At 46.0% G+C, this 60,948-nt stretch overlaps 5 protein-coding genes across 5 annotated transcripts in view; 2 read left to right on the top strand and 3 right to left on the bottom strand.

Annotated features, from left to right (window-relative positions):
* The first annotated feature begins 1,509 nt into the window (after positions 1-1,509).
* Positions 1,510-21,037, top strand: ccnd2a (cyclin D2, a). Its single transcript, XM_062389462.1, has 5 exons — positions 1,510-1,952; positions 3,358-3,573; positions 6,695-6,854; positions 13,562-13,710; positions 18,739-21,037. The coding sequence occupies exons 1-5, from the start codon at positions 1,758-1,760 to the stop codon at positions 18,910-18,912; spliced, it is 894 nt and encodes a 297-aa protein (XP_062245446.1). The 5' UTR covers positions 1,510-1,757; the 3' UTR covers positions 18,913-21,037.
* Positions 21,038-24,375: 3,338 nt separating this feature from the next.
* tigara (TP53 induced glycolysis regulatory phosphatase a) lies at positions 24,376-28,558 on the top strand. The gene is made up of 6 exons (XM_062390144.1): positions 24,376-24,503; positions 25,147-25,184; positions 25,269-25,390; positions 25,572-25,649; positions 25,746-25,856; positions 26,642-28,558. Exons 1-6 carry the CDS (start codon positions 24,466-24,468, stop codon positions 27,023-27,025), a joined length of 771 nt encoding a protein of 256 aa, XP_062246128.1. The 5' UTR covers positions 24,376-24,465; the 3' UTR covers positions 27,026-28,558.
* A 312-nt stretch (positions 28,559-28,870) lies between these two features.
* LOC133955350 (uncharacterized) lies at positions 28,871-30,716 on the bottom strand. Its single transcript, XM_062390145.1, has 3 exons — positions 30,409-30,716; positions 30,009-30,103; positions 28,871-29,902 (listed from the first exon to the last, which is right to left on the bottom strand). Exons 1-3 carry the CDS (start codon positions 30,623-30,625, stop codon positions 29,486-29,488), a joined length of 729 nt encoding a protein of 242 aa, XP_062246129.1. The 5' UTR covers positions 30,626-30,716; the 3' UTR covers positions 28,871-29,485.
* A 4,055-nt stretch (positions 30,717-34,771) lies between these two features.
* On the bottom strand, positions 34,772-40,192 carry LOC133954635 (fibroblast growth factor 6-like). The gene is made up of 3 exons (XM_062389050.1): positions 39,467-40,192; positions 38,730-38,833; positions 34,772-36,165 (listed from the first exon to the last, which is right to left on the bottom strand). The coding sequence occupies exons 1-3, from the start codon at positions 39,810-39,812 to the stop codon at positions 35,989-35,991; spliced, it is 627 nt and encodes a 208-aa protein (XP_062245034.1). The 5' UTR covers positions 39,813-40,192; the 3' UTR covers positions 34,772-35,988.
* Positions 40,193-41,391: 1,199 nt separating this feature from the next.
* The window catches only part of slc45a3 (solute carrier family 45 member 3), a 30,135-nt gene continuing 10,578 nt past the window's right edge, over positions 41,392-60,948 (bottom strand). The window contains exons 2-6 of the mRNA XM_062389466.1: positions 53,956-54,318; positions 48,954-49,144; positions 48,195-48,858; positions 44,412-44,677; positions 41,392-44,320 (exon numbers count right to left, since the gene is read on the bottom strand). Coding sequence (XP_062245450.1) covers positions 43,889-44,320; positions 44,412-44,677; positions 48,195-48,858; positions 48,954-49,144; positions 53,956-54,103 — 1,701 coding nt within the window. The 5' untranslated portion in view covers positions 54,104-54,318 and the 3' untranslated portion in view covers positions 41,392-43,888. The remainder of the gene's footprint in view (positions 44,321-44,411; positions 44,678-48,194; positions 48,859-48,953; positions 49,145-53,955; positions 54,319-60,948) is intronic.

Below are 60,948 nucleotides of genomic sequence, written 5' to 3'. Positions count from 1 at the left end.
AGAGGCTGATAAATGACCAGAGAGAGAGAGAGAGAGAGAGAGAGAGGGAGGAAGGTATAGAAGAAGTCTGCCCAGTAACAATCGCACAGCGGCGGTGGTGCGCTGAGGAACCATTGGCTCCTGCGCGCAGACACACAGGGAGGAGGAAACAACTTAGACTGGAGGAGAAAAAAAAAGAAAAAACTTTAAAGAGACATTTCCCCCACTTTTTCTCACAAGCACAGCTATACAACCAGCGAGCCTCGGATGGAAATTAACAGCTCTAAAGCTCAGAGGATTTTACAGTCCCGCAGCCTTCCCCTCATGCACTTCAGTCTTGTTTCATTCAGGGCTCGGGCTCTTTGAAGTTGACTAAGAATAGCAGAGGGATTAGCATATTTACCCATGCAGATTCTCTTTGTGGCTGCGATGTGAGGCTAAATCATTTGGCAGTCATTTTTTTAATTATCTGCTCATTTACTTTACACTCTGAGTTTCCACCTGCTTTGGTCAAACTTTTTTTTATGTATATTTTTTTTATCCCTAAAAGGGTAGAAAAGATGATTTATAGCAGGAATATTGTTTTTTGTGAGCTAAAGAAACCAAACCAACGATCCGTGTGTTGTCTTTACAAGAAGGTTGTGCAGAAGAAGAAGAAAAAAGTTCAACGCTGCCTCAAATTTCCTAGAAAGCTATCTCACCAACCACAAGCAGTTAGAGGCAGCTATTAAAAAAAATGGTCGACAAAGCGTGTGTGCGTGTGTGTGTGTCTGTGTCTGTGTGTGTGTGTGGCCTCTGTAAGTTAACATGCAGCCTTTATGGCCACATCCAGTATCTACATGCGTCATCATCAGCGCAGGTTCATTGAGTCCATTGAAACAAAACTAAAAAAAAAAAACTCTCAGACAACTTGTTTGAATCAGAAATCAATACTAATTAATCACTTTCTTTGTATTGATCTTTCTCTTTTCCTGCCAAACTCATACTCACATTCACAAGGGACACTTGTTGCTCTACTGGGAGTAAACTGGGCTCATTGTGGCGCGTAACAGCTGTAAATGTGCGTAATTATGAACCAGACAGTCATTTATTTATACTGTGTTATTATATAAATGACAATATCATATGATCATCATCTTATCACAATCAAGATTCTGAAATAAGTGCACAAAAAACACACATAAATCATCTCTTCAACCTGCCAGCATCATACTTTCACTAAACCCTTATCAGCTGGATATATTTGATTCATCCAAACAAACGATAACATTTGTTTATTTGATCCCATAAGTCCTTAAATGTGCGTAAAGTCCTGTTAACCTCGACGCAAGTTGGATTTTGTCTTGTGCTTGTGTCTTTGTGTTGTTGCGTCTGCTTTTGGCGAGAGTTTAACAAAGAAACAAGTTTAATAGAAAAAGTTGCCTCGCATGCCTGAGTGGAAGGAAGAGGAGTGCGAGCAGCGTGTTGCGTCTGGTCTATACAGAGGTAATGAAGTGAATTGCGTCAGTGGCGCACGCTGGGCAGGCTTGAAATGCATGCGCCTGCCGGAGCCAGGCGGATGAAAGTAGAGGCGCACTGTGGGGAGAGAGGAAAAAGTTCTCAACAAGGAGAGGCAGGACTACTCTGACGGAGCCCCTGCAGTCTCACTTTCTTATGCCTCCAATACACTTTCCCTGCCATCCCTTTCTTTGCGTTTTTAACTCCGCCGCACTGCTTTCCGCCGCCGCCGAGAGAGAAATCCGACTTTTTTCTACTTAAGTGAAAGCACCAGCGGCACCATGGAGCTGCTCTGCCTCGAAATGGACACCGTCATACGAGCTCGTCCCGATCCCAACCTCCTGTGCGATGACAGGGTCCTGCAGAGCTTGCTGACCATCGAGGAGAGGTTTCTACCCCAATATTCCTATTTCAAAGGCGTCCAGAAAGACATCCAGCCGTTCATGAGGAGGATGTTGGCTACTTGGATGTTGGAGGTACACACCGAGACACCCGACTGCTGACAAGCCTTATACAGGCTTATTATTTCCGTGCTCGACTTCTGTGAGCCTCCTGACTTGTTGCCTTCGCTGCTTTGCGGAGCTCGGTTTGCATTAGACGGACAACACGCCTCGCTCCCGGCTCTGGTTTCTCGCTGTTTATTCCTCGTTTGACGCGTCGTTTTCTCGAGGTTTTTTTTTTTTTTTTTTTGTCGTACCACGTTTAAAGTCCGCTCGCGAGCCACCGCGTTTCTGAAAGCTCGAGAAATCCACGACACGTCCGATTTTCTTTTAAACGCTTCCCCGGCCGCGTGCGCCAGCTGCGTGTTGATTCTTTACTGTTATTATTTTACTTAGGCTGAATATTTCCATGCACACGTATGCACTCCCCGATGCGCTGCTGCCTTGCGCTTCTCCATCGCCATGTTGGTTTTTTACAGGAGCGCTCGTGGCTTTAAACGGGACTTTACTGTGTCATAAACGCAATAACAGCGCTCGAAGCCCGTCGGCATTGACAGAGGAGGCTCCTGGGTGTCCGCGGAATATAGAAATGATCGCAAAAAGCCTTGCGAACATTTTACGCATCTATTTTAAGTGTCGGAAGGGGCGAGGGCCTTATCTCTCCTCTTGCTCTTCCCCCCGTCGCATCGCCTCACTCTGGAATTGTGTTCGATTCTTGTCCCCTGATCGATTGTTTCTGATCAACACCCACCTGTAAACATTCCCCGGGCTTCGATCTTTATTTTCATGTCAATATTATTCCGGTGCGACGCACTGGGGATTTTTAATTAATTTTTGAAATGAACATATCGGCTCGGCGGTGACGCACGCCACACCAACCTCTCGCTACTCGTCTTTTATTTTGACATTTTATTCATATTTGCGGCGCGTGCATTTGGATAGGAATTGTCGGGTATGATATGGAAAGGGCCAATGAACATTATGATGTGAAAAAAACCGCCGTGGATAATTTATTTGTATTTTTAATTATTTTATGAAAATATGACGAATGAAGAAAAGTCTGTTTCCGTGTGCTGCGCTGTCGGGGTGTTTTTGGCTTCGGCTGATTGCGACTTGAATTCATTTCTTAACCAGTGAACTGCAGGAATGTGACTCTATTGACAGTCTGTGTCCTGGACCTATTTCATTCTTTGTGAAATATTGTATTTCGATTTTATTCATGATGTCGCAACCGATTAGGGCTGGGCGCAAAATCTTGGCCGGGCCCCAACTATGTGTGTCATTGAATTTATATGCGCTCTTTATGTATTTAGACGTTTGTTTCGTTGTGTCATAAAGGTTTTATATACTTTTCAAGTGCTGGGAAATAAAGCAAGGTCACTGCAGGAAGGGCGGCTGCGCGCAGATGCTAAACTGTTGCTGCATTGTCTCTTTTATTCAGGTCTGTGAGGAGCAGAAGTGCGAGGAAGAAGTTTTCCCCTTGGCCATGAACTACTTGGACAGATTTTTAGCCGTGGTACCCACCAAAAAGTGCAACCTGCAGCTGCTGGGCGCAGTCTGCATGTTCCTCGCATCCAAATTGAAAGAGACTCGTCCACTAACTGCAGAGAAGCTTTGCATCTACACAGATAACTCCATCAGACCTCAAGAGCTGCTGGTAAGCAACATTTGCCTCAATAGGTTTTGTGCACAGAAACTTCACAGGGGCACCTCTTAGGGTTCATGATGTCATCCCCAAGCCAAGGTTTAGTTCCATGACATGTTTCTGCATCATGTTTACTTTAGAGTCAACACTTTTTTATTATTGCATTTGATTTTGAGGTAATAAAATGTGTTTATTTAACAATTGAGCTGAGAGAACATCTCAGTCCAAACACCAGAGCTCATCTGGGTTTCTCCCGAATGTGTCGTTCAGTCTCCGGCTCTGCGTCATCAAAGATCCACGAAAAAAAGCAGGAGCCCCTCAGTGAATTGTCCCACAAGGGCTCTCTTCACTGTACAGGACCCTCTGGACTTTACAGTACTCAACCAGTCTGTGCAGTGGTCTCCATCGCCATCTGGTGGCAGATATTTGCACAGAGCAACGAGGTCAGCTTGAACTCCAGCCAAAGTTCTGACTCTGTTCCTGTCAGTGAGAGAGAGGGAGAGAGAGAGAGACACAAGAGAAATTCAAGTTTGCCTTTTACAGTTTAACTTTCATCCCAAAATAACCGCACACGTTTCTGACGTTTGTGTCAGGCTGCTCTTACTCCTGACACATTATTCCACGCATAGGCTACAGCACGTGCACATGTACATAACTGATGATGCAGGGGCAGAGCAACATAAATGTCATTCCTCTCTGTCCTATTTATTTGATAAGGCCGCTCTGGCCTGATAACACCAGCTGCTTTCACCAGCGCAAACCGATTAATTAACTGGGTTTTCACATCAGATAAGTATTTCCCCGCTGCGCTTGCGGTGCTACACAAACATTCCTCGGTAAACAACAACCAATCCCACCCATGTTGTGAAAGAGGCCACATATAATGATTCAGACGTGGCTGATGTTTGCAGGCCTGCTTTGCTGCCTGACTGGCGGCCGGCTCTCTGCCCGCCGCCACCACCGCGCTGATTGCTGCAGCGTGCCTCCCCCCCCCCCTCATCCCCCCCCCCCCCCTAAGTTCCTCACAAGCTTCTGTTGGTTTTTGTTGGATAATTTTCTGGAATGTATTTCTCTGCTTGAGAATATCGTGTCAGATTTAATTCGCCCGTCTGCCGAGCGAAGGGTTCACTAGTCAGCGGAGGGGTCAGTCGGAGGGGTGGACTGGTACAAGGTGACCATTTGAAACACCAAACATGGCGTATGGTAAACCTGAGGTGGAGGTCGTGTGCAGCAGCGTGCAGCCTGCTGCGTGGAGCCTCCCACCTTTATGCTCCCTCCGCAGACAAAGCCCTCAGTCCTTGAACCGGTTTGCTGAGGCCTCCGCTCAGTGTTTCTGTATAAGGCAGTATTTTGGCTGACATGCAGATACAGGAAACAGAGATCAGCTGCTCAGGGCATGTGATCGTTTCTTTTTCTCTTTTTTTTTTTGGCGTGTTTCTTTTTTTTTCTTCTCATCTTTGGTAACAATTTCTTGTAAAAAGAACCGCAACGTTACAAAGAAGGTGTGACCAGAGGAAGGCAAGAGTAGCAGAAGGAAGTGGGTGCTTGCCTGCCACTCTGTCAGCACAGAGCCTGTGTTGCAAGGTTTGTCACAGCAGCCCTTCGCTGTTTTGAGTCTTGCTCGCCGGCACCGATTTGAAAAGGCTGTTTGAGAGCAGGAGGCAGCCATGATGCACGAGAGCGGCTGCAGTCGACAAACCACTGCCGGCCGTTTGGAGATTTGCATTCGATCAAATAATCGAATCTCCCAGATATTTGTTGCTCTCTTCTTGAAACCGATCAGATGATTGTTTCACCCTCAAGTTTCACCCTCAGTTTCTCATATCCTCCCATATGAGTGGTTTAAATTTTAAAAAACCCCGCTCCTCCCATGCGTCCACGTCACTGACATTGAGGAGAAAAATCAGAAAATGCAAGAAAAAGGTCACTTTGAGCTTGAGCTGGTAGCAGGGTCCACGGCAGCCATGTTGGATTGTCTCATGACTGAGTCCATGTGGTCTCTCTCTGTCTCTCTCTCTTTCTCTCTCACACTCTGAGAGGGAAAATGAGGAGCATCCATAGTCCCGGTCACAAGGCTGCAGTCCGGAACCAAACCACCACATTTATTTCCCAAATTAGTCACAGACTCTTCCGTTGATCACCTCTGCTGAGAAGTGAAAGTACAACAATGCACCGAGAGAAGAGGACGCCACACCTATAGCTCCCCCCCACACCACCCAACCTCCCACCGACACTCATCTCACAGCACATTTTTCCCAGGAGACCCGCATTAAAAGGTTTTGTGAAGTCCAGAGCGGTTAATGCAGGCAAATTCGATAACACAGGGAGTTGAGTCATGTTTGATTTGAAGCCCTTTTAATGTGAAATGTTCCCCGAGGATCGTGTTTCCCCTGAGAAACGGGTTGTGAATGATTTAGAATAAAGTCTTGATCTTTTATTTGGCTCTTGACATCGTTTATGTAAGTTGAGCGTAAGACGTAAAAAAAATTCTGTGAAACACAGGATGCAAAAAAGGAAATAATCACGTTTAGCGTTGTTTTGCACAATGAAGGGTTTTTCTAATTTAAATGAAATAGAGATTGAGCAAATAGATTAAACCCTGTTTTAACTTTTTTAAGATAACAAGGGTTTACTGCTGATCCTGCTCAACAAGCACAGCCTTCCTATCCATATTCACTGTACACACACACACACACACACACACACACACTGTAGAACCTCTGGTGGGCCTCTTTAGGAAAGTCCCCAGATGCCAGACAGACAGACGGGGGAGGGAGGCAGTGTTGTGAGGTCACCTGAGTTGGTGGCGCTGCTGGTGTTTCTCTGTCCCAGGCCTGGCCAAGCAGACGCTAATGCAATAACAATAATGCTTAACCCCCACACCCTCGCCACTGTACAGGGGCCCCCGGGGGCCCACCGAGTCGCATTCACACACTTTGAGGCCTCAGACTCGAACAGCTGTGCCTAAAACTGCCTCAGTATGTAAATATGTGGTCGTACTTGTGTCACTTAAACACTCTCAGTCCTTTTTCTCATTTTCGGTCAACTCTCTCTGCTCTCTCTCTCTCTCTCCCTCCCTCCCTCTCTCCCTCCCTCCCTCCCTCCCTCCCCCCTCCCTCCTCCCTCTCTCCAGGAATGGGAACTGGTGGTGTTGGGGAAGTTGAAGTGGAACTTGGCAGCGGTGACGCCGAACGACTTCATTGAGCACATTGTGAGGAGGCTGCCGCTGCCTGAGGATAAGCTGGCACTTATACGCAAACATGTCCAGACCTTCATCGCCCTCTGCGCCACAGGTAGGAAACAATCCCAGCTAACGGAACGTTTGTAGTTGTGTGTCCTGACGAGCAATTGAGAAAAAGATGACCTTACGTTGTGTGCAAAGGGTCAAATCTTACTTCTGCGACGTATCAAAAGCCCTTGTAGCTCCATAGCATGCGGCAACAGCTCTGTGTGCTCTGGGCCAGTCACGGCCCGCAGTAAGTGAGATGCATTACCTCCAGGGGGAAAATATTCTGCTTAAGAAAAGCCTGTGTCATGGAAGACATGTAAGCGTCAGACTCTTAGGTTCTGATGTCCATCATCTGTCTTCTCCCGGGCTGGTATGCTGTGGTGTTCTAGAGGCATATCAGTGGCTTGCAGAGCATCCAGTAACACTTCAAAGCAGATTCTGCCTGGTTGAGGGGCATTCCCATGTCGCACAGGGTCGAGAAGAGGAATGGACAGGGGCGGAGGCAGGAGGGCCATTGTCTCTCGGCTCTTGAGGGGAATTGTTCCCTCAAGATCAAACATCCAGAGAGTCCTGGGAGGAATGAGGAGCCCTTAACATGATCTGAGGAGACGGCCCCGGTGGAGGCAGGGGAAGATGCAAGGGAGAACAGAGGAGTGTGGGGAGAGCCGGAGGAACGTATTGTTTTTGCACGGGCAATTCTAAGGCATGTCGTGTTTTCATATCTCTCCTGCCCCCACCTTCCCCGCACCTCCACCATCTTCTCACGCCTCCCCGCCCTACAGCTGGAGGACATGATAGCTTTCCCATGTTGAGTTCCCATGTCGGGATTCTCTATAGGGCAGGTTTCTCCTGTTTGCGCCACCTCTGCCACCTCCTTCAGAGACACGAGGTGGAGTGCTGTGAAAACCGGCGCCTCCACCAGCCCTTTAACATCCATAAGTATTGATTTATTACAATACAGCTTTTGTCTCCTCTTCCTTTCTCCCTGTCTGAGTGACTCCCCATCATCAACATCGGCGTGTTCTCTGAAACGCTCAAACAACAACCCTTCATGGGAAAATGGCTCCTTACATCATTCACGGGAGTGTGTGTAGATGAATAGATACGGGGGAGTACCGACAGGTATTTAACACATAAAGCGATTGGAATCCCCTGTTTTGATTGTGCAATCGATATGACAGTGTGAGAAAAAACGCCCTCTTCTCCAGATCTGTTTTCTCTTTTTTCTTCGTTGTCTCGTTCCAGCTGAACAATGTGTGGAATGACAGCGTGTCTGTGATCGGACCTATTCCCCAAAGCAGCATTGTGAAAGACTCAGCATGCACTTTGTCCTTAATTGCTCCAATGAGGCAGTGGAAATACATTTACGAGCCTCCCGGAGTCGTCCTCCTGACTTTGTGTTTTAGAGGAGAGACTCTCAGGAGTTAGCTGTGGATTAGCAACAGGTCATTTGTCTGTGCATGCTCTCCTCAGACCTGTATCCAGGCAAACGGAGAGTGAGGGAAAGGCGGAGAGAGAGAGAGAGAGAGCGTGAGTGAGTCAACAATTTGATGCATCTGAACATCGCTGGGAATTCGAAACCTCGTTTGTGGAACGTTCCCAGCCGTAAATCCTCGAGGGGGGTTATCTGCTGAGAATCCTCCTCGAGCGGCGCTGAGAAGGTAAAGTCACGGCGGAAGGAGCCGAGGATTTACATTTGCAAGACGTCTGACAACGGGTCACCTGTGGCCTTCCCATTTCATGCAGTCCATTCAAACCAGCGCCCACCACTACTCCCACCGCCGCTGCCCCGTTACTGAAAAAGAAAAACACGCATGAAAACCGCGGCTCTCTGTTTTCTGGGGAACAAGAGAGCGACGAGGAGAAGTGGAGAATAAGGCCTCTCGTTCCTAATGGCTCCTCTCTTTTGATGAAACAGTTCCGTTCGAGCCACTCGGTGGGATTTTGTCAGGTGGCGCAGGCTGGCTCTGTATTAATTAATAACATTGGCTGGTCCATTCACGACTATGCAAATGGCTCGGGGGGCTCAGCTAGAGGCTGAGAGAAAGGAGACAAAAGGCTCGGCCCTTACATTTCATATGCAGAGCCATGCGAGGGTCAGCGCTGCGGGGCCACTTGATAGGAAACACCAGCGCTTCCCTCAGGCAGGCCGCCGGATAATAGCCCAGAAACAAGCTCATTAAGGGAGATTATGAACCTCCATTCCTCCACACAGACACCAAGCACTCCGAGCTTCCTCTTCCATTCTTATTCAATTGAGGTAAAGTGGGAGAATGGACGGGGTGCATGGGGCAGACAGATGCACCCCGACCTGTCCTCTGCACTTATTGAGCTCCGTCTTCGTGCCATATTGGCAGGGATTATAGTTTTTCTTTTTTTTGTTAAATATATATATACCAACTCCAATAGCGCTCTCTGTAATGGTATGCATGGAGTGGTCACAATGGATTTAGAAGTTGATCAAAAGAAAAATTCTGGATTGGGGCCAAAGGTTCTGTTCGAGAGAGAGTCAATTGTCGTGGAAGACACAAAGAGCGTTTTGATACAAGCCTGGACGTAACTAATAGAGTCGTTTAAGTAACAGATTACTTTCATCTGTGGAAAAGTATTTTTTTCTGGAATGTGGAAGTCTGAGTTGTGATTAACTGGTTAGGTTTTTTTTTCCGAGACAAACTAATGATTCACCAGCTAACAAACATGAGAGAGGCCGAGCTCTGCCTTATGGCTTCACTTTCACGCTGAGATTTTTTACCAACTTTGCCCTGGAAGGAGCTATTTGCTCTTATTGTGCAGCATATTACAGTAAATCTTATTTACTAAATGAAGGAGCAGTTTGTATAAACCCTGCTCTTCTCAACTTTCACACAGTTGTCGCCTGGAATCATATTCTCGTGCCCACTGCAGGAACACAGTTTATTTCTCTGCTTGGTCGGTTATACAACCCAAAAGACCCAAGAGGTATATGTTGGATCACATGTTGAATTACACTTCATTCTTATTGCAGAACAATGAAGAAGTACACAGCTGTCATAAGAGATTTGCCTAATGTTAAAAAATGTGTCTGTTCAGTTTTTTGTCCTTGTATCCCCCAAAGCTTTCCAAGTCCTGTGCCCAAACTTCAGGAAGGGAACATGCCCATTTTTTTATGCAACAGTGACCACTCAGATGTTCTGAAGTGACTCATGCACTGAGGATGTTAAGTTTCACTGGTCCGGAGGCAGGAATGCTCCGCGTTGCTTCCTCTCCAAGCGGCTGCTGCTGCGGAGAATCCCCTCCAGGCTCCGCTCGGCGTTCTGGAGACGAATGATTCATCTTCAGATGTGGTCAATGAAAAATTCTTTACTGGTGTTTGTTTACATAAAAGCCCCTTTCATGTGCGATGAGTCAGAACCCCGACAAATTGGCCACTTGCTCCAACAAATTATCGTCCCTCACCATCACGTCCGGTTTGGCTGCATCGTTGGAGGACGCTTCCTGACAGTGTGCGCCCTAAACCTGTGACACAGAGTGAATCATTGAGTGGCACGTCCTGAGTGGTCGCCCCCTCACCTCGCCGGTGTAATCAGCACCACACTCTTAAATACCCGCGGCCAGCTGAGTCACTGCAGAACATGAGGAGATAGCTTTCTTCTCTGGATGCAGCCGTCATCCAGCAGAAATCAAAACACCTTCAAACTTACATGTTTAAGTTGGAGGTCACGGCGACCACAGACTAATATTTGTTATTTGAAAGTGAAGTAGATGTCGGCAGCAGCTTGAATGACTTGAGTCTCAGCGTTATCCTCTCTGCTCAGCTCCTGATTGTCTAAATCGAATCAGCTTCACATATATAGACGATCTGAAAGAGTTTTGGAATTTCAAGCAACCCTCCTGCGTTCCTCCCTTCGAACATCTCCAAGTCTGAATGCTCCTCGTCGCCGATGTTGCCAACGCCTCGAGGCTGCAGCTGTGACAGTGCAGATGATGGTGCAACACTGAAAAGAGTTTTTCACAGGATGCTATAATTAAACAGGAATGCTGTTTTCCGGCGAATGACTTGAAATCAGTTCGAGCCGGCTGCGTGACTCAGACTCTCCCATGTGTCGTTTCACGCTCGTCGTCCACAGAGCGACTGATCTGGGACCGGACTGGAAAGGAATATGACTGATAGCCGTGTTCGCGGCGTTAATATTTAACCGGTGATTTCTAGAAGAGCTACACAAGGTGGAACATCCGAAGACGTGTTTTGACTCCCCGGGGCCGTGTATCATTAATGGTGGAACTTACTGTCATGCCAATCCCCAAATGATGTTTGTTTTAGGCCTTAACCAGTCCACAGTAATGCCGCTCCTTTAATAAACAAGGTCAATAAGGCCTACATGTATAGAATACAAGACCCTGATTTATAGCCGAGAGGAGCCGGTGAAAAGGAGAGCTTTTTTCTTTCTTTTTTTGGCTGTTGTTCAACTTTCCAGCTTTAATTAATTTACAAGTTTAATGTGCATACTGTGCATAGCAGCCACCCAGGAGGAGTGGGCCATGTAGGGAAGCAGCCTGTGTGACCAGAGGCCTGGGGATGAAGTTTCACGGGGTAGGGAGCACGGAGGAATGGAGACGAGGGGGCACCGGGAGGAGAAAGGGCCATTGAAGGGGGTGAGAGGCGTGCAGGCCAGGCCAGCCAGCCGCTGCTCACAGGGAGCTTTCCATCGCAGGCGTCCCCACTCAGCTACATACACTGTTTATCCTCAACATGAATACCAATGAGGGCCTCCTAAAATACGGCCATTCTTCCCCCCACATGCAGCAGCCACCAGGCCGGAGTGTCAGCCCGCATCGGCTGCACGCGCGCGTCCTTGTTCGGCTACAGACCTGTCTTGTCTTGAGTGCGAAAAATCAGCTTGCTGCCCACTGCCCGCCACTCAGCTCTCCCACAAACCTCCATCTATACCAAGTGTGTGTGCGCTCATGTGTGTGTGTGTGTGTCTGCATCTTAAAGCATAGGAATTGCTTCATTGTCTCTCGGCCGCTGCCTCTGAGATGTCTGCCCTCCCTGCCTGTCAGTCTGCACTCACTGCACACGTACAGTAAATCTGTGTATGCCTTTGTCCTGGTACCCCTCTATAGAAAGTTGTGCTCTTACAGCAGTGATGTAATGCCGGGGGGCTTTGTGCGCTCCTTCCTCTTGGCTCGAGGTAGCCTTTAATAAATCGCCCCTTGGCAGAGGCCCAGCAGCTAACACAGGGGTGTATAATAAGTTCATTTATTTGTCAACACTGAGCCCACAAGATGAGAAAGCGCCGGGCTGTGCATGTTAAAAAGGCAGTGAGGGGCTGTCTTTACAGCTATCAAAGGGCCCACCTCTTTGATTCCACATAGAAAAAAAGAAGGAAGAAAAATCTCCTTCAGAGCCATTGCGTGCAGTTTGCTTTGCAATTGAATATGGCAATATGTTAATGTGCAGGCTGCTTCTCTGCCCCCACTGCCCGCTCCTCCAGTCCATAGGTGGCCCCGGGAAGAGAGGCATGCCTGTGGGGTGGGTGGAGGGGTTGATGGGGGGGAAGGAGCGCAGGGTCACTGGAGGGCGACTCTTTTATTCTCCCAAAAAACCTCACAAGATTCTGGACACAGACTTAAGAGTGATGTGCAGCGGAGTTGTCTACACCCTCTCCCCTCGACCCGCCCACCACCTTCCCTTCTTATTCTCCTCGTTGCCCTGTCGCCACACCGGCCATCCCTCGCTCTTCATCTTCCCCCCACCCGCCGACCCCGCGAGCTCAACCCCCACCCCGTCTCCGGCCACAGTCTTTTTGTCCGGCCTGTCGCGCTGAATTGTTATCAGCGGAGAGGGGATGGATGCTGTGTCTCTCAATTGGGTGAAATGAGGTGATGACTCTGGACAATGGAGTCACACTCTTCTTCCTTCCCCTCTTGCAGGTCCGCCACTCTATTAATATGCTAAAAGATAGGAGGGCCGCCAATGCAAACCGCTGCCTGTTGTAGCAACAAAGAGCGGGGCATGTGTGCCATTCACTGCCCCCATCCGAGCAGGCCATGTGTTGTCCAAAGACAAGGTAGAAGTTGAGCAAGAAAGAGAGAAAGGAGTGTGTGTGTGTGTGTGTGTGTGTGTGTGTGTGTGTTTGTGAAAACCTCTCTCTCTCTCCCTGTCTGTGTGTCTCCCTCGCTCTCCCCCTGTATGCCAGTTGCCTTGCCTTTTCGGGCTTCTGGCCCGTTCACAAGCTGTCTCATTTGCATTATGAATGACAGTGAGGGGAGCTAACAAGGTTATTGGTCTTTGAGACGCACGCCTGTGACCACACGTGGAAAAAGGACCTACAGCAGTGAGCATTGGCAGAGGCACTGAGCCTCTTTATTCCTCCCTTTCCAAGCGCTATGGGGCTTTTTTTTCAGCGAGCACACGATTTACTCAGGAGATGGAAGAAAAGGGGCCGGGCTGGGGAGCGGGGGAGCGGGGTGGGGAGCGGGTGAGGGTGGTTGCTTTTCAGCTCCTTTACAAGCCAAGTGAACCCTCATTATCCAGGCCCCTGGTCATTAGTGAGCGCTGCGTTCAGACCCGGTACAATGGAGGGATTATTTATTAGCTGACTGCTAGATTACCAAATCATATTGTCTCCGGGAGGCATGTGTATCTGTACCCTGTTGTGTGGAGCGCATGAATCGAAAGTGTCATTTAGAAACCGCACCAGGTGAATAACAACGAGAGATTCCCTCTTTGTGTAAACTTCTGAAAACACGTTCAACTCAACTGGTGTTTCTCTCTCTCCCTCCCGACAGATTTCAGATTCGCCATGTACCCCCCCTCCATGATTGCTACAGGAAGTGTGGGGGCAGCGATCTGTGGCCTGCAGCTGGATTCCACTGACCAGTCACAGTGGGGCGACAGCCTGACAGACCTGCTGGCTAAAATCACAAACACAGAAGTGGTGAGTTTCATTTATAACACCTCAATCACATCCGGAGCTCGGTGAAACTAGATGTGTATTATTTTTCTAAAAAAAGGCAGAATTCCAGTGTGGCTTTGTTAGTCATGGTTTTGCTGAGAGGTCGATACTTTCAGCTGCTGCTCTGCTGGAAGCTTTTCATCTCCCCCTTCAGTTTACATCTCCTGTGAAATGCCACAATGAACTCATTGAATTGCCACACACACACACACACACACACACACACACACACACACAACTTTGCAATCTATTAAAAAGCAAATGCTCTTTTGTCAACCTGCGTGTTGAGGGTGTGTGTGTTTGCAACAGACAGTCGCTGAGATGTTGAAATCTTCTTCGTCTGGATTCTTCCTCCTCCATCTCTTTTTAAAGAGGTCCCACTGCCCATAAGTGTCATAAGAAGAAATATAAAAAATGAGTAACAAGGAAAAAACTTGAAATAAAGGATCACCATGCCGCAGATGATTGCACACATTTCTTTTCCTCTCCATCAGTCCCCTCTCCTCTCACATAAAGAGTCCTATAAATTGAGCGGGGGTAGAGGGCGTATACAGTGTAGGCTCTATCACTGACAGGAATGCGGTCCAGGCCGGTGTGTGGCTGTCTGGGTGCAGTGACTGTTACGGTGGCTGGTGAGTTTGAGTCCAAACACAGGCACAGGGTCCTCGGCTGGCTCGGAGACGCCTGGCTTTCATCACGCGGGTGCAGGAGGGCTGAGTCGGTGGGCAGAGCTGCCGAGGCCGAGGAGCCCGACACTGGGACATGATGAAGTGGAGTAACTGAGTCTCTGTGGGGCAGATTTGTTTTCTGTGCATTTGACCGGTCCTGACTGTTCAGAGGCAGCGGGCAGCCACAGAGCGGCGTCCAGGGACCGGCTCCAGCTCGGAGGCCAGCGCCTTGGCAGGAGAAGTCCAAACACGATGGAAATGGCTTTTCGGTTGGTAATAGCAGACTTAATATAAACACCAACATTTGTGTCCTTGTGTGCGCGCTGCACAGGGGGCGGCTCAAAGGCCGTGACACTGATCCCCGGCCTCAAGCCCCGGTATGCAAAACTGTGTCCCAAAAGGAGGCCAGGCAGGAGGAGGAGGAGGAGGAGGAGGAGGAGGAAGAAAGTTGTTGAAGTGTGAAAAGGACACTGAGGGGGTGTCGTGCTTCCCTCAAGACAATCAGCCCTCTCTCATCTCCTCCTATGGTTCCTAATGCATCACTGCTGGAAAGCATGGCTCCCTCTGGTGCGAGCTGTGTGAAGTCTCGCCCAGCAGCTGAGGAAAAACAAATAGCTGGCCTCAGCAGCACAGGGCCTCAGTGTGTTTAGGCTGCGAGGTCGTAGACTTGAGGGAATTAAGTCGCTCTGTGTCTCTATGATCAACTCCTCGCATTCCTGGATTCGGACAAGCCATGGCTCTCAGTAAACACAGGAGGCGAAGCACGGGGCAGCCGTCCTAATTCAACATATATGAAGGGCTTTAGTGCAAACTGCAGAGGAGGCCGCCAAGAAACACGCTGAGTATCTTTTAGTTTATAAAGTTACTCACATCAGACTTGTGATATCACATAAAAATTCCTGAGGACAAAATGCGCAGAGGTTGTTGTGGCGTCTTGTTGTGTTGTTTACACAGTTTGTCGTGGATTCATCTTTAAGTTTTGTCACACACCCCAAAAAAAAAAAAAAAAAAGCGAAATGTTGATAGTTGACCGTGTCGCGTTAACACCCGCCCCTGGTCTCCCACAAGCTGAACCACTTCATACGTCAGTTCAACATCCAAAGGGACACCTCCGCCTCCCGCTGGATGTCAGTCGCCGGGGGGGGGGCGGTGTAACGGGAGTGAACGTGGACACACGTCGCTCTGTATTTATCGCTTCAGCGGCGGCCGGTAGAGTTGCTCCTCGTAGCGGGTCGAGCCCGGAGAGCCAGGCTAAATATGAAGGAGAAGCCAGTTTCGCCCGACCTCTGCAGCAGCTGCTGCCAACAGCATCATGGCCCCGGCCTCCCCCCCCCACCCCCCCCCCACCACAGCTCCCTGTTGGCATCTCTGGTATCCCAGCAGCTTTGGTTTTCCAGTTGAGCCGTGATCGGGCCACATCACCATCTCGGACCCCTGGTGGGGGGGGTGGGGGGTGGGGGGGCTGTGTGTCTGATGAGCCCAGTCACAATGTGAATGTGACATTTGTGTGTTGACGGATCAGTTGTGAGTCTCTGAATATCCCTCAAACGGAAGCTGCAGTTAAACGCTGGGAAACTCCACAGACAGCACGAAATGTAGATTCCTTGTGAATATCAAGAAGGTCAAAGTGTTTTAAATCCTGAATGAGTAGAACAGGAAGTTGAGGTTAGAGAAATGTGTGGGTTTAAGGCCATCACTTCCTAGATCTTATCATTTTAGTCTTTTTCTCTTCTCTCATTCATGTTTTCTTTTTTTCCGGTCACGGTCACACACACTTCAGCACATTTTACACGGCTTGTGCAAGGCAGGAATGTCACGCCTTCATTCCACAGTGTCGCTTTGTGGTACGAACACACAATGGGCTGTTCTACCTTTCGGCCGGAAGCGGAGGTATAGTCACGGAGCCGGATCGACAGGGAGGGAGACACCGGAAACACATTTTCCTTTTTTTCTCTGTCCTCCGTTTTCATTTCTCTTTTTTAAAAATCACTGTGGTTTCCAGTGTGGCCCAACTATCGCTGAGCTGGTTTCCGTCAGGTTGCATTTGAAGTCTTTTTTTAAAAAGCAGCAATGTGTGGTGCCGTGCAACAAAGATGCATTTATTAGGGGAGATTATCTCAGATGCGCAGCCTGCAGGCCTCGCTGCTTGTGGTGTTCGGGCACGCAGGCTGAAGAAAGAGAACGGTCACATTCTCTATTGTGACTCGATGAAATTCAAGTCATGTGGTGACTCCTTATTTCCAGCGTTAGCCCCTAGAGTCCTTGAAATCTGTAGTGTATGTCGTCAGTGTGTGTGTGTGTGTGTGTGTGTGTGTGTTTGTTTCAGCTGTCTGACCACCAAGTCCTCCCAGAGTAGCTAACACTGTCTTCTGTGGTGCAGTCAGCAGTTTAAACACATTCCACGGCTTCACACATTTCTTCCTTTTTGGTTTTCTCCGTCTGCACTACTTCCCCCCCCCTACCGTGTCGCAAAAGCCGCCCGGGGACAAGGAGAACATACGGCTGATTGTTGCAGTGCGATGTGTGGAGGAGATTAAGGGACAGACGCTGGTCGGGTTTCCTCCACGTCAGACCTGTTGCTGGGGGAAACGTTCTCCCAGAGGCGCCCACCCCAGATCAATCCAACAACCCCCCCCCCAACATCAAATCAGATTCGGATTGTGAACAAAAAAAAAACTCCTTTTCCTATCTAATCATCGGTAAACGCTGGAGAACTCCAAATCAAAATGATGTCAGGGCAGCGATTGGTTCAGGCAGACTTGAGATATCAGCAATAAAAAACTTTCACCCTGAGTCACTTTAAGAGATTCCACTCGAGAGGAAATCTTCTCAAACGTTGGCAGCACAAAGCCCGCCTCCCCCTGTGATGTGTCCGGCTGTTTGACCTCTGACACTGCGACCTCTCGTCACCGAGCCGTGCTCCCAGCGAGCGGTTCTCATGTGAGCCGGCTCTCGGCTCCTCAGCTGCAGCGGGAGCTGTGGCACAGACTCAAACTGTGGCCCATCAGGTTTAAATTAGCTGTGAATTGCTGAAGAATGTCTCCCCGCTCCACAAGTGGTACACTTTCACCCGTCCCTCCGGCCATGAGCGCTCTCAGTTGTGTTCTGCCTGCATCTGCCCGTGCGTTGCCTTGTTCCACCACCAGGGAGCAGTGTCGGCCCGGTGGGTCTGACAGGAATGTTCACATTAGTTTGTCGTCTGCTTTATCTTGAATGACATGTCGTCGCTGCTCCTCACCCCCGCGACAGTTTGACCTTTCTCTCCCGCGAAACAATCCATTCAACAGCCTCCTCCGACCTCCCCCTCCCCCGTGGCTCCCCCTCGGCTCCCCCCCCTCTCCCGCGCTGCCCTGTCCCCTCTGTCAACCCTCCATCAGGGAAGGATATGAGGGCTCAGCGCTGGTGAGAGGCTCCCGTCCCAGGTGGATTCTCAGATTGCCGCCGCGGCCCTTTGATGGTGAAAGGCGAGCCGGCCCGGTCTCAGATGGATCCCCCGCAGGCGGGCAGGCCCACAGACTGGCTCTCGTTAAAAAAGCAGCACCTTTGTGTTCCCACAGGAGGTGGATGTAATTAACATAGCTTTAGTACTACCTGTGTTTTCAGCCGCTCTGTTGTCAAGGCTACTTCTGTTTGGGTTCTGTGTGTGTTTGTGAACGGCCGAGTCGCCGGGTGAGTGTGAGGGCGGTGGGATGAAGGAAGTTGTGGCCTGTGTGTGTGTGTGTGTGTGTGTGTGTGTGTGTGTGTGTGCACGTGAGAACTATAGGGTTGGTGTTCCGTGCACAGTGCTGCAGGACTGATGTAAAGCTTTGGGTCTGGTCCGTGTCTGTGTTCAGTTTTGGCAGAAGCCGGAGCTGCTAAAGAGTCTGTGGTCATTTAAAACCCCCGGCCTGAGATGCCCAGGGGCCCATCTGCTGCCCCACCAGGGGCCCCTGCTTCTCAGGCCCTGACTTTACTTTTCAGGTTTCTCTTGTTAACTCTAATGATTTGTCCCTTGAGATCCTCAGTGCTGTAACTTCTGATGTGGATTAAAGTGCTTATGTCTTAATTACATGCTGAACAGACAAGAAAGTGTTCAGCGACGGATAAAGTTCTTAAGTGAGAATAAAAAGTTCTTAAGTGAGAATACTTGATTAGATATTAGTGTTAAAATGTTTTTTATGTATGGATTTAAATCTTAAACTTTAAATGACATGAAAAATACTGTGTCCCCCATATGATCAGATAATATTGAGAGTTTTTCTGGTTTGATTTGGAAGACAGAGAAACTTCCTGCCTCTGATTTATCAGATTCACATTCTGATATATTATTCTAAGGGCTCGTTCTCCTTCTTGTTTTTCGCAGGACGTCCTCAAAGAGTGTCAGGAGCAGATTGAGCGCGTGCTGGTGAGCAGCCTGCGTGAGGGCCGGCAGCAGCAGCAGCAGCAGCAGCAGACGCAGAGGGGCCCCAGCGACAAAGGCCTGGACGAGCTGGACCAGTCCTCCACCCCAACAGACGTCCGTGATGTCAACTTGTGAACCACCAGAGGGCGTCGTCGCGCAGGATTTCCAGAAACAAAAAAAAAAGAAGAAGCATCATGAAAAAAATTCTTAAAAGCTGAAAAAAAAGAACAAAAGAACAAAAAATGTTTAAAAACACAAGCCCCTTTAAAAGAAAGAGAACAATGCTTGCTAGTTTTTTTTTTTTTTGTAGATTTTTTTCTGTTCTTCAAGTCAAAAAGAAAAAAACAAAACGCCTGCCCACAAAAAAAAAAATTGATTTTCTATGATGTTTAAAGCAACAAATTAGATTCAAGATGAAGCTCTGTGGTGCCTTGGATATACAGAAGGGAAGCCAATCATATTTGCATTCTGCCTTTGATTGTATCGTATGATCTTTAAAGTGTACCTGAACCATAGCGTGACAAATGAGGCCGTTATGGTAGAAGTTGTGGAAACCATTAAGAAAAGTTGCATACATGGGATCACAGCGAGGTTCACGATTTCTCTCCTTCTCTCTCTCTCTCTCTGCGTTTAGTTTTATATGAGTATTATCACTATGACAGTAGTGGCCGGTGTGAGGGAGGACACGTGTCCCGGCTCCTCGTCCCTCAGGAGGTCCACCTGTGTTTGTGTGTGGACGAGGACGAGACAGACGGAGGAGGCTGTGGGAACATTATGCTAAAAGTCGGTGGGTCCCAATTCCAGGGAAGAGATGGGATGGTAATAATTATTAGTAGTATTCGTAATATTATTATTAATGTTATTATTGGACATATTTTGGAACTGAGTAGTAGAGATCAATAAGCTCCTTTTTGTCAGGCTGCTTGTGTGTGCGTCAGTGTGTAGGTGCAAGTGGCTGCGTGTTTGTATGCCAGTTTGCATGCATGCCTCTGTGTGTGTGTTTGTGTCGACATGGTGGCGTGTGTGTCTGTGTGTGTGTGTGTGTGAATGCTACATGTGATCTTGTATCTATATTAGCAGTGTGCATCCTACAGCGTGAGGCACTTAAGCAAAGTCAAGTCGTGGACTCACGGTTCCATGTTGAACGTCCACGGAGCCCGAGGCTACACACACTTTGTCCATCAGTATATAACAGGGCATCTATGCTATATCACTGCCTTCGTGCATTAACGCCCGACCGTGAGCTTCGGCGTGCGCGGACCACGAGTGAGAAAGAAAAGGATTCAGCGAAGAGGGGGGGGGGGCCTTCTGCTCAGAGCCCCTTCCGTGTTCCTGAGGCGTCTCCCCTCGGACTCACAGGTCACGTGAGGTGTTGGTTTTATTACTGCCGTTCAGTTAATGACATATTACGGATACTTTGCTCTTTTTCGCGTTGTTACGACATGGTGTTTCCTTTCCTCAGTCATGAAAGGCTGCTTTGAGTCCGGACAGAGGAGCGGAGACCTCTCGCATGTACAAAAAGAAACAAAAACCCCAGGAGAGGGCGCTGTCTTGAAAAGCAAGCGATGCTTTTTTTCTAGAGAAAAAGGCCGGAGGACGTTAGACTCCTCTGTGTCAGTGAGCAGGGAGGGAACAGGGTGAGAAGGACAGAGACGGTCCCTGTGGAGCTGCACTCGGGTGCACGGCACAGGAGGTCAGGACAGGGAGGACGTTAGAGACGGGCGGTGAGGACAGAACTCTCTGTTTGTTTGGGTTTAGCTTCTCGTGGACGATGTCGGCTCTGACACAGCCAAGTGAACGGACACGCTCAAGAGTTTCCGTTCACACAGAAGTGAAACGAGGAACTGAGACACTGCCAGATCAAGCGAGGATGACCTTTTCTTTGGGGTTAGAGGATGAAGAGATACTTGCATCCAGAGTCCCACACGGGGTTGTTTCCAGCTCCCCTATTTGATTTCAATGGCAAAGCACTTTGAGAACATGCTCCCCAGGAGATGAGTTAAAATGGAATTGTGTTGGGTGGTGACTGGAGGTGAATGGATGTTTTCCTTTTATTTTATTTGTATTGGTTTTTATTTTCCTTGTTAGCCTTTTCTTTGGTTTACTTTGTAGGGCTGGTTTCCCAATCATCAGACATACCCCTGTCACGCAAGAGTCACATTCAAACGGCTTTCCACACGAGTTACGAGACGAGAGGACATTCCGATCATAAAACATTCCGACCCGAAGCCGAGTGGACGGGGTGGTGGGGGGGGGGGGGGGGGGGGAGGGAGTCTGACCGTCGCAGAGAGTTTGAACAAACACAAAATGCCAACATGAATCGCAAAATGCCAACACACACACACACACAAACACACACAGAGTTCACTGATCCATGGGTTCTGTTTGATTTCCTTTTTACTTTTGTCAAGAAATGAAAATATTTGTTTTTACTTGAATTTTTTCTTTTTTTTCTTTTATTTATCTGTAACACAGCCACAGATAGTCACACACGGGGGGGGGGGGGGCCGGGGGCCGGGGGTCGGCGATGAGCTACAGGGGCGGGTGGTTGTAACATCGATTATATTTGCACATGTTCTTCAGAGGGCAATGAGGTTTGCATTTCTTTTTCCAAGACGGAGCGGAGCCTTGAAACGCTCTGAAACAAAAACCACCTTAACTGATGATGTGTGTTTGTCGCAGTGGTTGGTCAGTTGTTGTTGTTTTTTTGTTTGTTTTTGTTTTGTTTTTAACGGTGCTGGCTTCTGCTCGTCGGGGGCCGAGCGTCTGTCAGTGAACACGTCCGTCCCCTTGTGAGCTTTGCTGCTTCAAATCATTGGGGGGGGGGGGGGGGGGGCATCAGCCGGACAGACGTCAGCACGCAACAAGAGACAGTTTTTTTTATTTTGTTTTTGTTTTATTTTGTCCTTTTTGTTTCTCGGAACGGGGCACACGGCTTCGCCACAGTAAAGTGTCTTCGACTTGATGCTTGAGTTTGGTTTTCATGACGGTATGTGACACTTGCTGAGTCTACGTTTGTCAGACTGAAGAAAAATGTGGGGATCTCATGAAACTGGGCAATTGAATGACACGTTTGCCAAAATCATCCCGTGTATGAATATTTGAAATGAACCCCCTTCATTTTTTCGCCTCTGTTTGTCTGATGTAAGCTCTCTCCCAAACTTAAATGGTTGTGATTTTTCTTTCCTGCAATTTGTTGTTGCATGTGTTATATATTGAGACCACCTTTTACAATTTGTGTTTGATATATTTTATGGGGTGACCAGACCCGCAAAAGGGTTTTTCTAAGATTTTTAGAGATACTGTATTCCAAAGTGAAGAGAGGACAGAGGAGGAGGTGTGAAGACATCAAGAAAAAAGTGTCAATATTTGTATTGAGTTGTTGTTGTCTTTTTGCGCTGCTAAAAGCTATGAATTTGTTTCATTTATACAAAAAAAAATAACATTACCTAGTCGTGATGTGTCACTTGAGTGTGCTGCTATTTTATAAACATTTGTATTATAATATAATTATTTTACTGCTTAAGAGATACATTCAGAAAAAAACGAAGTAGATGGTGATAGAAGAACATGAAATGAGTACTCGACTGGAAATGTTCTTTGTACAGTTTGACAGTTTGCTTAGATAGCATGTCTCCTCTCCCCCTTTTATTTTTTATCTATTTTGCTCTCCTTCTTCAGTCACATTCTGCATCAGTGGTATTTCCTATACCTCAGGATTACTGGACAAGATAGAAAACTCACAAATCCGTCACCTATACCTCTGCAGTTAGGGAAGCCTGGATCGGAGGAGAGAGAATACACATTATCACATTTGTGGATGAATCCCACTGGATTGGTGGGAAAAAAAACAAAAAACGACTTGCTCAGTACGATGGGAAAACGGGAAACATGCAAGGCTTCCACTTGGACTCAACACCTATTGGAGGGGAGGGGCAGGGGGGGGTCACAACAAGGCAACTTTATCTTGGGGGTTTTAACACAGTGCGTTTGTTTCTGTTCATGCCGGTGCTACATCTGATCTGTTGTGTGCGCGTGAGACGAGGGTGGAAAAGAAACAGCGTTCCTATGAAGGCCAAAGTGCAGTTCTTTGCTTTATACAACCACAATCACTCTGAATATCAGTAAACATGGATTCCTTATGTGAAAGAGATGTGTTGTTATTTTTTTGTGTGCGAGCACCATTGTAACCGCCACAAATGAATGGGTTGAGCTCAGTCTGTCGTGTCCAACCATAAATATTCTGATATCTGGAAGTTTGAATGGTGCAGATTTCCCCCTCGAGTTGCCTCCCCTCCACAATAACTCATATCATGTACCTCAAATGTCTGTTGCACAACCTCTGGTCAATAAACGTCTGCTTTAAAGGGTGTGACACCACATCAGCTCACTATTTCCCACGACTCTGTTCCTTGTCGGATGTGTGCTTACAATTGTTTGTCGTGATAAAATGATAAGTGTGTGTGCATGTGTGAGTGTGTGTGTGTGTGCTGTTAGCTAAAAGCTCAGGAAATACAGTTTATCACTTTACAATTCCTGGTGTCTATACCAAGATACTGAAATATGATGGAGAACATGTGGAGAAGTAAATAAATCGAATTAGATCTACTGCATATTACAATTCACTCATTTAATGGGGGGTGGGGGGGGGGGGGTTAAGATAAATCCTTATCAGTCTCTACAGGAACTTTTGAAGTGCTACAGCAGGAAAGTGTTAAGAAACATCAGTAAAAAAAAGTAGGTAATATGGAAACATGCAAAACAAACACAAGGAAATAGAAAAAATATAAATAATATATAGCCTACAGTGTAATTACAATACATGATATTCTGATTAATGACTTAACAGGAAGGTCAGGACTTATTTGAGTGATTTATTCTTTATTTGGTCCTAATAAGATTAATTTCTTCTTCTCAAATCAATGACAACTTGGACAAAGGCACAAATAGCACACAGATTTATATATTTATTCAAGTATAAATACATGTAAGAATAACAACAACATAACACAAATATACAGAAACACAGCAAATAGATTAAACCTTTTATGGAAATAAAGGTATCTGTGGCTGAAATGATTTATAGGAAATAAAGACATTAAACACAATAATATTGTTCCAGGAAATATTTAAATCTTATTCCATTTCTTATCCTTATTCTTATTCTTATTCTTACACTTGTTCCTGTTCTTATGTCGGATTCTTACCCTCATACTTTAACTAACTTACTTATTTAACTTTGCTTGATCAGAGTAAAAAGTTCTGGAGACTTTTTACTAATGAGTCTTAAAAGCGTCTGTGAAAGGAGAAAGAAGCTACATCTGCCCTCTAGTGGCCACATGCTGTAAGAGCAGGATTTGTTTAATATATCATTAACAATAATCACATGTACTTGATAAAAGACAATTCCTCAGTGAATAGAATTGATCACATGACGTGTTTGTAACTGTATTCAGCCAATCAGAGCAGAGGAGGAAGTGAATCAGGCCCAATGTAAATCCAGAAATAATCACAATAATCTTTATAATTGAGTGTTGTATTAATTAATGGTTTATTCTGCTTGTCGCTCGTGCGCACTCACATGGACTGATCCACTTTATTTCCTGGGGACCTCGTGCACGGCTGCAGCTTTATTTAAAGCCCCAGGAGCGAGCAGCTGAGGCGCGCCCACGTGTGTCGTGAACCAGCATGAGGGCTCTGAGGTTTGGTTTAACTCTTGTTCGACAGTAAGTGAGTTTAAAGATGGTTCTTCATGTTTGTATTAGTTTTAATTGAACCCTGGTCCTGTTCTGTCTGTGTCTGTGACTGTGTCTGTGGACCTGAATCAGAAAGAGTAACCTGCAGTAATCTATTACCTCTTTGACACTAAAGTTACATGTCTCCATGTTTAATGAGTGAACTCCATGCTGCTGCAGCACGTATCACGTGTGTGTGTCGGGATCAATAGATACTGGAGCGTCATGTATTACTGTTAATAAACACACTTATAAATAAAGTTTTATAATTCAAAAAACACGGTCTAGTTCAGGGACACTCGGGACATTTAAGTGTTGTCCAGTCGGTGGAGGCTGCAGTACCTCGGAAGGACCGCCAGGGGGATAAATGAATACACATGCAGGTGTCTGCTCAGATCTATCAATCAATAGTATAGTAATCAGTTTGATATGATAATTAATATATGAAGTTATAACAGTATTTATTCCTGATCAATTACATAACTCAAGGCAAAAAGCAACAAATGATTAGCAAAACAATATAAAGACAAACACAAGTTATTAAACAAAAACATCAACGCCCTGTGATGGAGGAAGCTATGAAGAAGAACCACTTCCTGCATTTTGACACTGATGCCTTTTGTATTTCCTGCAGTGGAGAAACACGCTACAACAAAGAAGGTCTCCTGCAAGGTATACGATTCAGAATATCTGTGCTGAGAAAATCCAAACAGTTATTCTCTTTTTCTAATAACCATTACTTCCCCCCCCGTCCAGGACAGGCTATCGACGCTCCTCTCTCTGAGGTCGGGCTGCAGCAGGCCGAGGCTGCAGGTCGATACCTGAAGGACGTAGAGTTCAGCAACGTGTTCGTCAGTGATCTGCTGCGAGCTCAGCAGGTACATTCACATCGGGATCCATCTCATATACATGATATATTATATATTATATATTCTTATTTCCACATCCTGTCCCTTCTTCACTTCAGTGGTGTTGAGTTGATGAAGGTTGACGTCCTCTCCTCTTCATCCATGTTGTGTCTCCGTGTGTGATGAGCTGCTTCTTCTGTTTTTCTTCCAGACGGCTGAAACTATCATGAAACACAACAGCAGCTGCTCTTCGCTGCAAATGGCTCTGGACCCTTTGCTCAAAGAGATCGTGAGGGACACGTCTTCACATTTCAAAACATGTCTCAGTCTCTGTTAGATTATCAAAGGTCCGAGTCAGTGAGTTGATGACGTGTTTGTCCTCCAGAGCTTCGGCGTCGCGGAGGGGGGACGACTGCAGGACGTGAGGGACATGGCCGAGGCCGCGGGTCAGACGTTCCCCGGCTTCACTCCACCAGGGGGCGAGACTCCAGAGCAGGTGAGACTCAACTTCCACCAGAAGGTTATTCATTCATCAGCTGTGTTACTTCACTGCACACACAGGTTTTAATGTGCTCGTATTAATAATCATGCATCTTTAGTTATTAGTGTGTTATTAGTTTAGTATCATTAGTGTGGCTTCAGTGCCCAGGTGCAGTACGCACACAGTACCAGTAGGTGGCAGGAAACACTCACCCTCCACCGCCTCTGAGGATGAGACCTGCTACGTCACTGCCTCTTTGCATCTTTGTGTCTCGCATGGACCTGCTGGAGTGAATCAGGGTCAAAGGGCTGTCAATCAACTGCAGAGTGTCCGTCACTGCCTCTGATTAAACAGTCACTCAGCTTGTGACACCGTCGGGGGGGTGATGTTGTATTACAGAGATTCCTCGTCAGGCCTCAGTTATTCGATCTTGGCTCGGACGTTGCCACATGATGAAGGTGATGATGATGATGCAGATGTACAAAGATAGAGTTGACGTTAACCCCCCCCCCCCCATCCACTGGTTACAGTTTGTTGCATCAGGGTGAAACTGGAGTTGGCATGTGGGTGTGTGTGTGGTTGTGTGTGTGTGTTTGACACCGGAACACTGTTGTGTTGTTTTGAATTTAACACCCTTTAACTCGAATCCCTCACCGTTGCACGTAAGCACTTTTTTTTCCCTGTGACGAACATTGTGTGTGTGTGTGTGTGTGTGTGTGTGTGTGTTTGTGTGTGTGTGTGTGTTGGTTTGTGTGGAAAAAAAAGAAATAGCACACGTAACGGCCTTGTGCTCTGCTCAGGTGAAGGAGCGGGTCAAAGAGTTCATGGAGAACACTCTGCAGCAGCTCGGGGCCGAACACTGGCACCACAGCACCGAGGACGAGTCCAGCCCGTCGGCCGTGGAGGGGAGAGCGGATGACGGGGTCGGGGGGGTCCCGGTCCACGCTCTGGTGGTCACGCACGGGGCCTACATGTGTGTGATGGTGCGTTACTTCGTGGAGGAGCTGCTCTGTTCTTTGCCTCAGGGCTCTGACAAAGCACACGTGTTCTCCTTGAGTCCCAACACGGGTCTGTGCCGGTTCGTCCTCAGCCTGAGGAAAGAGGAGGACGGGTTCCAGCTGTCGGGGATTCGCTGCGTGTTCGTCCACAGGAGCGACCACGTCAAAGAGCTCGGTCACCAGTAGGAGCAGAAGGAGGAGCGATGGGAACGCAGAGGTTTGGAGGAGGTGCAGGAGACGGTGGGAGAAGAACAGAGAGAAAAACCTCCTCAGACTTTACTTGTTATTTAAAACATGTATTTGATATGTGGAGAAGGTCAAAGGTTCTAGTGACGTGAGGAAGAGTCTGTGTAAAGTCTCTGTTTGTCTGTTATTCAGCAGTATTACACCAAAACCACTGGTTCACCACAAATCGTGGTGGTAGGATGTGACGTGGGTCATGAAAGAAACCACACACATATGGTGCAGGTCAATGGTTTCTCTTTTTTCACAGCGTTGTTCATTTCCGTTGATTTTTATGCCACGTATATTTGCATATATTGGAAATTGCCATAGTGTGGTTGGTGCACTGTACATAAAAACAAAACAACAAAACAACAATATCCCAGTGAACAAATCCTGAATCTTGGTGGAAAACTTTCAGACACATTTATTGTGGTGAGGATCCAAATAAAGATCTGGATAAAGTGAATATAAATGTGGTTTCATTAAGATATTTCAAGGGAAAGTTTTCTAGAACTAATACAAAGATCTTTATGAAGAACGTGTCAATGCGTGAAAATGTACGTGGATCTGGATTTTGTGAGGTTGATCTTTATTCAGTTACTGAACGGTGACACATTTTCATTTCAACTTTATCAGAGAGTGTATATTGTGCCTTTGTTTTACTGTGAATAGTTTACAGGACACATCTATGTACTTGGTGTATGTATCTGATTCAATATGAGGAGGAATGTGTCCCTCTAGTTTAATATTTGGAGCTCGATCACCACAAAGTACAGTTCACCCACATTTGGGAACTAATTTCAACTTTCAACTTTTCAACATCTTTATTATTGTGAAGAATGTTCAAATCTCCTTTATTCCCACGGTTTGAGCTCCCTCTCTAACCCCAGGTAGTTTGTGTTGCAGGCGATGTCACCATCACTTGTTGCTGCTCGGTTGCTCATTGCTGTAAAAATAGGAAACTCTGTCTTCTAATGAGTCCGTGTTTCTATTTCCGTCTTCCGGCCGCTCGTCTCTGTAACGAAGGAAAACAGCCGTGTTGACTTTTTTGCAAATCAGTGACTTTCTCATGAATTAACACTTCAGGCGACAGAGGGAGAAACGCATGGAGACACCTTGTGTGATGCACTGGAATCTGACTGCACGGCCCCTCTACTGCAGTTCTCAACTAAACTAAAGTATTTACAGTAGAAAACTTTAGTCATTGTGTGGAATCAGGAGGGTAGACAGGATGTGACCCCAGGAATCTACTGTGTGGAAAAATCACTTACAGATTCAGTTTATTTTGTAATTGAAACGACTTTGTGATGTAATAACGAGCCTCGGACTCATACACATCTCTTTGCTGAACAGTGGGAAGCTGTTGTGTTGTGTTTCTGTGTCATTGTGTTAATTGTGGAGACTCGAGAGAAAATTTTTCCTCCTGATAAAACTGCTTCTCATCTCTTCTCCTTCGCAAGATATTTCACATCAGTAAACTTGATTCTTCATCAACACTGTCTACAATCATTGGAAACTCATGACTTCATCTGGACAATATTGGTCCAGGCCGAATATTGACCAATTGCATAACCAGTAGGTTGTGTGTATAGAGGTTGTGTGATTTATTTTTGAATTGTTGGAGAGAATGAAGTGTGTGAAGTCATTTGAAGTTTGTAGCAGTTCTCAGTGTTTGAGGCGTAAAACATTTCAAAAGTTTATCTCTAATAATTCAAATGATAAAATCCTCATTCACCACAATAAACCTTCACCACCAATTTATAGAAAATGTTAACGAGGAGAAAAAATACAAATAAATAGACAATCCACAGAATAGTTATCATTTATTTTCCGTATTAGAAATAAGACAACGTGAAATATATAAATAATAAAACAGTAGAACTAGGATCAATTAACACGTTTCAATAAATAAATATATTTATATCATTGAGACTACTGGTGTCCTGCACCTGATATAATTGGATCCTGTTAATGAATGAACAACAAAATGCACAGGTTGTATTTTTTCTTTTCTTTTTTCTGTATAAATATTCATAATTACTTCCAGATTATAATATTTTTTTTTGTACATATGCCGGGGTTTGAAGTTCAACTCACACAGGAGGTTAAAGGACGACAGGACACTGGAGAACACTCGCCCTGTGGTTATGTCGAATGTTGTCTGCTATTCAAACAGAAGCGCTGTGATGTAACCGGGTTCGAGTCCATTCGTGTACAAGGTTCGTTCAAACCAAAACCTATGAAAGGAGAGAAACACGACTCAAGGGTTTGATGAAACTCTTTTTCTCAGAAGTTTTAAAATGTGGACCTCTCCGGAAATCACCTCTAACGTGGCCCGAGACATCTACCGACGTCCATCACAATCATAACGTCCTGCACCCCCCCCCCCCCCGATTCAGTCCCTCGATGAAGTTCAGTGTCTCAGTCTTGCTCGGGCCGGTCTGCGATGTTGGTCTTCACAGGACTGACCGGCCCGTTGTGCTGGAGGACCCTCAGGGGGTCGTCGCAGGAGGTGATGGTCTCTTTGGACACGGCCCCGGCCTGGTCCGGCTCAGTTTGGCCCTGAGGCGTCTCCTTGTGATCTTTGGCAGAAGGGTCGGGGAGCGAGTGGGTTCTTAACGGATCGGAGGGGTTCACCTCCTCGCTCCTCCTCTGTCTCCTCACCGAGGGACCCAGGAGCGTCTCCAGCTGCACCGAGGACGCCTCAGCTGGCCCCCGGTGATGGGCCCCCTTCAGTTTGAGCAGCTTGCCGCCGGTTGCAGAGTAAAACGCGTCCTGGTGGTTTGGCAGGTCCAACCAGATGCGCTGGAAGAGGCAATCCGCCTGGTCTTTCTGCCTCTGTTTGGTGAAAAGCAGAAAAATGCAGGATATTTACAAACCGTTTTCCCCCTGCAGCCATTTCTTTCTGACTTCAGTCAAAGAGTTTTGTGAGGTAACTACTCACAGAGACGTGCAGCTCTCCCTCCACGTCCACACAGAGGAAACGTTTTCTCCTCAAATCAAATATTGACACAAAGTTGCTTCTCACTGGAAAAACAACTGTAAGAAAACAGGTTCAAATGTGACAGTTAGTTATAAAAGAGAAACACTGTGTCACTGATGTTTCTATCAAACACTTTATATAGTGAGAGAAGGTTTAGGAAAGATTCAGAAACTTTTAGAAACTCACATTTAACACATCATTCGAACTAGATTGTCTAACTTGTATTCCAGTTTATTGGAACATATATGTAAAACATGATATTGCTCTAAGAAATAAACTGGATATAAGTTTAATTCATTTTATATCAATCATTTTCTCAGAGCAATGAAGTCATGTTCAGTGAAATGAACTGAGCACTCACCCAGAGTCTCCCTGTGAACGCCTCTTTTCATCGATCCACTGAGGTCTATGTGCAGCCGAGCCGGACCAGCCGGTGGGTCTGTGTTCGATCCCCTGCGCTCGCCGCTCGGCCGGCGGTGTGGTCGCTGCTCTGCCGAGCCCCGGGGCCTCGGCCTACAATCCACCGGTACAGACACATGTAGGGCTGTCAGGAGGAGAGAGAGGAGAGCCGGGTGCATGGTCAGCCGGGATGCTGGGCTCGCTTCACTCTGGGCTGCAGCAGAGCAAGTGCTCGCGATGGTGTGTGTGTGTGTGTGTGGGCAGATAGAGGAGGAGGAGGTGGAGGAGGAGAAAGTCCAACAGGTCTATTTAAGCACAGGGTCAATAAACCTGCTAACTCATTGACCAAATGACTGAGAGCTGGCCTGTTTATCCGTGGTTAAGGGTTGCCTGCGTGCAAGTTCTTCCAAGCTTAAACCACTGAGACACAATCTGATTGGTTATTGCTCTGGCTGGCATCTCCACATTCAACAAAAACTTCTTAATCTGGAAGAATCAAATTCACTCTTTTCTTTGTTCAAACCTTAAAACATACATCTGAAATAAAGATTTAACCTGTAAGGGGTCTGGAGAAGAACGGAGGCAGAAGATTTGAGAGGAGGATGGAGATGGTTTATCATCAAGAGAAAGAAGTGACAACCCTTAAATGAATGAAGCTTCTTTAAATTAGGAAAATAGAAAATCCACCTGTGATCAATGTCTCAGGCCAGAAAACGACATGTGACCATTTGAGGAATGAAGCACTGAAGCATGTGTCACAGTTTGCTGACGGACGTCCCGAGGTGAGTGACTCATTGCTTATTAATGAACTGTCCACACCTCCCCTGCCCCTCCCTTCCTGTCACACCCTGCCTCCACGACCCCAACGCGTCCTGACCTCACTGTCCTTCTGACAACTCTTTAATCAAGTCCCTGAAAAGTTAACATTCTGTGACGTCAGACTTTACTTTACTCCTGGGCAACAAACATCCGATCAACACATTGAAGTACAGTGCGAGGTTTTTATAAACTGTTCGTGGCACATTCCCGAGAAGCTGCGAGCGCAACTTGTGATGGTTTATATTTACAGTCTGGACGTGGATCGGTATTTAGAGAAGCTGTGAAAATGTAAACGCCTACTGCAGCGCATATTAATGACCAGGGGATCAACTGGAGGTGTTGAGCCGCATCACACGAAGAAGAAGTGATAAGGCGGCAGCAGCAATATTTGACTTATTGATGAGGACAGGCAGCAGGGACTGGAACGAAGGGGCGTCACTTTATGTTGCAGGTTTCCTATTGTTTCTTAGAGTCAGGCGTTTAAATCCAATATTCATTTTCATTCCTCATCGAATCTAATTTCTAAAGCTCATATTCACAAATCACAATCAAAGGGATTAAACGTCTGTAGAAGATATGACATCCTTTGTCCTTCATCCTCGAAAAACGTCCATGCATAATGTTTGTATCGTTTAAAACTCTTTAATATCTGTAATTACTTAGAGTATTTAAACTCTGGTGAAATCAATGTTTCCACTAATTCTGTTTCCAGTTACATTTCCATTCCCTGCAAACGTCGCTGTCGTGCTCTACATGTTGAGCTTCACCGGTAGAGGGCGCCACACACCAGCTCATCCTCTCGAGGGGAGACGTCTTCACTCCAGCTCGTCGTTTCTCTTCAGTCTGTGTCACTCAGGCTCAAGGAAATAACCACAGCTTTTACAAAACCTCTTTAATTATCATCTCAGGAATACAGTTGACTGCTGTGCACAGCACATACGTACAAAAATAAAAGGAAAACCATTTGCAATATAGTATTTTACTTAGTCGTCATCATATATTTTTTTTTTTCAGAGACAAAATGATTGGAGAAGTCTGTTGTTTCAAACTAACTTACAATCATTTCAATAATCGGAACTAAGGCAGAAGGTGAGGTATATGTTAAAAAAGAGGAGGGGGACTCAGAGGAAGCACTCTCCCCTCAGTGCAGGAATAGAAAACTGAGAGAGAAACACAAAGGCTGCTGGCACACAGGGACAGACACACACACACAGACAGACACACAATCACAGATCCTCCCACAGACCTCCAGTTCCCTGTGAACCAACACATTTTTAAAACCAGCTGAACAGGTATGATGAGCACAAATGGCAAAATCCAGATCCTTAATCAAAAAGTGGTGACACATACCTCGTCCATTCAGAACTCCACATGCACAAAGGGGGGGAATTAAGGAAGTAAAGGTTCATGTAGAAAGATGACATTTTGACTTCACAGATCTCTCAGTCGCTGCTGAATCACCTCAAACGACCTTTTTTCCTTTTTCTGCCGAAATGACTTCATGCAAAAGCTGCGGAGCTCGTTGTGTTTCCTTCAGACGTTCGGTTCTCGAGCTCTCAAGCGGATCTAAGCTAAGCTGCTGCAGGTGTAAACATTATCAACTTTCATTTCACACAGTACCAAGGCATCGCTCGTCTGGAGGAGCCACTGGGACTTTGTCATTTCACCATTGTCGTGCTGACAGTGTCCTCTGAAACATATTAAATCAAATAAATAGACAGTAGTGGACACAGACTTGTTATCACCGCAGGAAGGTGTGATCTTGCGTGTCAGCATCTCTCCCCCCCCCCCCCCCCCGCTCAGTAAATTGCACTCAGTTTGAATAAATTGCACCTTTTTGTACATTTTGACAAATCAGCCCCAAAAACATTTTTAAATAAAAACCTCACGGACCGATTCGTCAGTTCTGTGAAATCGACCCAGAGAAACCTACAGGTGAGGTGATGAAGGCTGATCAGTGAGAATGAGTGATCACATGCTCAAGGCCCCAAAAAGACAAAAGAGACCCCCCCCCCCCCCAACACAAATGACCAGTGGTGTCAGTGCTCGAAAAGAAAAATCTAAAAACATCACAAAAACATCCTGGTGGTGTCAGGTCGTTCTCTTGAATCACAGTATTCACACAATGTTGACTCGAGTGTCCTTTGTCCTGGAAGCGTTTGATTCTCCTTTTGTTTTTTTATCACGTGACCTTTTAGCTACACTCAGTGCTCTCGTCTCAGCAGCAGCAGCTTCTGAGTTCACATCCCCGTCCACCCAGTTTATCTCATACCATCTCCACTGTTGCTTTGGCAGAGACGTAACATGACAAGACTCACACACACTCACAGAAAGACACACACACACACACACACACACCATCACCAGACAACTGCACAATCGTCTCTGCTACGAGACGGAAGCTGGAGCTTAAAGGGCGTAAACCATCGCTCACTGGGCCAGTTCCAGTGACGTCAGACCATGAGGTAAAACCCTGTGGGATCAGACGGGAGCTGGATCTGACCGAGTCTTGCTACTTCCTCTAAATCATATTTCACCGAGCTGGCCTGGCCGGTACTTTGCTAGTTACAGTAGAGTATTGCAGGTCAAGTAGTAAAATTTCAAAATAAAAGTCCGCTCCCTTTACATTGCACATTAAAGACAACTCTTGCCGAGCTTCGTAAAGTAAGAAGTGGTTAAAGATGGACCAGAGAACACGCCGGCGACAGTGACCCCACGTCTCCGACCTTCTGACGTTGCTCAGACGAATGGGAACAAGAATCCCGGGGCCCCTGCGCTGCCTGTGTGACATCAATAGACGAGGGGCCCGCAGGTCTGACGCTCGGGTATTTGAACCACGCATGATCCGCATCCTTGGCAAGTTACACAAACAACCAGTGCCACATGCTTGACTCCCAAGTCCGCTGTGCCTCATCGCTATCTTCAACTCTGCCAGCCCTTTGCCCTCCTCCCCTCCTCCCTCCCCCCCCCTCGTCTCCACACTGGAGCACTACAGTCTGACAGAGAAGCCCAGGCAGGGGATTGAATTCAAGTACGGTTCGCTGCAGACATCAATCCTGAAGAAACATCTTCCTGTGACCCTTTGGTTCACGGCTTTTTGGCCACATCACTCATATTCTGTCACGAGACACCGCTGTGACTAAACTGGATGATGCACCAAACAGGCTGAAGGTCTGTTCACAAACCCTGGGATCATGAACTCTCTCAAAAACTCAACCGTCTTATTTACAGTGAACTGTCTAATCAATGACGTACACTAGGTTCTAAATGAGCTCATCACTGTAAGAGCCAAATATCATTGACCCCCTGTGAGGGGTCAGGGCCCGGTCACAGGTCAAAGTTCACCAGAGTTGAACTTCAAAGGAAGCACATGTTCAAAGCCACCGAAACACTTGTGTACGTTCAATAAGGTCAATATTTTCAAAAAAACGATTCTTTAAATCCTCTTGAACCATCGGCAACTAAATGTCCACGACAGACCAGACGCACCAGCTCAGTTTGAACAGAGGGAGAACAACACACACACACACACACACACACACACACACACACACACACACACACACACACACACACACACACACACACCCACACACACACACACAAACACACACACACATAAAGCACACACACCTTCAGTGTCCGGTCTCTGTATTCGGCTGCAGAGGGGGGGGTCGTCCGATTACAGACGACCCGATTACACACAACCCCTGTGGTTTGAGATCCGATTACAGACGACCCCCCCCCACCCGCTCAAACTAAACAGCTCTAAAACTGAGCAAGTCCACAAACATACTTAAAAACAAATCCAGCCCACACATACAGTACACACACACATATGTGAGAGTAAAACCTGGGATTGTCGAAGTTCCCTTGAACATGATGTTGGGGGGGGGGTATATGAGTGCTGACTCTAAATCCAGCATATTAACAAGAGGCTCCACTGGGTCCTGTGCAGCATAGAGTCTCCATTACTTAATTGATCTAATTATGGAAAGAAAATAAAGCGGAGAAACCTCCGGCCCTCTAGGAATTGGGCCGGTGGCGTCTCTGAGAGCGGTGACTTGCGTTTCGCTCCTATTTCTGACCCGAGCACCACGTTTCTCACATGCAAGGGGCGAGGGGCCCGCAAGAAGGAATCCAAGGCACCGCCACCTCATGACAAAGCAAAGAAAACTACCGCCCGTACTTTTGCAAGTGCACGAGTTTCCCCTGACAGCGAAAGCTTCCAAGTTCCTGACGGATGAAAATATTTCTTTATCGAAAAAAAACACAAAAAATCTGTAGAAAGTTCATGCACACGTCTTTCTTCTTCTTCTTCTCCTTCTTCTTCCTCTTCTTCACCTTCTTCTCGCTCTGGGGATATGGTACTTTGAGGTAATAACGTATCCGCTTCATTTCCACAAACTGTCATCCACTGCCGCTCAGCACTCCAGCACCCGAAGGAGACCGAGGGGACCGATGATGCCTCTCCGTCTCCGTCACTTCACAAAAATGATCCAAATCATAAAAGCAGCAAAGAATGGCATTTCCATAGTTTTCCTAATACAAATTCAGCTACCCAAATATACATATAAAGTTTGAATAAATACTCTCAGATATAGTTGTATTTCTTTCTTGTACAGTCCGCTTTGTCTTTGTACGTGTGCGGCATTCGTGTTACCTGGGAAATAATCCACATGTGCAAATCAGTCTGTTATTGCCAGTTTGTTTTTTTTGCTCGTCATATTCGGGGCAGGAAGTGCGTCACAGTCATGGCCGTGGTGGCCTTGTTGCCCCTCTTCACGCGGCCGTGCTTGCTCAGTGCTATGAAGGAGCCTCTGTAGACCAGAGACTCGTAGGCGTTGTAGTTGTTGGCGAGCAGGCTCTCCTTGAACTTGCACTCGTCGTGGAAGACTGTCTGCGGGAGACAAAGAGAGCAGACGTCAGGTCAGTGAACAGAGGCTGAAGCTTCCAGGAGAGAAAACAACAGAAGCTCTTTGACAAAGATTCAGAGCGATGCACAAAAATAAAGAGATATATTTAGATGAGACACGAGTGACACGGTGATGATGTCGAGTTCTTTGTTCTGACGGCTCTGTTCTGATCATCCAATACATCTGCTGATATTTTAGCAAAGAAATGATTCTTATTTACAGAGAAACACACTGAACCTAAAAGAATAGTTGCATATTTAGGAGAATACTAAATATACTTAGAATTAGAGACCATATCATTCTCATTAGAGCCCAAACTAAATGGATGTTTGAGGTCACTACTCATGAAGGAGTCAAATTAAATCCAATTCTGATTAATCAGTCAATGTGTATATATATTTTTTTTAATTCAATTATTCTTTATCAAACCTTTATGTCAAAATATTGAATTTGAGGCTTAATATCTTACAATTCAACCATAAACTTTATTAACTACAATTAAAAAAAGTTGAATTACACATGAAGAACATAAATGTGTCTGTGAAAGGCTCATATCTGCAGATTGTTAATAACCAGCAATAATATTAAGCTACAGTAAGTTCTTACATTGCTGTAGGAAACATTCAACTTTACATTTAAATGTTAAAAAACATTCTGGCTATAGGTCCAAACTTTTCTTTGAATAATGAGCCGTCCCACACATTCAACCACAACTTATTATTATTTTCACCTCTGGACAGAACCAGACTTGTTCTCCCACTTGTTTTCCTCACTCTAAACTAATCTCACTGTTTCCTGACTCTCATCTGGAAGAAGAACACACAACTGTTTATTCTGAAAATGTCAAACTTCAAACCAAACCCTAAAGAAACAGACGTTATCAGGAGGAGCTCAGGTAGAAGAGCAACACTCACATCTGGTCTCTGCTTCTCTCATCAAGTCCCTTTATATTCCAAAGCTTCTGACTATCTGCCTGTATAAAAACATTACAACTGCTGAGCAGATGATTCATGACTCACACAGCGCGCAGCAGCAAACACCGTCCATCTGAGAGCGTTTGGCCTAATTCAATCTCTTATCAGATCAGCGGCCGGCCTGCGAGCTAACGCTTCATCACTCACGAGCAGATAACAGACTCACATTCAGTCTGTCAGATGTGTCGGCCACAGCGAGACAAGCAGCGGCCTCGTGTCAGCGCCGCTAAACACGACGTGTCCTCCGCCCACTGAAACCAACACTCACATACTAACAGCTGCAGTCGCTCTGGAAGAGAAACCACCTCCAAAGTTTATCTCCGGTGATTCTGCAAAGAAACTTCCATCTTTGTGGATCTAAGATTTCAAGTTCAACTTTGAGAAATGTGTTTTTTCAAAGCGTGACACATTACAGTTGATCTCAAACCACAGGGGTTGTGTTCTCACCCCTGGGTCTTCGTTTGTCGGTTTGTGAACATGAGGACACAAAAACTACTGAATGGATTTACACCAAACAGGGTGGAGCGGTTGGACGTAGGTCAACAGAGAATCCATTTCATCTGGATCAGGGGTCAGAAGGGAATCTTTTTACACTTTCTGTAACATTGCAAGACTTTTCAACATTTCCACCATTTACCAAGAGAACAATTAATGGATCTCGATGAAAACAATCTGACATATTGAAACATCCAACACAATCAGCAGCAGGATGAACTTTCATGCTTTAATTCATCCAATCACATGGCACATTTTTTAGCAAGACATGGTTGTAGTTGTATTGTCATTATAACTCTTCTGAGAGTTCTCACAGTTGTTTACAGGGTCACTCTCTGTATTCAAACCAATAAAACTTAATGCAGCGACACGTAACTCTCAGTTATAGATGTGTGGGGACAACTTTAAACTGTAGGAATATGTATAGTTGAGTTACTGGAGGATTGTTGGACATTAACGACTACATTAACGTGTGTGTATGTGCACACGGGTCCTGTCAAACAAAGATGACACTAAAGCGTTAGATAGAAATGCACCTGTCATACTTCAGTGTCAGGTGGTTGGACTGAGGCCTGTTGGTGCTGGTGACGTGTGAGTGCAGCTCAGTGTTGGATCAATGAGCCCATTGCTGTTCTGATCGATTCCCTTCTCTGCTGACAGATTTCTTTACTTCAGGGGGGTTTTCCCCTCTCTCTCTCTCTCTCTCTCTCTCTCTCTCTCTCCACACACACACACGCACACTGAACCTCACTACAGGCGCGTGCGGTTCAAACCCTTGCATCTGTTCCCCTCGTCATTATTTACCCACAGTCCACCACGGCCGAGTGCACACGCTTTAAATAGAGCCTCAGAATTTCCCGATGAAATTAAAATATATGTATTTTGCGCGTAATGGTCAGACCACCCACCCCCACCCCTCCACCCCCATCCCGCTTCTGACAGATGGAGCAGGAGTCCCATCCTCCAAAAAAAGAAGACAAACATGGCACACAAATGAGACACAAGCAGCTCCGGGCTGTGTCCTATTTTCCGCCTCCTGTGATTTGCTGGACAATAGAGGAAATACTGTGCATACCTACCGTTCCGTATAACCTCCCCCGGCTGTTCATTGCGACAAACAGCTCGCTCCTCACCCCGCAGAGGCTCACCACCCCGCGCTCCACCGTGGAGATCTCTATCAGAGCTGGGGGGGGGGGGGGGGGGGGGGGACAAAGACAGTCAAATTAGAGTCATAATCATAATAATAATAATTCAACATTGACCCTGGCTGATTGTTTCCCTGCAGAGCCTTTCTGCGTGTAACCTTGCGAACAGCACGCAGAGCCTTTGTTTCGCCCCCCCACACCCGATCCCCGCATGTCAGGTGCGCGTCAGTTGAAAATCGCAATCCTGTGGCTATTTGGCAAATTAATGTGCGTTGACGTGCACGGCCACTGGTCTCTGGACCGCCCTCACAGGAGAGGAGGAGGAGGGGGGGGGGGGGGGCTGCTGCTGCGTAAAAATAAGTTGTGTCTAAAAGCGTCCATACATTCATGTCATGGTTGAGCTCTGGTGGAGGGGGAGAGGGGGGAGGAGGTGGGTGAGGGGTGTTAAGTGCTGATGGATACTTGTTTTAATAGATTTGTCTTTTGCAGTGGGAGAAATACAGCCCCCCCCCCCCAGAGAAGGATGATCATGCAGGTTAATCGAGGGGATGCTCATCACACTCATGCGTATTGACCCTCTCTCTCTCTCTCCCCCCCTATCTCTCTCTCTCTCTCTCTCTCTCTCTCTCTCATGGATATTGCATTAACATCGGTGGAGGTGTAGAACTCACTGTACTGGTTTTCATTGTGTGCACCGTTAATCCTGCCGCTGGGGAGCACCTGCAGGTGGAACCCGATGCCCACGTTGCAGTAGAGCCTCCGCACTCGCTTGATGCCCAGCAGGTAGTCGGTCTCCCAGTTCTGCTCGGGCTTCTCCCCGGAGATTCCCAGCACCGAGCGGGAGAACAGGGTCTCCCAGCGCGTCTCCAGCGAGGTGGCGTTCGTCCTGCCCGGGAGCGGTAACGCTGACACGAGCCCCAGCAGGAAGCCCAGGAGGAGAAGCGCCGCGGCCGGCGTCCGGTGCGGCGTGCCGGCCTCGCAGGACATACTGACGCGGAACCTTTGCGCAACGGCCATCCGGTTTACCTCCGGACCACGTGGTGGAAATTGATGACCCTAAAAATACCGCTGCTCTTGTTTTGCTTCCTTCGGCATGCTGGCGGGTTATTCTGGGAGCTGCGGGCATGAGACGCGCGCCCCGGTGCGCAGGAGGAGAGGAGACGGGAGAGCGCGCGGCAGAGCTGGAGGTGATGGTGATGGTGATGTCGGTGATTACCATGTTTCGCAGCTCCTACGCGCCTCTCTCTCCTCACACACACCTCCTTCTCTCTCTCTCTCTCTCTTCCTCTTCCTCTTCTTCTTCTTCTTCTTCTTCTTCGTTCCCCTCTCCCGGCAAGAGTTGAGAATAAATCCGTCACCACTCACCGAATAACCCGGGTTCACCCGTGCCAGGGATAACGCACCCCATCCCATGACATCATGCTGACTCCGCCGCCGGGATAAGACAGGGGGCAAGTGTGTGGAGAGTTGAGGGGGAATCTGCTGCTGTCACAGCCGGAGGAGGGAGAGAGAGAGGTGGCGTTCAGCGGCCGTGGGACGCGATGGGGACGCTCCCAAATTGGGTCGGTGGTCATATGTCTGTCAGGCCGCTTCCTTATTTAGAAGGAAGGTGTAAAAACAGGCCCACTTGTCACCGGAGACAAGTGGGCCTCGGATCTGCGGCGACGTTCAAGAACTTTCCCTCTAAAAACCGGCGTTTTTCTGATCCGGGAAAAACCAGATCACACCTCAGCCGGGACACGTGAGCCGGCAGGAGGCAAAGATCAGGGTTCAGGACCTCGGTGTCGGCCGGCATCCGCCCTGCTGACGTGTCCTTGAGCAAGACACCAGCATGACATGAGCCCCCCCCCCCCCCCCCCCCCTCCTCCTCGAAGGCCCAGAGTGGCAGTCTAATAAAGTATCATGTTTTTATAGGGGCACTGTAACCCCTGCGTTTCCCCAACGGTGGATTCGTGAGGAGCGCGAGGAGCAAACTGGAGAGGCTCGTCATGGAATGGCGCACACATTGTCCGCGTGCCATTCCCTGCAACATGAAAGCCTATCGTCTTTTCCATGTAATAGATAATGCCACCAGCAGCATGCCCATGCGTCAGCGGGGCCGGTGCAGTTGCGCACCCAGCAGCAGTTTCTCCTGCGCACTCCAGTTACCTAGCATCTCCAAAGGATGGCACCATTTCCAAGGTCTTACGACACTGGGCAGCCTTCTCTCCTCAGGCGCGTCAGACCAACCTGCATCGATCTCTTCATCCCTGGGCCCTTCACTCAGGCCCCTGCTCGAGAGTTACCTTTAACAAACAGTGTGAACCTCTGAAATTACAGGGTCCATATGAATAGTCTTGGTAAAACTTGTGCGATTTCTGCAGATGTTTGTGTCTTGGCTGTAGCTCAGGGGGGCTGCACATCCACTAAGCAGAGGGTCAGTGGTTTGATTCCAGTCTGGCTGATTCCTCCAGCTAAAGTGCCCTTAAGCAAGATAAAGAATGGATGCACTGTATGGATGTGCGTGTGAATGGGTGAAGTGGACATTTTTATGTTATATTTAGTAAGTCAAAAGTAAAATAATGTCGCTCTCAGGAGAATACAAGGACAACATCTCATTGACAATGCAGCTCTTTTATTTTGTATAAAAATGTATTTGGTAACTGCAAATTTATACACAATATGATCGTATAATGAAAATGAAATACAACTTTTTTGTTATGGCTGATGAATTTATGTCAATAACAACAAAGAACCTGGTTAATCACATCAGAATATTTCAATTTCTGGCCTTAGACAGTTTTAAAAAAATCAAATAGAACATTTGTTTTAGAAAAGCAGGGACTGACAACACCTCCACCTACAGTGAGCGTGTGTGAGGTGTTTATCCGTTAAACAATAAAACTCTGATAAGAAGAAACAAGTGGTTAAATAATTCCCAGGTAAAGCAGGATTGACACAATGACGAGGTTTCTTGTTTACGGCAGAAAAGAGAAAAGGAAGCAAACATCTGAGACCTGGTTGAAGACCACAGGTGACACCAGACACCAGCAGTGATGTAACCAAAGCTACAGGATAAAGAGGGGGGGTATGTTAAAATAAATTATAGTCGAGGATGCTTCTATACCACATCTATACAAATAATTTATCTCTTTCACAGAAACAGCCTTCACCCTCGCACCTACGTAAGATGCCACAGAGGCCAATAGTTTAATTTCCGAGCTATTTTGTAAGAAAAAGCATAATAAATAAAAATATATGTACAAAAATGTTTGAGAAAATGTACAGGCACTTGTACAACAACCGATTTTTTCTTACACTTCAGCTTCTGCGAGGCAACGTTCTCCTGTGCGTTTCAGAGGGGGAGAGGCGAATTATAGTTATTGTGTTTCTAAGTGTTTCTACTCAGCGGTGGCGTCAACATGATAAAACAAATCCTCTACTGTTTTATACTCCGCCCCTGCCGAGTGCACCTCGGGGCAAAAAGATCCTTCAGGACTGTTTGGATCTGCTGAACTGAACTCATCACACAGCTCCGGATACAAAAGGTTCGACTGACCTCACGCACCAGTTGTAACACAAGTGCAGTGTTTGCATCAACCGGCCGGTTTGAAAAGCTCAATAAGGCCACGACACATTAGAACACACAGCTTCACATGATCATAACCAACGTGGAAAGAACTGCACAGGCTCCAGTCTTAATAAATTTGCCTCGCACTTAAATATCACTGTTTGTCCTCCATGTTTAACACACACACACACACACACACACACAGACACACACACACACTTAATCCAGCTTGGCCTTCAGCCCACCAATGCCCCCCCTCACAGTATTTTCAGTAACCGAATGTTTCCATTTGCTGCCTGATGTTTTTTGGTCTTTTCCAGAATAGAGCGGCTCCTCTCAGACATCACTCTTCATCTTTCACTGTTTACAGACAACATTACACTACAAGGCCGCAGATACACTTCCTGTTTATGCACAAGTATGCGTAGACAACTGGATGAGTCATAAACACATTTGTTCACAGAGTATATTCCACTAAAGGGCACAGAGCAGAACTCAGACTCTATAGAACCACAGGATTTGGGTGTGGACACTGGAGGTCACGTACCGGCCCTACGCTGCCCTGTCGGACGTGAAGTGTTAATGTGTGGGAACTGCACAATCTAAGCAACCAACAGACTCAACCACGATGTGTACGTGTAGTTCAAAACAAGTGCATCTCTGTTCAGGGACCATGTGGACTTGGTAGATTGTCATTTGAGAGAATATAACGACACGTGAAGGTTTAGGCAGCAGGGAAAGTGGCACGATGACCGAATGGGAAACCAGAACATCCCTGAGTCCTGATCAGACGTGTCAGGAGGAGCGGTCGGCTAGAGGAGACGACTCTTGATTATCCAGACAGAGGACGTTTGAGGCAGTAAACTAATTCTTTCTCGAACCACCGTCGTCGATCACGCCACCTCAACAGGTTGCATAACTTAATTCCCATAGGGACGCACAGTAAATTTGTTTTTTTAAATAGTTGCCGCAAAAACGGATCTTTCAGTAATAGATTACATTTAGGAGGGGAAATAGAGAAGATGAGGCTGGCATCAAAGTACAGCTGAATATTTAAAGAAACTTTCTCCCAATTTTACACACATTAGGGTCATTTTCTCAAATCCACTGACTGAACCAAATCAGTGTTAAATACAGACTGTAATTTAAGAACTTGTGGACAGAACCATAAAACTCATAAACAGGTTAGTAGCTGTATATCTGAGGTTGATGAGTTCTACAGTAAATCTGGTACCTGAGGAAAATGGACAGGAGAGATGTCACAACAGAAAGGGTTGTAGGGAGATTTCTAGTTTTCAGAACGGAGACTCTTCAGCTGGCAGGTAAAGAACCCCGGCTGAAACAAGGAATAGTTTCTATTATTAGCCACTTTCACACCCATTTCCTTTAGCTTTCATTAAAGCAAGCACACAGCCGTGGAGCAAGGCATTCTGGGAACAGTAGTGCACTGCTGAGTTCAACCCATGAAACCTGAATGATTGTTTGTGATTATTTATGATTCAATCACTCGAATCACACTTCAAACGTCTTTCCGCCCTGAATCTCAGCACTTGAGGTCCTTTTGGTCAAAGACGATCTGACGGGCCAGGTAGATGGCGATGGCACCAAAGATGGCGGAGCAGGCGATGTAGGCAGTGACGGACTGAGCGAACTGAACGATCATGCCCAACAAGAGGGTGGGGAAAACCTGAGAGAGGAGGAAGGTGCTGTCCAAGATGGCAAAGTCCAATCCCACGCCTCGTTTCTCGAACTCTAGCTCCCCCTCGTCCTGTTCAGTGCTGCCAGAGCTGAGAGAGGAGCCGCTCTGGCTCGGGGTGGTGGGGCAGTACTCGTAATTATCCTGGAATCCGTATGGAACCCCCGTTTTGTGGTTCAGTCCACCGTCCTCTTCCACAGGAGTCAAATACACAGAGTCCCGCTTGGTTGAAATCCCATTTGTGTGTATGCTTTTGGGTTTTCTTTTTGGCATAAAGACCTGAAAACGGAAGAAGAAAAGAATCGACTTATCAATTATAGTTTGTCTACACAGTAACCTTGTGTATAAAGTCATTAGGATCTGTGTTTACCGCTTTCTCCTTGTGGTAATGGCAGGTGAGCGTGTACGGCAGAGTCTGGAGCGTGGCATACGCGTAGCCAGTGAGAGCGGCCATGACGGTGACCAGGACCACACTCTTGGACAGGCAGATGACCAGAGCAGAGAGCGTGAAGCTCACCATGCTGCTCACGTACACCCAGCGGGAGCCGAAGTGGCGAACCAAGCGACTCATGGCCAGGGAGAAGAAGGTTGAGGTAGCACACTGCAGGAACAGGCCCAGGCTGCCCATACGGATACCTGAGAACAGAGAGCACCACACATTACAACCAGGAAGTTCACAGCTGTTAGGATTATGCAAAAACTACCCTAATGATTTCTATGAAACTTTATGGAGGGGTGTGGCATGACCTAAAGAAGAACACGTTACATTATGGTGTGGATACAGATCAAGGGAAAGATCAAGGAATCATTAATTTCCCAGAGAATAATTAATGGATCTTGATGTTGAAAAAAAATCTGGCATATTAAAGGTACTGGTATTTATGAGTGAGTCTAATTCTGTGCTGATCCAAACAGAGATTTAGATCTAGTGAATCTAAATATATATATATACGTGCTCTACTGAGTTTCCTTCTATGAACACATCGAGTAAAGTACAGCCACACTGATATGGACTTTTGAAGGTGATTCCCATATTAGGAAGTGAAAACTTTCCAATATAGATACATTGGCTGATATATAAATAAATATACAATATGCAATGATTCCAGATAGGTTTTTATAAAACTCTTATGACAAAAGGGAAATTGAGGTTTAATATTTTGAAGTCTTTCCAAAAGCGTTATTATAAATAACTAGAAATAGAAAGAAAACCCAAACACAACCAAATATATAGAACTTGAATTGAGAAAATTAACCCCGGCAGAGATCCGGTTAGAGAGTCACTCACAGAGCACCTCAGCATGGAGACACATCACAAACATCATTAACCTCAGATAAATCCTTGAAAAACCGGCCGGACCCTTTTTACCGAGGTGACGTGCCTCCTGGCCCGGTGAACCAGCCAGACAACAAACATGTGGATGAGGTCTCACCGAGAGGCAGAGTCACAGTGCATTGTGACATTTAACTTAAGTTTATTTGATGCACCAGAAGAAGCTTTTGCTATTGGAGCCCCCACACTTTACACCTTTCTGTCCACTGAACTCAGACACTACCTCTCTGCTTATTATAACTTTTAAAAAACATTATTTTTTCAAAACCCTTTGGGAATGTTTGATTTGATTTGTCCAATGTCCTTTCAACTGAAGTGTCTTGTAAAGCCTTTTGAAAAGTGCTTTATAAATACAGTTTATTATAAGGAAAGGTATAATCAAAACTTTATGTTTTTATGCTTTTATTTTCCTTCTGCGTTTGAACTTGGGAAATATGTTCCCATTTTTCTTGTTTATCCCAACGTTTACCCCTTAATGAAGTTTCTGAGTTTAAGTAATAATCCACAGAAGCCAGACTAGCTACATGTCTGGACTGTTGTTTATTTCAGCCCATTATCGGACTGATATCTCAGCCTGATCTCAGCGAACAGCGCGGGTCAGAAGTTCAGGAGCGGAGCAGAGAATCAGTTGTGTGAAAGGAGTGCGTGGATCGTATTACTCTGCTGAACCCACTTTACAAACACTAGGAGAGCTAATGAGGACCGAAATTCAAGCCCACAGAGGCATGAGACTGAGTCAGAGTGTTACAGGAGAGCTGCTTCTGCGGGATGGGAAGGTGGCTGATACTGGAACACGAGCCTGACGGATCATTTCTATTCAGTGCCACAGTTCCCAGTAGAAATAGAAAGTAGAAAAGGCTTAAAAACTGAGTAGAAAAGCCAGTGCAGCTACGATACTAGACACAAAGCAGATTACCTGCGGAGGAACATCTGCAGGCTGAACGATGTGGTTAAATAACATCCGCCGTGTTTCAAATTAAACAAACACGTCTCAGACAGAGTTCAAAATTATTGCGGTCCGGCCGTCTACCTGGCTTGAATGAACATGTTCTTTGTGTGCCGATTCCTTGACATTAATTCTTTGTGAGTGTGACATTCCTTGTGGTCCAGCGAGCACAGGGAGCTGAGACAAGTGAAAAAGTAAACAAAGTAAGGGGGAGAAAGAGTGAGGTTTTCTCTATGTTTAATTCAAAGGATGGATGGAGGGATGAAAATATCGAAGGAAAAAGGGGGAAGGTGAGAAGGAACGGTTGTGAATAAGGATTAAAGGATGAGAAAACAGGTGAATCCTGGTAGAAAAGGTTTGATTAAATGAGAAGTAGAGCTGAGAAGTAGAATATCAGGTATAGAGAGATGAAGGAAAAGAGAAAAGAGGGAATAAAAAACACACGTAGACCTAAATATACTTAAAAAACCTGCAACCTCTCCACATGGGGCAAGATGAACTTCCTCACATCTGTTTACTTGCTCATGTGCTGTCCAGACACCAGAGAAAGAATCTTCCTATAGCATATTTTACCTCATTACATCACTGACACAACAGATTTGTTCATGTTTTAACAGAAGTGTCTAAAGGTTATGTTACCGTGGAATCGTACAGTATTTGTATTTGTAAGTATTTGTAAAGATTCAGAATATAGGATTTGTTGTCACTATTCCTGCTACTGTTTATCTGGATTAGTGACAACTGTGTAACTTTTCAGAACAGGAAAGAATTAAGGGCGTGTGTATTTGTTAAATTCCTCAGGTGTACAAACAGGAGGTAACACCTGAATAACATTTGATAGGCTTAATATTTACCTAAGCATATTTACCCAAAGGATTTGTTAGCTGTTCGGCGGTGGAACTACACTATGTTAACTGCTGCGCTGTGCCACACGTGTCCTATAACTTGACAGGAGCCAATATGAGGGACGCAGGAGAGCATGTAGGCATGCAGCGACACAGGCTCTGTCTGTCTCCACCTGGGCTCCAGGAATGCGAGTGCATCCTGCCCAGCTGTGAGAGAGCAGAAGGAGCTCGAGCCGGTGATGTGGAGTTCGTGGAGGTAAAGACCTGATGATCACAGGTGAGGAAACTAGTTTCAATGGAAGTTTGCTTTCATGAAATCCTACTTGGTATTAAAATCGAAGTAAAATCGATACTAGATTGTCACTCAGATTGTTTCCTCCTCCGAGTCCCAACATTTCCCTTAAATTCAACCAACCTGCACCAAATTGCACACACTCATTATTATCACTTTTCTGAATATGCCGGATTTTGGTCATCAAAATCCACGAGCTATCCCCGGGGAAATCAGTGAAAATCAAACAACACCCTACGGGATAATAAAAGTGATGAGAATCCTTTGGATCCACACCAAAATAAAATGTGTTCTTTCTTTGCCCATCCTTCCCCCAAGTTTTACTAAAATCTGTTGTTTTTGCGTAATCCTGCTTACAATGAAATGAAAACACAACATTATCAGTGGAGGTAAAAGAAGAACTCAGAGAGATCATATCACTTCCCAGGCTAACGTCCTGTCTTGTTAATATCGTGAAAATAAATTGTGGATCTGCCTGTTTACTCACTTTACTCTAAACCTTTGCCATAGTTTTCCAGAAGGTTTTTTGGAAATTGATTTTGTACTTTTGTGTTTTTTCGGCCAATAAAGAGACAAATACATGCCCATGAAAACAGATCCCCCTCTGCGAAGGTTATCAAGTTCTATGAAGAGATAAATGAAGGCATATACTATCCAGTGGCTATACAACATTGTGCTACATGCACACACACACACACACAAACACAATTGTAACTTGTACAAAGAAGAAATCTGACCTTCGTCGTATCGCTGCCTGGACATACTTCCTGGTAATGCACTGGGCACGCCCTCGTACAGGCCTTCCCCCACAAAGTCTGTGTAGAAGAGCATGAAAGACATGACGGCCATCCAGCTGCAGAGCTGAGCCACACACAGCTGCCTCATCACTCGCGGGATGTGGCAGTAGCTCCTGTAGATGGCCGGAGTCATGGACCAGCATGTTCTCAGTAAACACAGCAGGGGACCAGACTTCAGCAGCCTCAGTTTGCACTTCAGCAGGTAGCAGCATGAGCGAGGCACGCCGCAGCGGCCGGCCTCTATCACTCCAGTCCCAGTCTCCAATAAAGATCCAGACCCTGCCAAGCCACTGCTGGTAAATGAGGGTTCCTCAGACACCTTCATGGTGATGAGCACGCTGGAGACGAAGATAAGGATGAGGATGAAAAACAGGCACTCGGCCTGGCCTCCTAGGTAAACAGAGAGTAAGCCGCGACTCCAGTCCAGCGAAGGTAGCAAATATCCCACACATCCTCCCAAGCTGACCATGAAAGAGAACATGGCGAAGGCCTGCCCGCAGTCCTCCTCGTCCCGGTACAGGTCAGACAGAAGAGCCTCCAGCGGTGTGAAGCACACTTGTCCGCAAAAGTCAAGGAGTCCCACCCCAAAGATGAGGAAGCCCACCTGCAGCAACAGCAAAACCACAGAAAAAACAATGAATTATTTTGTTTTGTGTGCTCTGCAGCTGAAATTCATCAGACAACAAACATGTGTGCTACCTGAACCGTGCGTCCACCCCAGGTGAGACGGGCTGCCAGGACGTCAGCGTGGGGAATGATCAAAAGTGCCACGAGGACTCCCAGAGACAGCAGCCAGATGAAGGGGCGTCGGCGGCCATAACTGCTGTTGCACTGGTCACTGGCCGAGCCGATCAGAGGGATGAACAGGAGGCCGAGCACCGGACCAATACCTGCACCAGAGGAATTCAAACACAACACTTTAAAGAAAGCACAGAATATGAAGAGGAGAAACACAAAGATACAGAGGACGGGAACAAAGTGAATGAATCCAAACTTGTTGAAATAGAAAAAAGAGCATTTTGTGCAATCACGTTTACAATATTTCCCTCAGTGAGAGAACAGACCTTTACTTTTTAAAGAACTCACACAAATCAGAAAGGCACGAGGCTTTTCATATTATTTTACATGATTGAAGATGAGACTAATCTCTGATCGTGTTTTGTATAAAGTGTTTAGTTAGAGAGCAGATTTTGAGCATTGAGTAATCCTTTAATTCAGTCATAACAAGCTAATCCCTTCACATCCACATGCTGTCACCAAAACAATGTGTGACATCTCTCCAATGCTTACATGGAAAAAGTTCTGAATCGAGAGTCTGTTGATCAAACCATGAAACTACAGAAAAAAAAATGAAATGAAACGAAACCACTTATCTGCCTCATTAACATAACTGTGAGCTTTCCTGAGAGAGATCCAGATGAATTCAGAGCTCTGTTCCACAAACGTAATGATTACAGACAAGCAGGTGGATTTAATAATCATAACACAACCCTAAATTACATACAAAAACACTGTCACACTTATCGACTAGAATGGGACGCAGTGCCCATGCCTGATCTTTTTCATCGAGATTCCATGGTTTGGAATCCTATACATTACTGCTCCTGTCTCCTCCTCCTCGTTTCCATCCTACCAGGAGGTGAACTGCATGTGTCCCTGCACCATCGTCGCTGACTGCTGGTGGTGCTTCCTACAGATGGCGTGCTGCCTGAATGTAAGCCACCGTCAGCTCATCCTCCACACATGGCCAGGTCTGGTTAATTGGAGCACGCCATGGCACAATGGGTGTTCACACACAGACACACACATGCAATATCTAAAATGACTAGATCTCGGGGCAGGAGTGTGACATTTGAAAGGCCCCCTGTGGAGTTTTCATTAGAGACAAGTGCACGTTTGTTTCATTCAGTGTTTCTCATTAAAAGGCCATTTGTGAAAAGGCTATTTACTGAAATCACATCTGTCCTCGTTCTCATAAACATAACAAACACTGAGGAGCCGCTAATCAGACACATTGCTCTGTGACACCAATAGGGGTCAACACATTCACACCAAAGACCACAGAGTGATTATAAAGATGAGCGACATGGCGGCGCCCCATAAGTGAAGCCAGAACATGTTTAACGTCCCCTGGTAGCTGGCTGTGGGCCAGGTCATAAACACCATCTCCTCCATGTTAGCAGATGGGACATGGGACATGGGTCAAAGTTATAAGTAAAAGTCTACCTCGATTAAATGGTTCTTAAAGATGTAAGTTTAAGTTATTTGATTCTATAATAGTGAGAGTGTGAGTGATTGTGTGAATTGGCAGGACCTTGACCCAGTCTAAACCAAAAACACATGACCTGACCAATATCCACATGCGCTTACTACTGTTTAATAAGAGAATGAAACAGAGAAAGGGAGGCGACACTTGTGTTTTCAGATGACATTTAACCTTCATGAAGGAGACAGGCCGAGCAGACAGACGAGCACAAACACAGACGGGATGTCTGAGAAAGATAGACATGTCAGAAACGCAGTCTTCACCCTCCACCACATGTCTTCCTGCTGCAGCTGTGGGGGTCCGTCATTACAACCCTCACCATCTACAGCTGTAAGACTCACACTAACCAACCATGTGTGTGTGTGTGTGTGTGTGTGTGTGTCAAATTCCACAGAGTGTGATGCTGCTTAAATAAAAAAACCTGAATAAACTAAATAAAATACACAAGATAAAAAGACATGTGTATCTTTTCCACTAACACAGAGGAAACAAAACAAAAAAAGAAGAAGATAAAACTGGAGGTCGAAGCAGCCAACGAAAGACTATTAGATAAAGTAGAAAGCAGCCATCTGAGAACCTGGCACAACTGCTCGGGGAAATTCGCTTTAAGCCTCCCAAGACACAATATCTATCTTCATTCAAATTGCATTCAGGCACTCCATTATAATACGGGGAGATGAGAATTAGGTTGAGTGCCATCTCCAGACTGGCTCACAGTGCAGGCTGTTTGGGAGGAACCCTACAATGAAATCATTTTTCTTCATATCACCGGCAGCTGTTAAGAGAGGCCAGAGAGTAGAAGCGTATATTGTTTAATCTTTATGCTTGAATAGTCACTTCTGTCGTCCACACGGAGCCTTTTGGTTTGGTAGAATTGTATCTATCATCTGTATAGTCACAAGACAATGTCTGAAAGAGGAGCCTTCAGTGAAGAGCATGTGTATACCATTTGGGCCAACAGGACCATGCAACTATTCACTTCATTTACAAGTAAACTCGGTTACAGTCTGCAAATATATACCATCTGAGTGATGCTAATTGTGTGTATGTACACGCATGCCACAGATTTGTGAGCAGGAAGACAAACGACCGTTTTTTCACAAAAGAGAGAGAGCTGTCAGTCTGAACGTTTACATGAGGAAGAGTTTAAAGAAACTCTTAGAGGATAAACTTAGATTGGAAAGTCAAGAGCAACTAAAGCAACAAATGCACAATCACAAGCAAAAATGAATTACATGTTAGAGAGACACAATGGTGTGTGGTCGTTGGCTGCACACACTCCAGTGTTTGTTTATCCGCTGTTGCAAAGACCAGAAAACAAACTGAACACAAAAAGAATAAGTTATAGAGTATATTAATTATTAACTCATGTGAAAGCTTTTAGATAACAGAATAAACCTTGCAGAGAACGTTTATGTTTTGACTTTGTTATATTATTTTTGGAGTTGTACCAATTTTTTTTATGTTTGGTTATTATCTATTACTAAAACATGAGCCACAAAAATGACCGTATGGTTCAACGTTTTTCTTACAGTCTCCAAACAAATTAAATATTATCAGCTGTACCAGTTTAGTACTTATTTGGGGAACGGGTCATTTTCAGTAACAAGCTTTTGGTGAGCTGAAAACTTTCTCTGATTTTGCATTCTGACAGATACAGAACAGATTGTGTCGGGACAAACGTCTGTCGCTTCTCTGTTTTCACCGTTTTCCCTAAAGACACAACCAAACAAAAGCTGCATGAATGATGCATTTCTTTCAAACTATTGTTTTGCAGTTGAGTCACTGTTTACTCTACTGCTGAACTGTTCACATCTTAGAAACACTCGCAGGCAGCAAAACAAAGTTTGGTATTTCCCCGCTGATTTTCTCCATATGCTTTTCTGTGGCACATAATCGTAACCCTATCTTAAGTGAAGTGTCGGTTATTGTTTTCTTCCAGGTCTACAACGCCTCTCTAGTGCTCCTATAATAAAACTGCTTTGGAATTTATTTGGCTGTAAAATTCTGTTAAGAGGTTTTTCTGCCATTTCGAGACTGAGGGACAATATGGAAAACACTACATAGCCCATGGTACTGTAGAACACCATGGGAAGGCTGTGATGGATGAGTTGAATGTATATTCATTGATCAAACGACACCAGCAGTCTAATTGGTTTTGCTCAAGATTTCATGAAGACTTGTACAAAAGATCGGCAAAGCTAAATGTGCAGCTACAGAAAAGTAGCTGTCCAAACTTTTTATCCCGAGGGCCACATATCGGAAAAAATACGAAGGTCTGGGCCACTCACGCCGCCGGCGTTCTGAGGGACAGCGGCAATACAGTGGGCCATAGTCCATCACATTACATTTCATTTAGCTGATGCTTTTATCCAAAGTGACTTACAATAAGTGCATTCAGGGGTACAAACCCAGAACAACTAGAATCAAGAAAGTACAATATCTTCAAAATAGAGCAAAACTACAAAGTTCTATAAGTAAGTGTAATTTAAGGCGGGCCAATTTAAAATGGATGGCGGGCCGTAGATGGCCCGCGGGCCGTAGTTTGGACACCCCTGCTTTAAATGAAAGTCTGATCTGAAGTCAGGTCCAATAACTGCACTAAGACGCCCCACGTGTGAGTGTGGGAGATCACAGCTCTCCTCCAGGCACTTTGCTCTCCTGCTGCCTTTCAATTAGTGCCCAATTATCACCCTCACAGAACAACAGGTGAGTTGGCCCCCGATTAGCATTACGGCCTCCACTATGTTTTTATGACCTGGATTTGAAGGGGAAGACAGACGCCCTGAGGCTCAGTCATACAGCAGCTCTAAAACCACTGGACCAGGTCACGTACTTTATGAATCAAACCAATTTACAAAACCTTCATCCCCTGGAGGGTACGGACTGTTCTGATTCATAATATCTTAGTTCAATGGCAACTAATGAAATAATGTTTCCATTTGTATGATGGTCTCAGTGTAGCCACCGCCGCGAACAAACCGTTCAGACTGATGGAAATAAAATCAATTATCCCTTCCTCCCTATTCCCCATGACAACGCATCACACAAGGTGAATGTGGCACTCAAGGGCTGCAGGACTATCATTGGAAACACTCAGACAACAGACAATCACTCATGAGGTCAGTAAACAAGACAGAGATAGTCTATCCTGTATGTGTGTGTATGTGTGTGTGTGTGTGTGTGTGTGTGTGTGTGTGTGTGTGTGTGTGTGTGTTTGCGTCTGCCACTTTTGCGTGTCAAGTTAAATGAATACCCTGTCAGAGAGGAATCACAGGGGAGAAAGGATGAGAGCATGCATAAATGTGGAAAATAGGTAGAAGTGAACCTCAAAACACCCGGAGCCCACACAACAAACACACACACACACACACACACACACACACTACGAGGTAGCAAAGAGGCCTGGTAACCGGATCTTCGACGAGCCCTTACCTAGAACCATGGTCATGTAGCGCTCCTGCACTCCGGCCTCCAGCAGCAGTGGGGGCACGTATGTGATCCCAGCTGCCACGCAGATCTCCAGGCCACAGGTCAGGGAGTTCAGCAGGACGAGACGCCACTGAGCCCTCCATCCAGGCATATTTACAGGGGCTGGCTCGCCTTTCCCCTCTGGGACGGTTGCTACTGGGGGCAGGGGAGGGGGGAGGAGGGAGCCGGGCAAGGGCAAGGGGGGGAGCGTGGGGAGGCAGATGGTGCCCCACAGGGACGAGAGGGCTGTCGGGGAGGGACAGCGGAAAAGACACGTGGGTGACTGAGATGACCTGGACGATTCATCCTCTTCTCAGCATTCTGGATCTGCAAAATAAAAGAAACCCTTAATATTCATGGCAGTAAACAGCACATCCTATACTTTATACACGACTGCTTGACAGTTAGAATATATGAATAAAGGCCGTGGAGTGCCACATGAGACAGGTCAGTCTCCGGTCACTCCCAGGTTACAACACCTGGGTGTCAACGGCCTCGGGTTTCCTGGGGGAGTCTCGGAGCAACAGCTTTGTCAAAACAGAATCTAATCTGCCCAGATTCCAACATGTTTTCCAGAAACGAGGAAATGGCAGCAACAGTCACAGGGAATATGATAGTGATGTATTCACAGCAGCAGCAGCTTCGGGACGGCAGGAACAGCAGGCGGACAGAGGAGATGAGTCAGCTGGGGCGACGTGGCAAACACACAGAACCGTTTGCCAGGAGAATCCTCACTTCTCTCCCTCGGCTGCTGCTGCTTGACTCGTCATTTTTTTTTTTTTAGCATCTCAAAACAGTCGTGGTGAAGGGTTTAAAAAAAAAGAGGAGTCAGTGCTTATTACCCATCTCTCTCCTTACTGTCGCCCTTTCACTTCTCCATAATAACTCTAGAATTAGTGGGGCGAACTGGAATCCAGCCTCCCCCCAGGCTGACCCTGTCATTATCTGTATTATTAAGCTCTGATTGTAGTTTTAGTCACATGTGGGTGTTGCCCCCCCCCCCCCCCCCCCCTCACATATTTCCAGCAGCTTATTGCAATTGTTGAGCACGTGAGTTGTTTTCAGCACCTGAAAAGACGTCTCACTACAGAGAGACGATGAGGCAGGAGGTAGATTAAGTGACAGGTGAGACAGATGGTGTAACGCAGCATGTTTAACCATGCTGGCTTAAAAAGACGGAAAGTCCAGTTGCGCCAGATACAGGAAAAGGGGAAGTCCTCGGCTGCCCTCAAGGTTGTGTGTTTAAATCTGAGGTGGAGCTGCAGCCGTCCACACACAACTCTCAGCTGTGGGCTTAAAGACGCACAAAACATCCAAGGTGAACAACACCAATTGTTATTGTCCCACACTGGCAGACAGGCCAACCATGCCCTGAAGGACAACCTTTTCCAGATAATACCTGACATTCTCCATTACTTGCCTTCTTGTAAGATTATAGCATGTTTTCATTCTGCCTTGTTGGCGATTGTAGTGATTATCTTGTTAACATGTAAAGCAAAAGAAGAGTAAAAGTTTATCCGGGAATCATCACAAGCTTCTTTTAGGGGTCAAATATCTGCTGTGACTTCACTTTAGAAGAAAAACAAAACAACCGCATTAGAGGAAGATGTTTAAACTGTGAATAGAAAGCACAAGAGAAGTAACATGTCTGCAATTAATATACCCAACTTCCTCCTACAAATGTGCATCCATTTGCAGATCCCCCCCCCCCTCCCGAGATCATCTTCATCACCCACGAAGGAGGTGCACGTTCTTTTAAAGCAGAGGGAAAGAGCAAGAACAGTCAGAACAGCCGCAGACACATAAACAACAAGGTGCTATATTTGCATTCGGTGTGACATTTCTCTGCCAATGTTGGCCATCTGTTCTCCCTCAGCAAACAAAATGGAAGTCATCATCTCCGACGGGACTTTCCTCATCACCAAGAGATTTAAAATAATGCATCTCTTTCCGAGCCGATGATGAAGAGACTAAATGGTCTCAATAATAATATTTTCACTTGTTTAAGACCTTTCATACAAGAGATCACATTGCCTCAGAATATAGAGAATGATGTGCTGAGTGCTTCACATGTGAATAAACATAGTGAGTATAACAAATGCGTCTCTGTTGTCAGACTTACACCTGCCGACCACCACTGTGGAGACAGTTCCACCTTGTCGTCAGTCCAACACCTCTCTTAAACCAATATTAGCAGGTAAATGCTGGTTATTTAAACGTGGCTAAAAAGGTGATTGATTCCTTTCCCATTAAAGAAGCATGCCTCTCTGTTTTAATTCCTCAGTGCGACATTTTTAATATCCCAAAAGGCACCGAACGTTGAGGCGCTCTCTCTCACTCTCTTGCCTAATTAGCGCGTTCATCCGGGTGTCTCTTTTCCATCACTGCATTGGAGCTGGAGGGGATAATGACCTGTGTCTACTGGAGAGTCATTCGACCCCGGGGGTGAATGCCGATAGTATCCATTCCCATTTCAGGACAAATGGCAGATGTTAGTGGGGTTTTTTGACCAGTGAAAAAAGGGCTTAAGAAAAGATATCTGTTATCTCCTGTTCCTCATTCATCATATTTTCTGCCAACTAGTGACACTCTTCCTCCTGTTTACACCAGCACTCACATGATCAGTATATGGGAATGGTCATGTGATACTGGTTTTAGGTGTGTTAGCGTGGACAGGGATTAAAACGTACATGGAGCTAAAACACAGATGGTTTTAGTTTTAAAATTAAGACGTACTAGTATGCAAGTAGCCACAGTTCGGTGTGAGATGACGTGTCAGCTAGATGACAGTGTTTTCTCAGGAAACAAAAGAGGCCTGCTGCGTTATAACAAGCTGCTTCTGTCATCAACTCTGAAGTTCCGTGTCCTTGGATTGACACCACTTGCAGAAATAGCTGTCATTAGGGAGAGCAGACTCAGAATATCCATAGAAACCCTTCCCTGCCTTTCACATCATTATAAATTGAGGATGTGAACTGAATGTCATGAGTTCCTACAGCATTCGTGCATTCGCAGCTCAGTCATCCTTTGCCCTGATATTTGACTTGACAGGCTCTTTGAGAACCGGAGACACAAAGCAACAGGGAGCGACGCATTACAAAATAATGTGTTACTGAAAGATACCCATCAGGGGACCAGGCTTTGCCCCTATGGCCTGTCTGGCCACCGCAACCCCCTCCCCTTCTATCCTGTGTGTATATGTGCTCCCTCCCCTCCTCCTCTCTCTCCCCAGCATTTTTCCCTTATCCTTCCTCAACCCCTGAGGTCAGCCTTGTCTCTGACCTGCATTCTAAAAGGACTCTTTTGACATATCTGCCCACGACTGGTTATGCCTTTATGGTTCTGGGCTTCAGTGTGAATGCTTTCTATGGCAGCCCCAGCTGACTCACTGTCAGACTTTCTCACTGGAAACAGAGCGGGGGCCCCCGGTGGCAAGAATAGCGAAATCTGATTTGTCTACTCAAGAAACTGCGGCTTGTCTGGACGCCCGCCCGAATGGAACTCAGATTCCAGGGTTTTGTTAATTGTACGGTTGTTTAAATCTCGACCCGAGTGGTGGTGGCCTGTCTGAGTTTGGACAGGGCCGAAGGTAGAGGAGAGGAGGGTTGAAGGACTGTGGCAGGGATCGAAACAGCAAAATATAGAGCAGAATGTATCACTCTGGCCGTCCGCCTCAAAACCCCATTAAAGCGACATACATTTTTGGGGTTTTAAATATGGCACCCTTGAGCCAACGAAACAGAAAGGAGCTCTCAAGCCCTTGATTTAAGGACGGAGAAGAGAAACGCACTCTAGGCAACCCACACAGTCATTCCACCGCTTACTTAATGACACCTCTGACTCTTCAATGTATTCCAGTCATGCCCTTCATCTCCGTCCTGTAGCCACGGAGACACAAACGCACACACACGATGTTACACAAACAACTCTCCCTGTCACCTTACATGTTTAAACCTTACGCGTTTAAAGAGTGTGTGTGGGTTGGGAGGGGGGGGTCTGCTTTTGTCAGCTCTCCCACTGCTCCACCACCAAGTCCTATTCAGCCCCCCCAGAAAAGAAACCGCCCCATTGACTGAGCAGTATTCTTACAATACAAAACAGGCTTTGTATACATTGTGCTAGGGAGTAATGTGATATAGTGAGGTATCAAGTCCATTTCCAAGTTGTTTATTAAGACAGGGTTTGTATGAATGGTAGTATATAGGCATGTGTGTGTGTGTTGGGGGCCTGGGGTCTCCCGGCAGAGAGCAGGGTTTGGAAGAGAAGAGGGGAAGGAATTGCTCTGAGATGACATCACAGCCACTGGTACAGTGGAGGCTGTGGCTGCAGGAACCACAGCTGGAGGCTCTGGTTCTGTGTCTGGCTCTCGCTGAATGGCTGCAAAAAAAATGTGGCCTCCCTCCCTCTGAGCTCCCTCTCGCTAATCGACCGGACCATCTGCATTTACCATTGCCTCCCTGGTGTACATCCTGCAAACCTTTTTTTACAGTGGCTCTCCTCTGTTGTCTCAATGACACAAACAATGCTAGATGAAGCCACCCTTAGTGAACAGTGCCCTGCTTACAGCGCTGCTATGGTATCACTACCTCAGCATTTCTCAGCAGTGCCAACTTGGCAGCGTCCTGGATGTCCTGTGCAGAGCGGACATCCAGGACGCCTGAATGGTGTCACGCTCAGGGGGCCGCAGCCAGGTTCACTCTAGACTCAGTCCTCAACAAGTCAACATGTCCTTAGAGGGGGATTTGATGGTGATGATGATAAGGAGTATATAGTTTATGTAAACACTGGAGGCAGATCAACTGTTTGCATTGTGAAAAGCATTAACTGCTCTTAGGTAGTGATGGGTCCTGAATTATGAAAATCAGTGAGTTTACACAACTGTTGTCTTAAAAATTATATTTGCTCTTGGTTTACAGACGCCTGTTATAAAATAATGTGTTACTACTGCAACTGTGTGAAGGTGGTTGCCGTGCACCTAAACGCTGTTTGCCAACCAGATTAAACCATAAAAGAAGAACATAAAACCAAGATGAGATGCAACAGGAGACACATTTGGGCCAATCGGGAATAATTCAGACGGATTTAATGGCTGTCGTTTTGCCACAAATGCTTCAACTACAACTTCAAACATGCTGTTACTTCCCTCTCCCAACATGTCAAACACATATTGATGTTTCCCCTCTAACTTTCAGCATATTCTGCACTTATTTTAACAGAAGATGCAGATAAGACATCCTGTTATAGAGATGCTGTATTAACTGCACTTCATCAGTCCATCTTTTCTTTCTCTTGTTTCCACAGTTTTTATATCTACCAGGTGTTCAACATCACAACATGGCCTGTGGGCCCACCATCACACCTCTGACACCATTTTTCCACAGACATGGTTTCCCTCTGTTTCTGACAACTGGATAATAACATGGACCTTCAATAAAATGTTTTAAAGTTTAGCGTTTAGATTTGCGCTCTGCCACTCTGCTCACTTGAAAGGCAGCCCCGACCGTGCTGACCCTATCCCCCCCACCCCAGGCTGTAATCTTAAGCCCACATCCATCTCTGTGACCTCTGACCCGGCCTTTCACCACAAATCATGTGACCAGCCCAGCATTTCAAAGACAGTGGCAGCAGCACACTGATCAGAGACGATATTAAAACTGGTGACTGGTTAAGAATGGCTGTCTGTTCGAGGACTGTGCTGCCTTGTTAAAAAGGGTCAAGCATCCCCACCACTGTTTTAAAGAGAATCTCAATACTGGTCGTGATCTAACAGTGATTCACTCTTTTACCATTGCAAGTAGGAGTGTTGCTGTTCTTTCAGGGGTTAGTGGATGTTAGTTTTTTGACCAGTGGGAAAGGGGCTGAAGTGTTTATCTGAGTGACATAACAGAGGAAACGCACAAATTAAAGAACACAGACACATGTGCACTTATCAGTTAAAGGTCATAAACAAATGTGTGTGTATGTGTCAGGGTGAAGTGAGGGAAGCCTCAAGAGAGAACGAAGCCCGCTACAGGCACAAGCACAGGGAGGTGGCCGTTATCATACTGGCCCATGCAAATAGCTCAACAATGGCGTGCAACAGAGTTGAGCTGTGTAGCCTCTTGTGAGTCAAAGCGGCTGATAACGTGCCTCCCCAGACTGAGGCTTTCTTGTCTCTGTAAAAGACCTATTGTGTCGAGGTGAAAGCGCTAATAAGAGGGAATGCAGGCACTAATGAGTTTTCATTCAACCAAGATCAGGTGTTTTTACATCGAGATAATAGAGTCGTCAAACTTTTAATTTGGTTTCATCAGCGACTGGTTAATTGCAGTCAGTTGGTGTTTCTGATCAACAAATAACATGCAACACATTTAAATAATGATTAGTAATAAAAAAAATGAAACGTCTATATGGATATTTTAACTTGACAATGACATCTGTTGCAGTTTTTTCTAATCAAACTAATTTGTAACGTGTTAAGCTGTTGCTCAGTGACACTCAGACATTTGTGAAGTAAATGCTTTATCTTAACTTAACATTGTAGTAGTACAGCTACACTTCATAGAGCATATATGCAGATGCAGTACATTTGGAAAAAATAACATTCTTAAGTATGGTAAAGTTATAAAAGGGCACGTCAGAACTTCTTTGTCAAAACCATGGCTTAAATTAGATTTAGGGAAAAAAAATCCCAGCTGACCTTTCAATACCATTAGCCCACACTGTATTGATGTACGGCTTTATTTCATATGGTTCAATTAACAAAACAAATCCCAAATGTCAACAACACATGACTAAAAGCGTGTCTTTACAAAGAATTACATTAAATTCTATTTATCTTAACCATTAGCATCTCTGGCCTTTCACACCCAAAGGGAAAATGATAATGTGATAATAGCAGAATCAGACAATGAGTCAACTCACCGGCCAAACAAGTGAAGCTCAGTCCATCCACAGCCCTGCGTCGCTGGGAATTCA

The sequence above is a fragment of the Platichthys flesus genome, chromosome 6, assembly GCF_949316205.1.
Source record: "Platichthys flesus chromosome 6, fPlaFle2.1, whole genome shotgun sequence".
Classification (NCBI taxonomy): Eukaryota; Metazoa; Chordata; class Actinopteri; order Pleuronectiformes; family Pleuronectidae; genus Platichthys; species Platichthys flesus.
Note: the sequence above shows the minus strand (reverse complement) of the source record. Positions and strands in the feature narration are given on the sequence as shown.

Bases quoted from the DNA above. Each gene is read 5' to 3' on its own strand.
- ccnd2a (XM_062389462.1), top strand. From the start codon at position 1,758: ATGGAGCTGCTCTGCCTCGAAATGGACACCGTCATACGAGCTCGTCCC. The intron at 1,953-3,357 runs GTACACACCGAG...TCTTTTATTCAG, and splicing joins TGGCTACTTGGATGTTGGAG to GTCTGTGAGGAGCAGAAGTG. The intron at 13,711-18,738 runs GTGAGTTTCATT...TGTTTTTCGCAG, and splicing joins AAATCACAAACACAGAAGTG to GACGTCCTCAAAGAGTGTCA.
- tigara (XM_062390144.1), top strand. From the start codon at position 24,466: ATGAGGGCTCTGAGGTTTGGTTTAACTCTTGTTCGACA. The intron at 25,391-25,571 runs GTACATTCACAT...TTTTTCTTCCAG, and splicing joins ATCTGCTGCGAGCTCAGCAG to ACGGCTGAAACTATCATGAA. The intron at 25,857-26,641 runs GTGAGACTCAAC...TGCTCTGCTCAG, and splicing joins GGGGCGAGACTCCAGAGCAG to GTGAAGGAGCGGGTCAAAGA.
- LOC133955350 (XM_062390145.1), bottom strand. From the start codon at position 30,625: ATGCACCCGGCTCTCCTCTCTCTCCTCCTGACAGCCCTACATGTGTCT. The intron at 30,104-30,408 runs GTGAGTGCTCAG...GTTTTCTTACAG, and splicing joins CGTTCACAGGGAGACTCTGG to TTGTTTTTCCAGTGAGAAGC. The intron at 29,903-30,008 runs GTGAGTAGTTAC...TTCACCAAACAG, and splicing joins AGGGAGAGCTGCACGTCTCT to AGGCAGAAAGACCAGGCGGA.
- LOC133954635 (XM_062389050.1), bottom strand. From the start codon at position 39,812: ATGGCCGTTGCGCAAAGGTTCCGCGTCAGTATGTCCTGCGAGGCCGGC. The intron at 38,834-39,466 runs GTGAGTTCTACA...CCCCCCCCCCAG, and splicing joins ACACAATGAAAACCAGTACA to CTCTGATAGAGATCTCCACG. The intron at 36,166-38,729 runs GTAGGTATGCAC...TGTCTCCCGCAG, and splicing joins GGGGGAGGTTATACGGAACG to ACAGTCTTCCACGACGAGTG.